General features: G+C 37.8%; 1 pseudogene; it reads left to right on the forward strand.

Moving 5' to 3' along the window:
• The first annotated feature begins 10,151 nt into the window (after positions 1–10,151).
• On the forward strand, positions 10,152–44,602 carry LOC133032105 (uncharacterized; annotated as a pseudogene).
• Positions 44,603–72,089: the final 27,487 nt, after the last annotated feature.

The raw sequence follows: 72,089 nt of genomic DNA on the forward strand, positions 1-72,089 counted from the left end.
AATTAACACACTAAATTTTCTACTTTTCATTCAGAAAAAATTGAGCCTCTCTCTCTCCCTATCTTTGGCCGACCACTCCCTCTCTCTCTTCTTCCTAAAGATTTCGAAATTCTTAGTGTTAGACTAGTGCCCACACACAGCAAGTGATACCTCAATCATAGTGAGGAAGATCGTGAAGAAAGACTTTCAGCAAGAAGGAGTTTCAGCACTAAAGAATCAGAGAAAGAGGTCCAAGTTCAGATATTGATAATGCTCTGCTACAGAAAGGAATCAAGGGCTAGATATCTGAACGGAAGGAGTCATTATATTCCGCTGCACCCAATGTAAGGTTTCCTAAACTTTATATCTGTTTATTTCATCGTTTTAGAAAGTTCATATTTAGGGTGTTAATCAACATACTTGTGAGTAGATCTAAGATCCTGGTAAAATAATTTCCAACAGATAGGTCATACACAGATGAAAGAAGATTGTAAAATTTACCTGTTACAAATTATTTACTTGACCAAGAGAACCATGAGTTAAAATCAGATCATTGGATCTGTCAACAAGTTAACCATGGCTATTTGCAATCAAGCAATAATAGGTTTTGTAAAACTTACAAACAAGCTAAAACACATACTCCTGCAACAAGGTTACCTGGATAGTTGGATGTAGGATTTATTTAATTTTAAATAATTAAATTTTGAAAAATAATTAAAAAAAATATAATAAAATATATATATTTTCGAAATTAATAAAATAATATTTAAAATTAAACCTACAATTTTGAAAAATTAGGTTTCAACTAACCTAAATATCATTTCAAAATTTGCTAACTACTTTTAAAAATTTAATGTTATTTTATAAATTAAATATTCAATAAAATTAAAAAAGATAAATAAATATCGATTTCAGATTTTATGATTTAATATAAATAAATAAAATAACAAAATTTAAAAGTTAGCAAAATATCTTACTACTATTTAAAATTACATGATTATAGTTATCTTATTTTAAATTTAAATAAGGTCAAAATTATTTAAAAAAAATATTTAATTTAAAATTTAAAATCTGACCTTAAATTTAAAAATAAGATAAGATATAATCAAATTTAAAAATAAGATAGATAATTAAGCAAAAAGATAGATATTTACTTGTTTTCAAATTCAAATTACACTAATATCTAAAATTAAATTTAAAAAATTCAAATTAATTTATTTCTGATATTAAATTTGAAAATTGAAAAGTAAAAATCAAAATACAAAAATACACAAAAACTCGGAAGTTAATTCCATGAAATAGCATGAAAAATCGAAGAAAAACGAAAAAATTGCGAGCTGTACGGACAGTGTGCATTGCATTCTGTCCATGGGCGCGCATGGGCTGGTCTGACCGTGAAACCTCGGCGCAGGAGGCTGCTAGCAGCCTCTCCGCGCGCGCAAGGAGGTTTTTCAGACAAAAAATGTGTCTGTGCGCCTGTTGGCCGAGGGAATACCCTCTTCCGCGTGCGCGTGGTGCAGTGACACCATCCCGATATTTTCGAAACTTCAAAAAATCATAACTAATTCAAATTAAATCGAAATTGAGTTCTGTAAAAAAGTAAATTGCTTAATTTTTTCCATACTATCCAATAAAAATAATTCCAGAAACAGATATTCAATTATTTTTCACGAAAATTCACAAACATCAAACAATCATCAAACAACACTCAAAACAACATGATACCATCCAAAACATCAAACAAATCGTTTTAAGTCCAAATTTCTTGCAAGCAAATCAATTACCATGGCTCTGATACCAGTTGTTGGAAATTATTTTACCAGGATCTTAGATCTACTCACAAGTATGTTGATTAACACCCTAAATATGAACTTCTAAAACGATTATGAAATAAACACATATAACGTATGAGAAACCTTACATTGGGTGCAGCAGAATAATATGACTCCTTTCGTTCAGATCTCTAACCCTTGTATCCTTTTTATCACAGAGTATTATCAAGATCTGAGCCTAGATCTCTTTCACTCCTTCTTTAGTGCTGAAACTCCTTCTTGTTGAATGTCTTTCTTCACGATCTTCCTCAGTATGATTGAGGTATCACTTGCTGTGTATGGGCACTACTCTAATCACTAAGTGATTCGAAATTTCAAGGAAGAAAAGAGAGAAGAAGGTGGCGGCTAGGTATTGAGAGAGAAGGCTCAGGTTTTTCTCTGAAGGAAAAAGTAGAAAGTTAAGTGTAAATTTCCTGAAGCCTTCACTATCTATTTATAGCATTCCACTAGGGTTAAGTTTGAATTTTTTGGCATTAAAATAATGAAAATATCAGATGATAAAGCCTATAAAAGTGGCGGGCCTAGGCAATATGGATTTTTGCCTCACTTTTTGCAATTTTGTAGTTTTATCATTTCTGCATCTCATTTTTTCAAAAATGCCAATTTTCAAATTCAACCATTTAAATGCCAATTCTAACTATTTAATAACTATAAATAATTATTAAATAATATTGTCATTTATCATATTTATTTATTGAACCATACAAAGTATCATAATTAACAAATATGCCCCAAAAACTCTTTCTTTACAATTTCGCCCTTACTTAGTGAAAAATTCACAAATAGACATAGTCTAAATTGAGAATTATAATTGATTAATCAAAACCAATTATATGAGTCTTACAAGCAATATTATCTCAACTAGTGGGGGGACCATGGGTCAATATAACCTAGCTTCCAATAAGCAGATCAAGAATTTATAACCTGAATTCACTGACTTATTAATTCTTCGTTGAATCCACACATAGAACTTAGAATTGCACTCTCAGTATATAGAATGATCTATATGTTCAACCATATAGACACATCATTAGTTATAAATTGTTATAATCCTAATTTGATCAATGATCCTCTATATGAATGATCTACACTATAAATGGATTAGATTACCGTTACACCCTACAATGTATTTTATCCTTAAAACACTTAACCCCGTATAAATGATATTTCAGCTTATGTGAAATGAGTACTCCACCATTTATTTTCGTTTGGTCAAGCTCGAAGGAGATCATCCTTTACTTACTATTCGCTAGATAGAAGCTATAGATTCCATGTTTATGTTAGCGCTCCCACTCAATTGCACTACCGTGTTCCCAAAATGTACGTATCACCCTGACCCAAAAGTAGGCTTAACTAACAAATCAAAGAACACGAATAACCTGTTGAGATTGAGCCTAATCATAACAGGATTAAGATCATTTGATCTAGGATCAACTAGGCGATATTGACTTGAATAGATATTACGGTAAGTTTAATAAATCTAAGTCAAAGTTCAATATCGGTCACTTCCGATGCATACTCCATGCACCCAACCTGAGCTTTACTTTAACCAATGCTCTGGAAAGAACATAGAATTTCTCCAAATGCAAGTAAACTCTGTTGTAGATTGTCATATCAGTAAAACCCTGTGTCTGATAAATCTAGGAATCTTTATTCACACAGTCATGTTTACTTTCCAAAGTGTGGACAACACAATAAACAAGATCATGTATGTGAAAAGGGTTTCAGATGAATTTATAAATCAAATAGACAAGCAATTGATAAGATGAACCAAAACATACGCAAATGAATGAAAAATACTTTTTGGGAACACGGTAGTGCAACTGAGTGGGAGCGCTAGCATAAACATGGAATCTATAGCTTCTACCTGGCGAATAGTAAGCAAAGGATGATTTCTTCGAGCTTGACCAAACGAAAATAAATGGTGGAGATCTCATTTCACATAAGCTGAAATATCATTTATACGGGGTCAAGTGTTTTAAGGATAAAATACATAATAGGGTGTTACGGTAATTTAATCCCTTTTACTGTGTAGATCATTCATATAGAGGATCATTGATCACATTAGGATTATAACAATGGATAACTAATGATGTGTCTATATGGTGGAACATATAGAGCATTCTATATACTGAGAGTGCAATTCTAAGTTCTATGCGTGGATTCAACGAAGAATTAATAAGTTAGTGAATTTTAGTGCTAAATTCTTGATCTACTTATTGGAAGCTCGGTTATATAGACCCATGGTCCCCCCACTAGTTGAGATAATATTGTTTGTAAGACTCATGTAATTGGTTTTTATTAATCAATTATAATTCACGAATTAGACTATGTCTATTTGTGAAATTTTCACTAAGTAAGGTCGAAATTGTAAAGAAAGAGTTAATAGGGGCATATTTGTTAATTATGATACTTTGTATGGTTCAATTAATAAATATGATAAATGACAATATTATTTAATAATTATTTATAGTTATTAAATAGTTAGAATTGGCATTTAAATGATTGAATTAGGAAATTGGCATTTTTGAGAAAATCAAATACAAAAGGTGTTAAAATTGCAAAATTGCAAAAATCAAGGCCCAGTCCACCTAGCCATGGCCGGCCACCTTTATAGGTATTTTAAATTGATTTTTTCATTATTTTAATGCCATATAATTCAAATCTAACCCTAGTGGAATGCTATAAATAGATAGTGAAGGCTTCAGGAAAATTACACTTTCTAAATCAGAAAAACCTGAGCCTCCACTCTCTCTTCTCGAGCCGCCACTCTCTCTCTACCTTCTTCCTCTGGATTTCGAAATTACTTTACTTATTACAGCAGTGCCCACACACATCAAGCAATACCTCAATCATAGTGAGGAAGATCGTGAAGAAAGATCATCAGCAAAGGAGATTCAGCATCAAGGATTCAGAGAAAGAGATCCAGGTTCAGATCTTGATAATACTCTGCGACAGAAAGGATTCAAGGGTTAGAGATCTGAATGGAAGGAGTCATTTAATTCTGCTGCACCCAATGTAAGGTTTCTTAAACTTTATATATGTTTAATTTATCGTTTTAGAAAGTTCTTATTTAGGATGTTAATAAACATACTTGTGAGTAGATCTAAGATCCTGGTAAAATAATTTCCAACAACTGGCCTCAGAGCCATGGTAATTGATTTACTTGCAAGAAATTTGGACTTTAAAACGATTGTTTGTATGTTCTTTGGATGGTATCATGTTGTATTGAGTGTTATTTGATGATTGATTGATGTTTGTGAAATTTTCGTGAAAAATAATTTCGATTTTATCTCCGGAATCATTTTTATTGGATAGTATGGAAAAAATTAAGCAAGTTAGCCTTTTACAGAACTTAATTTGGATTTTATTTGAATTAGTTATGATTTTTTGAAGATTTGAGAAAATCGGGGTTGTGCGGATATTTTCCCGCGATCGCAAATCTGTCCGTACATTTTCGAATTTTTTTGTTTTTCTTCAATTTTTCATACTTTTTCATGGAATTAACTTCCAATTTTTTGTATAGTTTTGTATTTATACTATTACTATTCCTAATTCAATTCTAATTATCATTTTGAATTAATTTAATATTTTTAAATTTAATTCAAGATATTAGTGTAATTTGAATTTGAATAGAATTAATATCTATCTTCTTGCTTAAAAAAATCTATCTTATTTTTAAATTTGATTATATCTTATTTTTTTTAAATTTAAGGTAAGATTTTATAAGATATTTTTAAGATATCTTATCTTTTAAGATATTTTTAATTATATCTTATCTTTTAAGATTTTTTTTTTAAAATTTTTTTAGATATTTTGACCTTATTTAAATTTAAAATAAGATATTTATAATCATGTAATTTTAAATAGATGTAAGATAATAGTAGGTTTAATTTTAATTTTTTTTTAATTTTCGAAATTTTAATTTTATTTCCGAAATTTAATTCTTTTTTAAAATTTTATTTTATTTTTCGAATATTAAAATATTTTTTAATTATTTTTTGAAATTATTTATTTAAAATTAAATAAATCCTACTTCCAACTATCCATCTAACCTTGTTGCAGGAGTATGTGGTTTTAGCTTGTATGTAAGTTTTTTAAAACCTATTATTACTTGATTGCAAATAGCCATGGTTACTTTTTGCCAGATCTAATGATCTGATGGCTCCCTTGGTCAAGATAATAATTTGTAACAGGTATATTTACAATCTTCTTTCATCTGTGTATGACCTAGCAACATGATAGGACCCATCCAAAGTGTGCCTGTGTGAGCCTATGTGTTTAATTTTATTATAGATGCATATAGGTTAATGTTGCTAAAATAAATTATCATAGTTCTTGATAGAATTTATTTAGGCCCATTTAGTTTTTGGGTCTATTCAATTAATAACAGTTGTTCTTATTAAGGTTAAATTCCTCTCTTTTGGGCCTTGTGTGAGAGTTGGGAGCCATAGAAGTGGGTACGACATACTGAACCCAGCACCCCCTCACATGAACCGCCCCAATTGTGAAGGCCCATTTGCCTGATTTGAATGACTGTACTAGGTTAATTACACTAGTTTAACCTAATTAAAATTGATTAACAACATAATTAATTTCATTTATTTTAAAATTAATTTAGAAAATCATAGTTTAAAGAATTTTATATTCTAAGCTAAACTATATGTATTTTCTTGTATTTAATTAAATATAGAATAATAACCATCTAGATTCTTTCTGGAACTTAATTTAAATTTTTCATTAAATATTCCTATTTAAGTTGATATTTAGTTATCTACAACTAACCAACTTAAATCTGAATATCTTCTGAATTCAAAATTTCAAAATTAAGTTGAGGAATTTTAGGCATTGGTTATTAAGATTCTTTAGATATTTTTTTTAAGTTAATATCTTTTCGAATATTAACTTAAAATGGAATATTTTAGATATTTTTTAGGTTAATATTTTTTCGAATATTAACTTAAAATGGAATATCTTCAACATTAAGTGGTTACAACTTAATTTTAAATTTAATTAAATCTGATTTGAAAGATATTTAAGTTGATTTTTTAGATTTTTCTAAAACAACTTAAACAAGATATTTTCAAATTTGTTCCATTTTTATATTCAAATTTATTTTTTGAATTTAATTAATAATTGAAAATTAATTAAAAGTTGATTTTTTATTTAAATCAATTTTTGATTTGTAATTTTTCATTATTATATTATGGAACTTGTTCGATATTTATTTGAATTTATTTTTCAAATTTAAATAATAATTGAAAATTAATTAAAGTTGATTTTTATTTAAACCAACTTTAATTTGTAATTTTTCATTATTATAATATCGAATTTAAATGATTATACAAAATACATATATTATTTTTAAATAATGAGCTTTTAATCAAGAGACATTCGATCTCCATTGTGGGTTTTACACCGCGTTTGTTTTAGTGAGTAATCCTCCCTAATGGAGGAACGTTCATTAGCAATTTCGCACCGTTTAACCTCGCATGATAAGTAGCTTGTAAGTGTTTTGTATGGTATAGATCACCCTAATGGTGGCGACCATACTTGACTTGCAAGTTATGAAACAATGGTGGAAGCTCATAAGATAGAATTGCCTTGACTCTCGCCTAAACGGGACAACGCTGAATTCCAATCTTGATCGAATAAAAGGTTGCTAGAATGGTTATCATTTTAGATGAGCTGACAACTCTATTCAATGGATGATGCTTTGACTCTCGCCTAAACGGGACACTGTATCAGTTTGTTGAAATACCTTGGAAAATAAACTATGTTAGATTTAGTATTTCTATAACATATGTCATTACTTGTTATTTTCTAAATTGTGTATGAATTTATGAGCCAAAACCTTACTTCTGTTTTATTGATGTGTTGTAGTGTCATTATGAATAACCCACACCCCGATCCTCTCTTAGTTACTATCTTAGCCAAAGAACTCTATAGTGTGAAAATGCATCCTGGTAGTTGCATTACTTCGCACCTGTTGATGATGAATCTGAAGTTCCAAAAGGCAAATCTACTAGGAATTGATTTATCAAGAGAACAATGGGTCCAACTAATCCTTAATAGTCTTCCTCCGGAGTATAACGAATTTGTTATCTCTTACATGATCAACAATTCTAACTCCTCCGACATGGACAAGCTCGAAGCAGAATTACGAGCCCATGAACGGAACTTGATTGCAATGGGTCCCCCTGGGTTTGCAATCAATAATCGAAGGAAAAGGACTAGGTATGAAGGAACTAGCAAAACTGCTTCTTCAAGTACAATTATCAGACATAATCTTCTATGTTCGAATTGTAATGGAAAAGGTCATCATGAAGAACGATGTCCCAGGCTTCTAAACAATTCAAACGAAGGTAATGCTTTTGTCTTTGAATCATGTGTTTTAGAGAACGACAAATCCATCTGGATTGTTGATTCTGGGTCTACTAACCATGTATGTTCTTCACTGCAGTTGCTTGAAACTTGGGAAAATCTGCTTCCAGGAGAGTTACAGCTTAAAGTTGGCAATGGCGAATTAGTATCGGTCAAAGCTAGAGGAAAAGCCCGCATCAAGTTTCAACAAAGATTTTTAATTTTAGAAAATGTTTTATTTATTCCAAACTTTAGTAGAAACTTGATTAGTGTCTCATGTTTGCAAACACAATCTTATATATTGAATTTTTCGAGTACAAATTGTTCAGTTTCTCGTAATGGATTTCAAATATGTGTTGCTATAATGGAACAAGGGCTTTATGTTTTAAGACCGAGTACTCAAATCTCACTAAATAGTGAACTTTTCAGTGTAGCTAGACCTAGAAACCTAAAAAGAAAAGAGATTGATAATGATGATCAAACTTATCTATGGCATTTACGTTTAGGTCATATAGGCTTTGATAGACTCAATAGGCTCACCAAAGACGGTCCATTGAAAAATGTCGTCTTAGGTGAACCGCCGCATGCGAGTCCTGCCTAGAAGGAAAAATGACTAAACGTTCTTTCTCTGCAAAGGGAGAGCTTGCCAAAATCCCTCTAGGGTTAGTGCATTCCGATGTCTGCGGACCTTTGAATGTCAAAGCCCGAGGTGGTTATGAGTATTTTGTCACTTTCATTGACGATTTCTCTAGATATAGTTTTCTTTACCTAATGCAAAAGAAATCTGAAACGTTTGAAAAGTTTCAGGAGTTTCATGCTTTGGCCCAAACCAATTAGGTAAATCATTAAAGATCTTGCGAACTGATAGGGGTGGAGAATATATGGATATGCAGTTCAAAGATCATTTAATTGAACTTGGAATTGAATCCCAATACATCGCCCCAAAGAACTCCACAACAAAATGGAGTTGCAGAAAGAAGAAATCGCACTCTTTTGGAAATGGTTAGGTCTATGCTGAGTTATTCAACTCTGTCTACGTCCTTCTGGGGATATGCTATACAGATGGCAAATGACATTCTAAATGTTGTTCCATCTAAAGTAGTTCCTAAGACACCCGTCGAACTTTGGAATGGTCGAACACCTAGTTTACGCCATTACAGAATTTGGGGGTGCCCTGCTCATGTCTTAAGAAAGAAAGAAGGCAAACTTGAATCACGTACCGAAGTATGCATGTTTGTCGGAAATTCTAAAGAGACTAGGGGTGGACTATTTTATAGTCACAAGGATAATAAAATGTTTGTTTCTACAAATGCTACTTTCCTTGAAGAGAACTATATTAAAGACTACAAACCGAAAAGTAAAGTTGTTCTAGAGGAATTGCTATCAGATATAAGTCCTTCCAATGTTCCGTCCTCTTCCACTCGTGAAGAAGACGATCCCACTCCCTCAGTTGAACAAATTGAGAAATCTACTACTAAAGTTTCTGTTCAGAAGACAACCGTACCTCGTCGTAGTGGGAGGGTTTCAACAAAACTTGCTCGTTATGGCTTGGATGGTGAAATCAATATGGTCGTAGGTGACGGTATTGATGACGATCCATTAACCTATAAACAGGCAATGGCTAGTCCGCAATGGAAACGATGGTCAGCCGGCATGGATTCAGAAATGGATTCCATGAAAAAGAACAAAGTCTGGGTATATGTAGACGCACCTGACGACTATCATCCGATAGGATGCAAGTGGGTTTACAAGAAGAAAAGAGGAGCTGGAGGCGAAGTCGAAACTTTTAAAGCTAGACTTGTAGCCAAGGGTTATACCCAAAGAGAAGGCGTGGACTATGAGGAAACTTTTAGTCCTGTTGCCATGCTCAAATCCATCCGAATTCTTCTCTCCATAGCTGCCGCTTTCGATTATGAAATCTGGCAAATGGATGTCAAGACTGCCTTCCTTAATGGGGTACTTGAAGAAACCATCTATATGGAGCAACCAGAAGGTTATTGTAAAGCCCGATTAGTTAATTCGGAAATTATCAGTTAATTGTGATTAATTATGAAATTATTTATAGCCATTTAAATAATTTATTATGCTGTTATTTATGGAATTCAGAAATGCATGGTTATGTTATTCAGTAGTTTTCATATTTTGCATTTCCGGTGTCCGGTATTTTGGAACTTGGCGTTTGGCTCAGTAGAAATCACAACTTAGCATGTTATTAGTTTGGGACGGGTTTTAGACATTGGGAATGTCGGGAATGGCCGGGAATTTAGAATTTCCCAAAAATACCCCTTTAGTATGATTTATGTGATTTTAGTGTGGAGGGGCAAAATGGTCTTTTTGCCCCAATGACTTTTGTCTTTTAGTGACTTGATTTAATTGAAAAATAAATGTTTAAGTGTTTATTTGATGGCTGAAATAAAATGGGATAAGTGGCATTTTGTGTTTCCTCCATTCTTTTACAAACACTTAGAAAAAAAATTAGAAAAAACTCTCTATTTTCGGCTGTGCATGTGGGTGCAAAGGGGTGGATTTGCTTTGATTTTCTAGTGGATTCTCATCCAAAGCTAAGCATTCTTCAAGCTAGGTTAGCTTCTTTTGTTTTCTCTTGAATTTGGTTGAAATTTTGATGAAGCATGTTAGATAGGTTATGCAAAGCTTTAAGTTTTCTATGTAAAAATATGTGATTTTTGAGAGAAAAGGTTATATTTTGTTGCTTTGATGTTGAGGATGTTTGCTTGAGTTTCCAGAGGTTATTCTGAGCTTGATTATGTAGAATTAAGTTGGTTTGATTGCTTGTTAGGTGGATTTGCTCAAGTTTGAGTTTAGAACTCAAAGCTTGAGCTCCAATGGTGATTTTTGTTTCTGTGTTTTCTGGGTTGTTTTGAGGCCTTAGAAATGTTCTAGGGAAGGTATAGAGCAGGTCTGGAAAGTTTGGATCAATTTGGGGTTGAATTGGTCGAGTTATGAAAATTTGATGTTGCTGCCTGCGAGGAACCGGAATTCCGGTTGTGCATCCGGAATTCCGGATGGGCTTCGAAAATTCCCAGAACCGGAATTCCGGTTGGGCAACCGGTCTGCCGGTTGGGGAATTTTCAGAACCCGTGTTTTTTCTCGTTTTTATGTTTTTAGGGGTATTGCCATGCTTTTTATCGATAGGGAAACTTTTAGTTCCTAGTTTAAGTCCCCGGGAAGTGATTTAGCGTGTCACTTATAGCGTTGTGATTTTTATGGTTTAGGAGCCGCAATCCGCCGTCGGCTTCGGTTCCGGTCGGTTGACCGGCACACCTGAATTCGGAATCCAGGTAAGATTAGTATAACAATATGCATATGTAGATTACATGTTTAGCGTGCATGTAGGAAGCCTGTTAGATTACATTAGTTATGTATATAGGCTTCGAACCATCCAACCCTGTCACGTCGGTACGAGTGAGTATGACCGGCGGCGGAGTATGACCGGTTCGACCGATCAGGCTGACATTTGGTTGGTGGTTCCGTGCTATTGACCTATCCCGTCGGTACAGGCTGGAGTATGACCAGCAGCCGGAGTATGACCGGTTCGACCGATCAGGAGGATACCTGTCAATAGTACCGTCCCTATGAACGTTAAAAACTCAGTACCATGTTGGACATGGCAGTAGTGGCTCAGTACCATGTTGGACATGGCAGTAGCGGGACTCAGTATCGTGTTGGACACGGCAGTTAGAATTATGTATGAGTATTATTATGCTTTTCTTACTGAGTCTGTCGACTCACAGTTTACGTTTATGTGTAGGTAAAGGCAAGGCTATAGCTGATGGACCGTGAGCGAGCTTATGAGATTGTACATGTCGGGGCGGTTAGGCCTGGAACGTACGATCCTCGGGACAGCAAGGCTGATTTTTTTGTAACTGGTCGTTAGACGACCCTTATTTTATGTAACAGTTAAACAGTTAAAACTTTTTGTAAATAATTTTATAATCGGGATCCCGAGTCTTTTGTAATATTGTTTTATAAGTTTAATTAAAAAGCAAAATTTTAATTAATCACGTTTTTCCATAAACCTCGTTGACTAGCAACGAGCTGCACAGTATGTTTGAAAATCACGTAATACGCCTATGCTAGTTAGGGTGTTACAATTTGGTATCAGAGCCGCCAGGTTGTCTTCCGAAGATCGTCACGACATGTACAATCATCATCAGCAGTTAGCTCGGTTCACGGTTCAGTAAGCCTTTATTGCTTTAGTAGTTTATTTTATTCAGTTATGAAAAAAGAAAAGCCTGTTAGGAAGCATGTTAGTAGCCTGATAGTAGAATAGGCGCATGTTTCGTTTTTAATTTCCAAATTAAGCGGCATTAGTAAGCTCTCCTTGAATACGACCTGATATGCCAACTCTTGGTTTCGCAGGCGGTTCTAATCAGATGGACGCCAGGCGGACTACCAGGAGTCAGGGAAACTCCGTAGGGTCGAATCAAGGACAGGGAGCTCAGTTTCCCCCACCTGCTAGGGGCCGAGGTAGAGGTCCCCGAGCCAGGGCTCGTGGCCGGGGTGATGAGAACCCGCCACAGGCTGCCCAGGCTCCCCCACTCGATCGGGGAGCCCCGAATTGGGAGTTGCGGTTTGCGGAGATGCAAGCCCGGATCGAAGAACAAGACCTCGAGATTCAGAGGTTGAGACAGCAGGGTGCTCCTGCAGCCCAAAGGCCCATAGTTCCGGTGGCACCCGCCCTCGCCGCCTGTGCCGAAATAGTGGTGGCGGCCCATAGATTGGAACCTCTGTATGAGCGGTTCCGGAAGCAAGCACCTCCGGTTTTCCTGGGAGGTCCGGAAGTGATGAAAGCAGAGCAATGGCTGACGGTGATCACCAAGATTCTGAATTTCATGGGTGTCACCGGTAACGACAGAGTGGTGTGCGCCACGTTTTAGTTCCAGGAGGACGCGTTGGTCTGGTGGGACATGGTGTCTCAGATCCATGACGTCACCACCATGACCTGGGAAAGGTTCCAGGAACTCTTCAACGCAAAGTATTACAACGAGGCGGTCAGAAGCGCCAAGAGGAAAGAGTTCGGTCACCTGACCCAGCGTGAGAACATGAGCGTCACTGAGTATACTACTCAGTTTGATCGGTTGGCGAGGTTAGCCTCGGGAATTGTGCCGACCGACTTCAGCAAGAAGGAGAAGTACCTGGACGGGTTGAATCCCAAGATCAGGCATGATCTGATGATTACCACAGACGACAGCACCACCTATGCTCAGATGGTGGAGAAGGCACTGCGAGCTGAGGGCGCAGTGGGGTGTATGTCAGAATCAGCCAGTACTCCGGTGAGTGGCGGAGCTCCTACCCCTCCTGCATCAGGCTTTAGCAAGGGGAGTAGTGGTTCGGCCATTGATCAGAGGAAGAGAGCACCCACTGCTTCCGGTGGCTCGAGTCAGAACAAGAGGTTCCGGGGGAACCAGAGCAGAGGGAGTCGTCCCGGTGGTACTGAGACCCGATTCTCCTATCCCGAGTGCCCTAGCTGCAAGAGGCACCATCGGGGCGAGTGCAAAGGTCAGGGATGCTTTCATTGTGGCATGCCCGGACACTTCAAGAGGGACTGTCCCCAGCTCCGACCAGAGGCACCGCGAGCTCCAGCGATACCCACTCCGGCCTGTGGTGTTCGCTATCACGCAGCCGATGTAGATGCCGGCCCATCGCCTGTCACAGTCGGCTTTTTATTAACAACTCGCTATATTCGTCGTTTGATTCTGGGGCTACACATTCTTATGTGGCGGCCAGAGTCTTTAGTAAATTGGGTAGACCCTATGATAGATATGAATCAGGGTTTGGAACCCTGTTACCTGGCGGAGAATTGGTTATCTCCAATAGGTGGATTAGGTCTATGCCGATCAGGATAGATGGTAGAGAGTTAAGCGCTGATCTGATAGAGATGAGTTTAGTCGAATTCGATATTATTTTAGGAATGGATTTCCTATCTAAATATTCGGCGAGCATTGACTGTAAAAGGAAGATGGTGGTCTTCCAACCGGAAAGTGAAGAACCGTTTGTGTTTGTGGGTTCAGTTCAGGGATCTCGGATCCCGGTGATCTCGGCTATGTCAGCGAGAGAATTGTTGCACGGCGGTTGCTTAGGGTTTCTGGCCGTGGTGGTGGACACCACTCGGCCAGATACCATTCGGCCAGAGGACATCAGAGTGGTTCGGGAATTTTTGGATATTTTTCCCGAAGATCTTCCAGGGTTACCACCTCAGCGGGAGATTGATTTCGTGATTGACTTGGCACCAGGGGTGGAACCGGTTTCCAAAGCCCCGTACAGAATGGCTCCAGCTGAACTTAAGGAATTAAAGATTCAGCTCCAAGGGTTGCTTGACATAGGGTTCATTTGGCCCAGTGTGTCACCCTGGGGAGCCCCGGTTTTGTTCGTCAAGAAGAAGGATGGATCTATGAGGATGTGCATCGACTACAGGGAACTGAACAAGCTGACGGTGAAGAATAAATATCCATTACCTAGGATCGATGACTTGTTCGATCAGCTTCAGGGGAAGACGGTCTTTTCTAAGATTGATCTCCGTTCGGGTTATCATCAGTTGAGAATCCGAGAGGAGGACATTCCGAAGACGGCTTTCCGCACTAGGTATGGTCATTACGAGTTTCTGGTTATGTCATTCGGACTAACCAATGCTCCTGCAGCATTCATGGACCTGATGAATAGAGTATTCAAGGATTTCCTCGATATCTGTGTGATTGTGTTTATCGACGACATCCTTGTGTACTCTCAATCAGAAGAGGAGCATGAGTTACATCTTCAGATGGTACTGCAACGGCTTCGAGAACATAAGCTTTATGCCAAGTTCAAGAAATGTGATTTCTGGCTATCTCAGGTGTCCTTCCTGGGGCACATTGTGAGCAAAGACGGGATCAAGGTGGATCCCGGGAAGATTGAATCTGTCAGGGATTGGCCGAGACCGAAGACAGTGACAGAGATCAGAAGCTTCTTGGGCTTAGCTGGGTATTACCGTAGGTTCGTGGAAGGGTTCTCCAAAATTTCAATGCCCCTAACCGAGCTTACAAAGAAGAATCAGAGATTTATTTGGTCAGTCAAGTGCGAAGCTAGCTTTCAAGAGCTAAAGCAGAGGTTGATTACTGCTCCAGTGCTAGCTTTGCCCTCGGATAAAGAGAAGTTCGTGGTTTACTGTGACGCATCCAAACAGGGTTTGGGGTGTGTGTTGATGCAAGCCGACCGGGTTATTGCTTATGCCTCCCATCAGTTAAAGGATTATGAACAGCGATACCCGACTCATGATTTAGAATTGGCCGCAGTGGTTTTTGCATTGAAGATTTGGCGGCATTACCTTTATGGAGAGAAGTGTGAGATCTATACCGACCATAAAAGTCTCAAGTATTTCTTTACTCAGAAAGATTTGAACATGAGACAAAGGCGTTGGTTGGAATTAGTGAAGGATTACGATTGTGAGATCCTCTATCATCCCGGAAAAGCCAATGTAGTGGCCGATGCCCTGAGCAGAAAGGGTCCCGGGCAAATAGCTAGTATGGTTCAGATCTCACCTCAGCTAGCAGATGATATGGTTAGATCCAGCATTGAGTTTGTGGTAGGTCAGCTACACAACTTAACGCTGCAATCTGATCTGTTAGAAAGAATAAAAGTCGCTCAGATGACAGATCCAGAGTTAGTAAAGGTCCGTGATGAGGTATTGGCTGGTCAAGCCAAGGACTTTTCAGTGTCTGACAGTGGGATGCTTTTGTATAAAGCCAGGGTTTGTGTTCCGAACAGTGTGGAACTCAGGAATGAGATCTTTGAGGAGGCTCATTCTACCCCATATTCTCTACATCCCGGCACCACTAAGATGTACCAAGATTTGAAACCGTACTTCTGGTGGAGCGGTATGAAGAAGAATTTGGTAGAATTCGTATCGAGATGCCTCACTTGTCAGCAGATTAAGGCTGAACATTAGAGACCAGCAGGGTCGTTGCAGCCTCTAACCCTACCAGAATGGAAATGGGAGGATATTACGATGGATTTTGTGGTCGGGTTACCTAGGACCACGGGTTTATGTGATTCCATCTGGGTAGTGGTGGATCGATTTACGAAATCTGCTCATTTTCTGCCGGTTAGAACAACATTTTCAGTGGATCAGTTGGCAGAACTGTACGTCAGAGAGATAGTAAGACTTCACGGGGTACCGAAGTCTATAGTTTTGGACGGGGATCCGAAGTTCACCTCCAAATTTTGGCAAAGTTTGCAACGGGCAATGGGTACAAAGCTGAAATTCAGTACAGCATTCCATCCTCAGACAGATGGTCAGTCCGAAAGGACAATTCAGATATTGGAGGATATGTTGAGAGCCTGTGTTATGGACTTTGTAGGCTCATGGAATAAGTATCTACCGTTGATAGAATTTTCTTACAACAACAATTATCAGAGTACGATAGGGATGGCTCCCTATGAACTGTTGTACGGTAGGAAATGTAGATCCCCTATCCACTGGGATGAGACAGGGGAAAGGAAATACCTAGGTCCTGAGTCAGTTCAGCAAACCAATGAGGCGATAGAGAAGATAAAAGCTAGAATGCTTGCCTCACAGAAAGGCATGAAAGAGTTACGCAGATCCGAAACGCAGAGATGTTGAGTTCCAAGTAGGGGAACATGTGTTTTTACGAGTATCTCCGATGAAGGGGATTAAACGTTTCGGGAAAAGAGGCAAGTTATGCCCTAGATTTACAGGACCTTTCGAGATTCTCGAGAAGATAGGTCAAGAGGCATATCGGTTAGCATTGCCTCCAGTCTTATCAGCAGTTCACAACGTATTCCACGTCTCGATGTTGAGAAAATACGTTTCAGACCCCTCTCATATACTCAGTTATGAGAGTCTTCAGCTTCAGCCAGATATGACTTATGAGGAACAGCCAGTGCAGATCCTGGATAGAAAGGATAAAGTCCTTCGGAATAAGACCATAGCATTGGTCAAGGTTCTCTGGAGAAACAGTAAGGTGGAAGAAGCCACCTGGGAGCTAGAGTCAGATATGAGAGCTCAATATCTAGAGTTATTCAGGTTAGATTTCGGGTACGAAATCCTTTTAAGGGGGGGATAGTTGTAAAGCCCGCTTAGTTAATTTGGAAATTATCAGTTAATTGTGATTAATTATGAAATTATTTATAACTATTTAAATAATTTATTATGCTGTTATTTATGGAATTCAGAAATGCATGGTTATGTTATTCAGTAGTTTTCATATTTTGCATTTCCGGTGTCCGGTATTTTGGAACTTGGTGTTTGGCTCAGTAGAAATCACAACTTAGCATGTTATTAGTTTGGGACGGGTTTTAGACATTGGGAATGTCGGGAATGGCCGGGAATTTAGAATTTCCCAAAAATACCCCTTTAGTATGATTTATGTTATTTTAGTGTGGAGGGGCAAAATGGTCTTTTTGCCCCAATGACTTTTGTCTTTTAGCGACTTGATTTAATTGAAAAATAAATGTTTAAGTGTTTATTTGATGGCTGAAATAAAATGGGATAAGTGGCATTTTGTGTTTCCTCCATTCTTTTACAAACACTTAGAAAAAAAATTAGAAAAAACTCTCTATTTTCGGCTGTGCATGTGGGTGCAAAGGGGTGGATTTGCTTTGATTTTCTAGTGGATTCTCATCCAAAGCTAAGCATTCTTCAAGCTAGGTTAGCTTCTTTTGTTTTCTCTTGAATTTGGTTGAAATTTTGATGAAAATATGATGATTCTTGCATGATTTTTAGTTGCTGTTGCTGCTGTTATTTTGTGTTAATTTATGTGGTTTAAAGCATGTTAATTGAAGTTAAAATGAGCTGTGTTGAAGCATGTTAGATAGGTTATGCAAAGCTTTAGGTTTTCTATGTAAAAATATGTGATTTTTGAGAGAAAAGGTTATATTTTGTTGCTGTGATGTTGAGGATGTTTGCTTGAGTTTCCAGAGGTTATTCTGAGCTTGATTATGTAGAATTAAGTTGGTTTGATTGCTTGTTAGGTGGATTTGCTCAAGTTTGAGTTTAGAACTCAAAGCTTGAGCTCCAATGGTGATTTTTGTTTCTGTGTTTTCTGGGTTGTTTTGAGGCCTTAGAAATGTTCTAGGGAAGGTATAGAACAGGTCTGGAAAGTTTGGATCAATTTGGGGTTGAATTGGTCGAGTTATGAAAATTTGATGTTGCTGCCTGCGAGGAACCGGAATTCCGGTTGTGCATCCGGAATTCCGGATGGGCTTCGAAAATTCCCAGAACCGGAATTCCGGTTGGGCAACCGGTCTGCCGGTTGGGGAATTTTCAGAACCCGTGTTTTTTCTCGTTTTTATGTTTTTAGGGGTATTGCCATGCCTTTTATCGATAGGGAAACTTTTAGTTCCTAGTTTAAGTCCCCGGGAAGTGATTTAGCGTGTCACTTATAGCGTTGTGATTTTTATGGTTTAGGAGCCAGTAATCCGCCGCTCAGCTTCAGTTCCAGTCAGGTTGACCGGCACACCTGAATTCGGAATCTAGGTAAGATTAGTATAACAGTATGCATATGTAGATTACATGTTTAGCGTGCATGTAGGAAGCCTGTTAGATTACATTAGTTATGTATATAGGCTTCGAACCATCCAACCCTGTCACGTCGGTACAGGCTGGAGTATGACCAAGAATGAGTATGACCGGCTCGACCGATCAGCCGACATTTGGTTGGTGGTTCCGTGCTATTGACCTATCCCGTCCGTACAGCCGGAGTATGACCGAAATGAGTATGACCGGTTCGACCGATCAGGAGGATACCTGTCAATAGTACCGTCCCTATGAACGTTAAAAACTCAGTACCATGTTGGACATGGCAGTAGTGGCTCAGTACCATGTTGGACATGGCAGTAGCGGGACTCAGTATCGTGTTGGACACGGCAGTTAGAATTATGTATGAGTATTATTATGCTTTTCTTACTGAGTCTGTCGACTCACAGTTTACGTTTATGTGTAGGTAAAGGCAAGGCTATAGCTGATGGACCGTGAGCGAGCTTATGAGATTGTACATGTCGGGGCGGTTAGGCCTGGAGCGTACGATCCTCGGGACAGCAAGGCTGATTTTTTTGTAACTGGTCGTTAGACGACCCTTATTTTATGTAACAGTTAAACAGTTAAAACTTTTTGTAAATAATTTTATAATCGGGATCCCGAGTCTTTTGTAATATTGTTTTATAAGTTTAATTAAAAAGCAAAATTTTAATTAATCACGTTTTTCCATAAACCTCGTTGACTAGCAACGAGCTGCACAGTATGTTTGAAAATCACGTAATACGCCTATGCTAGTTAGGGTGTTACAATTTGGTATCAGAGCCGCCAGGTTGTCTTCCGAAGATCGTCACGACATGTACAATCATCATCAGCAGTTAGCTCGGTTCACGGTTCAGTAAGCCTTTATTGCTTTAGTAGTTTATTTTATTCAGTTATGAAAAAAAAGAAAAGCCTGTTAGGAAGCATGTTAGTAGCCTGATAGTAGAATAGGCGCATGTTTCGTTTTTAATTTCCAAATTAAGCGGCATTAGTAAGCTCTCCTTGAATACGACCTGATATGCCAACTCTTGGTTTCGCAGGCGGTTCTAATCAGATGGACGCCAGGCGGACTACCAGGAGTCAGGGCAACTCCGTAGGGTCGAATCAAGGACAGGGAGCTCAGTTTCCCCCACCTGCTAGGGGCCGAGGTAGAGGTCCCCGAGGCAGGGCTCGTGGCCGGGGTGATGAGAACCCGCCACAGGCTGCCCAGGCTCCCCCAGCTGATCAGGGAGCCCCGAATTGGGAGTTGCGGTTTGCGGAGATGCAAGCCCGGATCGAAGAACAAGACCTCGAGATTCAGAGGTTGAGACAGCAGGGTGCTCCTGCAGTTCTAGTGCCCATAGTTCCAGTGGCACCTGCCCTTGCTGCCCAGGCCGAAATAGTGGTGGCGACCCATAGATTGGAACCTCTGTATGAGCGGTTCCGGAAGCAAGCACCTCCGGTTTTCCTGGGAGGTCCGGACGTGATGAAAGCCGAGCAATGGCTGACGGTGATCACCAAGATTCTGAATTTCATGGGTGTCACCGGTAACGACAGAGTGGTGTGCGCCACGTTTTAGTTCCAGGAGGACGCGTTGGTCTGGTGGGACATGGTGTCTCAGATCCATGACGTCACCACCATGACCTGGGAAAGGTTCCAGGAACTCTTCAACGCAAAGTATTACAACGAGGCGGTCAGAAGCGCCAAGAGGAAAGAGTTCGGTCACCTGACCCAGCGTGAGAACATGAGCGTCACTGAGTATACTACTCAGTTTGATCGGTTGGCGAGGTTAGCCTCGGGAATTGTGCTGACCGACTTCAGCAAGAAGGAGAAGTACCTGGACGGGTTGAATCCCAAGATCAGGCATGATCTGATGATTACCACAGACGACAACACCACCTATGCTCAGATGGTGGAGAAGGCACTGCGAGCTGAGGGCGCAGTGGGGTGTATGTCAGAATAAGCCAGTACTCCGGTGAGTGGCGGAGCTCTTACCCCTCCTGCATCAGGCTTTAGCAAGGGGAGTAGTTGTTCGGCCATTGATCAGAGGAAGAGAGCACCCACTGCTTCCGGTGGCTCGAGTCAGAACAAGAGGTTCCGGGGGAACCAGAGCAGAGGGAGTCGTCCCGGTGGTACTGAGACCCGATTCTCCTATCCCGAGTGCCCTAGCTGCAAGAGGCACCATCGGGGCGAGTGCAAAGGTCAGGGATGCTTTCATTGTGGCATGCCCGGACACTTCAAGAGGGACTGTCCCCAGCTCCGACCAGAGGCACCGCGAGCTCCAGCGATACCCACTCCAGCCAGGGTGTTCGCTATCACGCAGGCTGATGCAGATGCCAGCCCATCAGTTGTCACAGGTCAGCTTTTTATTAACAACTCGCTATATTCAGTGCTGTTTGATTCTGGGGCTACACATTCTTATGTGGCGGCCAGAGTCTTTAGTAAATTGGGTAGACCCTATGATAGATATGAATCAGGGTTTGGAACCACGTTACACGGCGGAGAATTGGTTATCTCCAATAGGTGGATTAGGTCTATGCCGATCAGGATAGATGGTAGAGAGTTAAGCGCTGATCTGATAGAGATGAGTTTAGTCGAATTCGATATTATTTTAGGAATGGATTTCCTATCTAAATATTCAGCGAGCATTGACTGTAAAAGGAAGATGGTGGTCTTCCAACCGGAAAGTGAAGAACCGTTTGTGTTTGTGGGTTCAGTTCAGGGATCTCGGATCCCGGTGATCTCGGCTATGTCAGCGAGAGAATTGTTGCACGTCGGTTGCTTAGGGTTTCTGGCCGTGGTGGTGGACACCACTCGGCCAGATACCATTCGGCCAGAGGACATCAGAGTGGTTCGGGAATTTTTGGATATTTTTCCCGAAGATCTTCCAGGGTTACCACCTCAGCGGGAGATTGATTTCGTGATTGACTTGGCACCAGGGGTGGAACCGGTTTCCAAAGCCCCGTACAGAATGGCTCCAGCTGAACTTAAGGAATTAAAGATTCAGCTCCAAGGGTTGCTTGACATAGGGTTCATTTGGCCCAGTGTGTCACCCTGGGGAGCCCCGGTTTTGTTCGTCAAGAAGAAGGATGGATCTATGAGGATGTGCATCGACTACAGGGAACTGAACAAGCTGACGGTGAAGAATAAATATCCATTACCTAGGATCGATGACTTGTTCGATCAGCTTCAGGGGAAGACGGTCTTTTCTAAGATTGATCTCCGTTCGGGTTATCATCAGTTGAGAATCCGAGAGGAGGACATTCCGAAGACGGCTTTTCGCACTAGGTATGGTCATTACGAGTTTCTGGTTATGTCATTCGGACTAACCAATGCTCCTGCAAAGATTCATGGACCTGATGAATAGAGTATTCAAGGATTTCCTCGATATCTGTGTGATTGTGTTTATCGACGACATCCTTGTGTACTCTCAATCAGAAGAGGAGCATGAGTTACATCTTCAGATGGTACTGCAACGGCTTCGAGAACATAAGCTTTATGCCAAGTTCAAGAAATGTGATTTCTGGCTATCTCAGGTGTCCTTCCTGGGGCACATTGTGAGCAAAGACGGGATCAAGGTGGATCCCGGGAAGATTGAATCTGTCAGGGATTGGCCGAGACCGAAGACAGTGACAGAGATCAGAAGCTTCTTGGGCTTAGCTGGGTATTACCGTAGGTTCGTGGAAGGGTTCTCCAAAATTTCAATGCCCCTAACCGAGCTTACAAAGAAGAATCAGAGATTTATTTGGTCAGTCAAGTGCGAAGCTAGCTTTCAAGAGCTAAAGCAGAGGTTGATTACTGCTCCAGTGCTAGCTTTGCCCTCGGATAAAGAGAAGTTCGTGGTTTACTGTGACGCATCCAAACAGGGTTTGGGGTGTGTGTTGATGCAAGCCGACCGGGTTATTGCTTATGCCTCCCATCAGTTAAAGGATTATGAACAGCGATACCCGACTCATGATTTAGAATTGGCCGCAGTGGTTTTTGCATTGAAGATTTGGCGGCATTACCTTTATGGAGAGAAGTGTGAGATCTATACCGACCATAAAAGTCTCAAGTATTTCTTTACTCAGAAAGATTTGAACATGAGACAAAGGCGTTGGTTGGAATTAGTGAAGGATTACGATTGTGAGATCCTCTATCATCCCGGAAAAGCCAATGTAGTGGCCGATGCCCTAAGCAGAAAGGGTCCCGGGCAAATAGCTAGTATGGTTCAGATCTCACCTCAGCTAGCAGATGATATGGTTAGATCCAGCATTGAGTTTGTGGTAGGTCAGCTACACAACTTAACGCTGCAATCTGATCTGTTAGAAAGAATAAAAGTCGCTCAGATGACAGATCCAGAGTTAGTAAAGGTCCGTGATGAGGTATTGGCTGGTCAAGCCAAGGACTTTTCAGTGTCTGACAGTGGGATGCTTTTGTATAAAGCCAGGGTTTGTGTTCCGAACAGTGTGGAACTCAGGAATGAGATCTTTGAGGAGGCTCATTCTACCCCATATTCTCTACATCCCGGCACCACTAAGATGTACCAAGATTTGAAACCGTACTTCTGGTGGAGCGGTATGAAGAAGAATTTGGTAGAATTCGTATCGAGATGCCTCACTTGTCAGCAGATTAAGGCTGAACATTAGAGACCAGTAGGGTCGTTGCAGCCTCTAACCCTACCAGAATGGAAATGGGAGGATATTACGATGGATTTTGTGGTCGGGTTACCTAGGACCACGGGTTTATGTGATTCCATCTGGGTAGTGGTGGATCGATTTACGAAATCTACTCATTTTCTGCCGGTTAGAACAACATTTTCAGTGGATCAGTTGGCAGAACTGTACGTCAGAGAGATAGTAAGACTTCACGGGGTACCGAAGTCTATAGTTTTGGACAGGGATCCGAAGTTCACCTCCAAATTTTGGCAAAGTTTGCAACGGGCAATGGGTACAAAGCTGAAATTCAGTACAGCATTCCATCCTCAGACAGATGGTCAGTCCGAAAGGACAATTCAGATATTGGAGGATATGTTGAGAGCCTGTGTTATGGACTTTGTAGGCTCATGGAATAAGTATCTACCGTTGATAGAATTTTCTTACAACAACAATTATCAGAGTACGATAGGGATGGCTCCCTATGAACTGTTGTACGGTAGGAAATGTAGATCCCCTATCCACTGGGATGAGACAGGGGAAAGGAAATACCTAGGTCCTGAGTCAGTTCAGCAGACCAATGAGGCGATAGAGAAGATAAAAGCTAGAATGCTTGCCTCACAGAGCAGACAGAAGAGTTACGCAGATCCGAAACGCAGAGATGTTGAGTTCCAAGTAGGGGAACATGTGTTTTTACGAGTATCTCCGATGAAGGGGATTAAACGTTTCGGGAAAAGAGGCAAGTTATGCCCTCGATTTACAGGACCTTTCGAGATTCTCGAGAAGATAGGTCAAGTGGCATATCGGTTAGCGTTGCCTCCAGCCTTATCAGCAGTTCACAACGTATTCCACGTCTCGATGTTGAGAAAATACGTTTCAGACCCCTCTCATATACTCAGTTATGAGAGTCTTCAGCTTCAGCCAGATATGACTTATGAGGAACAGCCAGTGCAGATCCTGGATAGAAAGGATAAAGTCCTTCGAAATAAGACCATAGCATTGGTCAAGGTTCTCTGGAGAAACAGTAAGGTGGAAGAAGCCACCTGGGAGCTAGAGTCAGATATGAGAGCTCAATATCCAGAGTTATTCAGGTTAGATTTCGGGTACGAAATCCTTTTAAGGGGGGGATAGTTGTAAAGCCCGCTTAGTTAATTTGGAAATTATCAGTTAATTGTGATTAATTATGAAATTATTTATAACTATTTAAATAATTTATTATGCTGTTATTTATGGAATTCAGAAATGCATGGTTATGTTATTCAGTAGTTTTCATATTTTGCATTTCCGGTGTCCGGTATTTTGGAACTTGGCGTTTGGCTCAGTAGAAATCACAACTTAGCATGTTATTAGTTTGGGACGGGTTTTAGACATTGGGAATGTCGGGAATGGCCGGGAATTTAGAATTTCCCAAAAATACCCCTTTAGTATGATTTATGTGATTTTAGTGTGGAGGGGCAAAATTGTCTTTTTGCCCCAATGACTTTTGTCTTTTAGTGACTTGATTTAATTGAAAAATAAATGTTTAAGTGTTTATTTGATGGCTGAAATAAAATGGGATAAGTGGCATTTTGTGTTTCCTCCATTCTTTTACAAACACTTAGAAAAAAAATTAGAAAAAACTCTCTATTTTCGGCTGTGCATGTGGGTGCAAAGGGGTGGATTTGCTTTGATTTTCTAGTGGATTCTCATCCAAAGCTAAGCATTCTTCAAGCTAAGTTAGCTTCTTTTGTTTTCTCTTGAATTTGGTTGAAATTTTGATGAAAATATGATGATTCTTGCATGATTTTTAGTTCTTTATTCTTCTTTGTGATTTTGTGTTAATTTATGTGGTTTAAAGCATGTTAATTGAAGTTAAAATGAGCTGTGTTGAAGCATGTTAGATAGGTTATGCAAAGCTTTAAGTTTTCTATGTAAAAATATGTGATTTTTGAGAGAAAAGGTTATATTTTGTTGCTGTGATGTTGAGGATGTTTGCTTGAGTTTCCAGAGGTTATTCTGAGCTTGATTATGTAGAATTAAGTTGGTTTGATTGCTTGTTAGGTGGATTTGCTCAAGTTTGAGTTTAGAACTCAAAGCTTGAGCTCCAATGGTGATTTTTGTTTCTGTGTTTTCTGGGTTGTTTTGAGGCCTTAGAAATGTTCTAGGGAAGGTATAGAACAGGTCTGGAAAGTTTGGATCAATTTGGGGTTGAATTGGTCGAGTTATGAAAATTTGATGTTGCTGCCTGCGAGGAACCGGAATTCCGGTTGTGCATCCGGAATTCCGGATGGGCTTCGAAAATTCCCAGAACCGGAATTCCGGTTGGGCAACCGGTCTGCCGGTTGGGGAATTTTCAGAACCCGTGTTTTTTCTCGTTTTTATGTTTTTAGGGGTATTGCCATGCTTTTTATCGATAGGGAAACTTTTAGTTCCTAGTTTAAGTCCCCGGGAAGTGATTTAGCGTGTCACTTATAGCGTTGTGATTTTTATGGTTTAGGAGCCAGTAATCCGCCGCTCAGCTTCGGATTCCGATCGGGTTGGCCAAGCACACACGAATTCGGAATCCAGGTAAGATTAGTATAACAGTATGCATATGTAGATTACATGTTTAGCGTGCATGTAGGAAGCCTGTTAGATTACATTAGTTATGTATATAGGCTTCGAACCATCCAACCCTGTCACGTCGGTACAGGCTGGAGTATGACCAGCAGCCGGAGTATGACCGGTTCGACCGATCAGGCTGGAGTATGACCAGCAGCCTGGAGCGTACGATCCTCGGGACAGCAAGGCTGATTTTTTTGTAACTGGTCGTTAGACGACCCTTATTTTATGTAACAGTTAAACAGTTAAAACTTTTTGTAGATAATTTTATAATCGGGATCCCGAGTCTTTTGTAATATTGTTTTATAAGTTTAATTAAAAAGCAAAATTTTAATTAATCACGTTTTTCCATAAACCTCGTTGACTAGCAACGAGCTGCACAGTATGTTTGAAAATCACGTAATACGCCTATGCTAGTTAGGGTGTTACAGTTATGTTCTTCCTGGGCAAGAAAAGAAAGTTTGCAAGTTAAACAGGTCTATCTATGGACTTAAGCAAGCTTCTCACTCATGGAACAAAAGGTTTGATGAAATCATCAAGACCTACGGCTTTCTTCAGAATGAAGATGAACCTTGTGTTTACCAACTCAAGGAAGACCAAATAGTAGTATTCTTGGTCCTTTATGTTGATGACATTTTGATCATTGGAAACAATGTCAAGAAAATGACTCACATTAAGGAATGGATCAACACTCAATTCGAAATGAAAGATTTGGGTGAAGCAGCCTATGTTCTTGGTATTCAGATTATCAGAAACCGGAAGAACAATTCTCTTGCTCTCTCTCAAACAGCCTACATAGACAAAGTCTTAGAGAGATTCTTCATGAACAATGCCAATGGGGCAAACATGCCCTCTAGATTTGGTATTCATCTATCTAAGGAACAGTCAACGACTGATCCTCAAGAGATAGAGGACATGGCAAATATTCCCTATGCCTCTGCAGTTGGAAGTCTAATGTATGCAATGTTGTGCACTAGACCTGACATCTGTTATGTTGTTGGATTCGTGAGCAGGTATCAGTGTAATCCATGACAAGAACATTGGAATGCAGTTAAGTATATTCTGAAATACTTAAAGAGTACAAGGAATTTTTTGTTAGTCTACAAGGGTGGTGCTTTAAATCCCATAGGCTACACTGATTCAGATTTCTAGGCAAGTCTTGAAGACAGGAAATCTGCATCTGGGATGGTGTTCACTCTTGGGGGTGGAGCAGTGGTTTGGAGAAGTGCTAAACAAACCTCGATATCGGACTCAACTATGGAAGCTGAATACATAGCGACGTAGAAGCTGCTAAAGAACTTGTCTGGCTAAGAAAGTTCTTCACCAGCATAGGAGTTGTTCCTGGAATGGAAAAGCCTCTGGTACTACTCTGTGATAACAATGGAGCAATAGCAAACAGTAAAGAACCTCGAAGCCACAAGAGAAGCAAACACATTGAAAGGAAGTATCATATTATCAGAGAATACGTGGCAAGAGTGGATGTACTAGTTGAGAAAGTTGACACAGAGGACATCCTGGCTGATCCATTTACCAAAGTCTTGGCCGTGACAGCCTTTGAAAAGCACCGTCAGAATTTAGGATTAATTGATATGTACTAATTAGTTTTATATTAGTGCAAGTGGGAGTTTGTTAGGTTTTATGCCCTAAATAAAACTCCATTTCAATGTAATCTATTTTATTCAACATCAATAAAGAAACAGAAGTATTTTTCATTCATTTGTGTATGTTTTGGCTCACTTTATCAATTGCTTGTCTAATTGATTTACAAATTCATCTTAAACCCTTTTCACATACTTGATCATGTTTATTGTGCTGTCATCACATTGGAAAGTAAACATGACTATGTGAATAAAGTTTCCTAGATTTATCAGACACAGGGTTTTACTGATATGATAATCTACAACAAGAGTTTACTTGTATTTGGAGAAATACTATGTTCTTTCCAGAACATTGGTTAAAGTAAAGCTCAGGTTGGATGCATGGAGTATGCATCGGAAGGGACCGATATTGAACTTTGACTTAGATTTAATTAAACTTACCGTAAAATCTATTCAAGTCAATATCGCCAAGTTGATCCTAGATCAAATGATCTTAATCCTGTTATGATTAGGCTCAATCTTGAAAGGCTATTCGTGTTCCTTTGAATTGTTAGTTAAGCCTACTTTTAGGTCAGGGTGATACATACTTTTTGGGAACACGGTAGTGCAATTGAGTGGGAGCGCTAGCATAAACATGGAATCTATAGCTTCTACCTGGCGAATAGTAAGCAAAGGATGATTTCCTTCGAGCTTGACCAAACGAAAATAAATGGTGGAGATCTCATTTCACATAAGCTGAAATATCATTTATACGGGGTCAAGTGTTTTAAGGATAAAATACATAGTAGGGTGTTACGGTAATTTAATCCCTTTTACTGTGTAGATCATTCATATAGAGGATCATTGATCACATTAGGATTATAACAATGGATAACTAATGATGTGTCTATATGGTGGAACATATAGAGCATTCTATATACTGAGAGTGCAATTCTAAGTTCTATGCGTGGATTCAACGAAGAATTAATAAGTTAGTGAATTTTAGTGCTAAATTCTTGATCTACTTATTGGAAGCTCGGTTATATAGACCCATGGTCCCCCCACTAGTTGAGATAATATTGTTTGTAAGACTCATGTAATTGGTTTTTATTAATCAATTATAATTCACGAATTAGACTATGTCTATTTGTGAAATTTTCACTAAGTAAGGTCGAAATTGTAAAGAAAGAGTTAATAGGGGCATATTTGTTAATTATGATACTTTGTATGGTTCAATTAATAAATATGATAAATGACAATATGATTTAATAATTATTTATAGTTATTAAATAGTTAGAATTGGCATTTAAATGATTGAATTAGGAAATTGGCATTTTTGAGAAAATCAAATACAAAAGGTGTTAAAATTGCAAAATTGCAAAAATCAAGGCCCAATCCACCTAGCCATGGCCGGCCACCTTTATAGGTATTTTAAATTGATTTTTTCATTATTTTAATGCCATATAATTCAAATCTAACCCTAGTGGAATGCTATAAATAGATAGTGAAGGCTTCAGGAAAATTACACTTTCTGAATCAGAAAAACCTGAGCCTCCACTCTCTCTTCTCTAGCCGCCACTCTCTCTCTACCTTCTTCCTCTGGAGTTCGAAATTACTTTAGTGATTAGAGTAGTGCCCACACACATCAAGCAATACCTCAATCATAGTGAGGAAGATCGTGAAGAAAGATCATTAGCAAAGGAGATTCAGCATCAAGGATTCAGAGAAAGAGATCCAGGTTCAGATCTTGATAATACTCTGCTACAGAAAGGATTCAAGGGTTAGAGATCGGAACGGAAGGAGTCATTTAATTCTGCTGCACCCAATGTAAGGTTTCTTAAACTTTATATGTGTTTAATTTATCGTTTTAGAAAGTTCTTATTTAGGATGTTAATAAACATACTTGTGAGTAGATCTAAGATCCTGGTAAAATAATTTCCAACATGAACTGCATATCTACTAACTTTTTCTCCACCCGTAGCTGTTTGCAAGATCTTTAACCACTTACCATTGCTAGAAATTTCATGAAATTTTTCAAACATTTCAAATTTCTTTTGCATAAGGTAAAATCTAGAGTGATCGTTTTAAGAATACAACGAGAACTCATATCCACCCCTGAATGTACATCCATCTGCAAATGAGATGATTATACTTACAGTGGATATATGCATAATAACTCTTTGCAGAGAATAATCTTGTCAAAACCACTATGAAAAGATACAAATGCCATAGATTTATAAAATGTGGTTGTATCTTTTATTTACAACAAAGAGTTCTTAGAATAGTGCAAGTGGATTCTGGTCACAGAATACTAAACTCATACAGTTTAAATCCATTGAAAGAAAATGTTTATGAAACACTTGTGAAAGTGTAACTGTATAATTAGTAATTCTTTCTTGGACCACCACTACTAATCTAACTCTATAATTTGCCTATACAAGTAGGAGATTTCTAAGATTGAGAATTTATATCATTTTGGGATAGAATTTCGGGAATATAGTCATATCCGTCATTTAATTTCTTAAGAGAAAATATGGAATGACTTTATATGATTTATAGACCATTCATCCAATGATATGTCATTGAGCTAATTCGAAATGAATAAGCTAAGAGGAATTAGGATAATTTCGTTTTAAATAAGAATCCAACGATGCTCCGACTAGCGAGAGTCAAAGTAATCTTATTTATACAATCTTCTTGTTTCATATTGTAAAATACTAGTCTAAGGTGTCATCAATTAATGAACATCTAGATGTTGCATATACAATATTTATCTTTCGAGATCTAACACTATTATGTTAGTCTAATGGTGAAAATCCATTAGGGATTTATCTCATTAGAAAACAAACCAAGTTAGACCAACAATGAAGATTCGAAATTAAACTACAATTTAATAACAGAAAATAACATTGTTCAATATAAATTCATACACAATTCTGAAATTATTAAGCATATAGCAAGTAGGAATGACAAGTGAAAATACTAAAACATACAATCCTAAATAATTTCCAAGGTCTTCAACAAACTGATATCAGTGTCCCGTTTAGGCGAGAGTCAAAGCTACCATCCATTGAATAGAGTTGTCAGCTCATCTAAAATGATCAACATTCTAGCAACCTTTTATTCGATCAAGATTGGAATCCGCGTTGTCCTGTTTAGGCGAGAGTCAAGGCTATTCTATCTTATGAGCTTCCACCATTGTTTCATATTCTTGCAAGTCTTATACAGTCGCCACCATTAGGGTGATCAATACTATATAAAAAAACTTACAAGATTACTTATCTTTCGAGATTAAACGGTGCTAACTTGCTAATGAACGTTCCTCCATTAGGGAGGATTACTCACTAAAACAATAGCTATGTAAAACCAACAATGGAGATCGAATATCCTAATAATAAAGCTCATTATTTAATGAAGGTTGTATTTTCTTCTAATATTTATTTTAATTTATTTATTTGAAATATATATATTTATTTAATTAAAATTTCCAATTTAGAATGAAAAATTCTAAATATAAATTTTAATGTAATATTTATAAATAATACTTAGATGGATATGAAAATAACGTGAATTATTTCCATCTTAGTAATAATTTCCATAAATATTTAGAAAATTATTCAATTTAAGTTGTTTCAAAATTAATTTACAAATCAAATTTAATTTTCTATAAATATATATTGTATTTCGAAAAATGAAGTGTATAAGAATACTACTTTCCAAAATGCTTTAAAATAAAATAAAAATATATCTTGGAAAATTACTCTAATTTTATGTTGGCCCAAAATTAATAAAAATTAATTTTCAACAAAAAAATATAATTTTCCTATTTAATTAACTATAAAAAAAAATTCAAATATTTAAGTATCATGATTAAAAAAATCAACTTAAATATTAATTTTCTATTTAATTAAATACACTAGAAAAATACTTCAAGCAAAACAGATAATAACTATCTAGACTTTCATTGACTAATTAATTCAATTTCTAATTATAATATATTTTAGTTCATTTATTTTAATTAATCATTCAATGAAAAAATCATTGATTTAAGTTTGTCCAAAATTAAATAAATAATTTTCAACTTTAATCTATTTTTCAAATAAAATTCGAAATATCTGTATTAAAGAAATACAATTTCGAAATTGTGGGAAAGAGATTAATAAAATAAAATAAAATATATTTTGAAAATTATTCAAACTTAAGTTATTCTGAATTAAGATTCGAAACTAAAAAATAATTTCCAATTTTAATTAAATAACATGAAAATAACAATATTTAAGTATCATGATGAAAATCAACTTAGATATTGAAATTTTCAATTTAATTAAATGTATTAAATTCAAGAAATAAATAATTAAGTATAGAGGAAACATAATTATTAATTCTAGTTTAATACTAGGAAAATATACTAAACTTAGATTGTACCAAAATTAATTATGAAACAATTAATTTCACAATCTATGATATTTTCCTAATTAAAATTAGAAATAATAACTAGTATAGAAATAACTATCTAGAATATATATCATTAACTAAGTGTTTTTCTAAAATTAACTTTAAAATATTAAAATAAAAAATAAATTTCATATATTTTAAAAGTTAATTATGTTGCTAATTTAATTTTAATTAGGTTAGACTAATATAATTAACCTAATACAATTATTTAAATAAGGAAAATGGGCCTTCACAATTGGGGTAGTTCATGTGAGGGGGAGCTGGGTTCAGTATGTCGTACCCACTTCTATTGGCCCCCAACTCTCACACAAGGCCCAAAAGAGAAGAATTTAACCTTAAAATAAACAATTGTTATTCATTGAATAAGCCCAAATCTAATTGGGCCTAAATAAAATTACTTATATCAAATTTAATTGTAGCAACCTAGTCCATTTACTTAGTAAAAACTTAAATGGGCTTCCTATATGCATCTAAGCCCAATAGCAAACATATATGCTCACACAGGTCAAATGATTTGGATGGGCCCTATCATGTTACTAGGTTTACACAGATGAAAGAAGTACAAAATTTACCTGTTACAAATTATTTATAAGATCTATTGACAATTGGACTATGATTAAAATCAGATCATTGGATCGGTCAACAAGTTAATCAAAGCAATTTAGATCAGATAAATAATAGGTTTGTTAAAATTTTTTGAATAAACAATATAAATAAACAAACATTGTCCATGTAACAGATGTGAGATAAGATATTAATATAATTAAATTATTATTCTTAAACTAACCAACTTGTTTTTGAAAATTTAGGATTGTTAAAACAAACCCTAAAATTTCTAAATAAAGGAAACTAATTTTAAAATATCTAGGTTTATTTGAATCAAATTAAATTAAATATAAAATAAGATCAATGATTTGAAAGAAAGAATCTTCAATATCACTTTTAGATCTTATAATTTAATAAAATAAACCAATTTTAAAATAGATTTGTTTAGATAATTATTGTTTTAGGAATAAAATAATAAAGGAATAATAACTACCTTAATTATATGTCAAAATATCTCAAATTAAGCAATATTCAAATTTCTACAAAAATATCTAAGTTATTTAAATATTTAAGATATGATTTTTAAATTTCCAATAAGAAAAAAATGATATATATAGAAAAATATCACTTTTAAACTTATAATTTATAAATAATTAAATATGTAACAAAATAACAAATTTTGAATTTAAAAATATTATGGTAAGTATACAAATAAAATATCCAAAACATACACAAATGAATGAAAAATACTTCTATTTCTTTATTGATGTTTAATAAAATGGATTACATTGAATTGGAGTTTTATTCAGGACATAAATCCCGACACTAGATTTACTAACAAGTATGTTTGATTAAAACCCTAATATGAATTCTAAAACAATGAAAATAAATACATATAAAGTTTAGAAAACCTTACAGTGGGTGCAACGGAATAATGTGACTCCTTCCATTCAGATCTCTAGCCCTTGATTCCTTTCTGTAGCAGAGAATAATCAAGATCTGAATCTGGATCTTCTTTTGTCCTTCTTTGATGCAGATTTTCCATAGTCTTACATACTATCATTGAGGTACCACTTGATGTGTGTGGGCACTACTCATTCACTCAAAGGAATTCGAAATTTAGAGAGAAGAAAAGAGAGAGGGGCGTGTGGCATTTTCTGAAAGAAACTAAATGATCAAAGTTGTGTGTAAGTTGTTCTTTTCCTGAAGCCAACACTTTCTATTTATAGAATACCCTCTAGGTTTAGGTTAGAATTGTATGGCATTAAAATAATAGAAACTATAACTCAAAAAAATAAAATAATAGAAACTACAAATGGTAAAGTCTTGCAATGTGGCCGGCCATACAAAGGAATTGGGCCTCACTTTGCAACTTTCCTATTTTGTTATTTTCCATTCCCATTTTCTCAAAAATACCAATTTTCCAATTTAACCTTTTAAATGCTAATTCTAATCATTTAATAACTTGAAAATAATTATTAAATAATATTGCCATTTAATATATTTATTAATTTAGACATATAAAGTCTCTTAATCAATAAATAAACTTAGAATCTCTTTTCTTTACAATTTCGCCCTTGCTTAGTGAAAATTCATAAAGTAGACATAGTCTAACTTTTAGAATTATAATTGATTAATTAAAATCAATTAACTGAGTCTTACAAGCAGTATGGTCTCAACTAGTATGGGGACTATGGGTCTATATAACGGAGCTTCCAATAAGTCGAACCGAATTTACCAAGTAAATTCCCTAACTTATTAATTCCTTATTGAATCCACACTTAGAACTTGGAATTGCACTCTCAGTCATATAGAATGCTCTATATGTTCAATGATATAGACACGTCATTAGTTATCCATTGTTATAACCCTAATGTGATCAATGACCCTCTAATAGATGATCTACATTGTAAAGGCACTACTGTTACCGCTACACCTTCAATATATTTTATCCTTAAAACACTTAGCTCTGTATAAATGATATTTCAGCAAAGTGAAATGAGATCTCCACCATTTATCTCTGTTTAGCCAAGCTCGAAGGATATCATCGTTTCACTTCTAAGTTCCTATAGAAGTTATAGATTCCATATTTATGGTAGCGCTCCCACTCAATGATACTATCATGTTCCTAAAATGTACGTATCACCCTGACCCAAAAGTAGGCTTAACTAACAAATCAAAGAACATGTATCGTACTCTTGAGATCGAACCTACCCATATCAGGATTAAGGTCATTTGATCTAGGATCAACAAGTGATATTGAATTGAATAGATATTACGGTAAGTTTTAATATATCTAATCAAAGTTCAATATCGATCCCTTCCGATGTATACTCCATACATCCGATACTGGTAAATTTTGCCAATGTCCTAGAAAGGACATAACACTTTTCCAAGGTGTAAGAATACCTATCGCTGATTATACCATGTCATTCTAAATCCAGTGTTTTGACAAATCAGAGAATGAACTTTTGAACATATAATTAAGATTATATTCCACTGTGCTGACAATACTATAATCTTTAACAAACTCATATGTTCTGGACTTAAAAAGAATTCATACATTATACACATATAATCATGAAATAAATCATGTGAACCATGCAACATAAAATGTTATTTCTGATCTTTATTAATAAGTAAATCTGATTATATTGAATTGAGTTTTATTTAGGGCACAAAACCCAACACAAATTTGATCATCCTTTTAAAAAAGGGAATTAATCGAGGATAGACCAAATTTGATCCGTTAACAAATTATTTATGTACTGAACAATTAGTTAATTATAAATGTATTTTATATAATTAAAGAGCAAGGTACGTACTACAATTTATACCAATTCATTATGTCATTTTATTAATGGTAATTTGTTATGTTAGTCCTACTTATAGAGTCATTTATACAGTGTCCTAATCCTTCCTTTCATAACTTTGTTTAATATATACATATATATAATAACTTTTCTCCAATATGAAAGTAACTCATATTTTCAATTCCCAAGAGGTAAATCATGAATGTAAAACACATTCCCAATATGATAAAACAATACCTACTGTTATTTTTCACCGGTATTATTATTTTTAATTTAAAAAAATATTTTCAATTTTTAATATTTATATAATAAAAATAATTTTATATAATAATTATTTTTTTAAAAAATATTATTAACTAATATATGTATTTGAATTTAAAAAATCAAACATTAATAATAATTATTTATAATATTTATTTATCCACAATACACACTAAAATTGTCTTAAAAAAACTTTAAAACATATAATTTTTCTTAATTAAAAAACCTAATTATCATTGTTATGATCACTAAATTCCATTAAATCATCTAGGCATGTCTTGAACCATCACGATTATCATGAGATTGAGGTGCCGACGGGATAGGGTAATAAGATTGTGCAAATTATTCCGTAGGTAAGATCTCAACCAATTGTCAAGTTTGTGGACGAACCAAAGTAGTCTATTCTTGTTGCTAACTCTGTGAACTGAAAATCTGACCATACACAAGCTGTTTTGGAGATTCTCCTATTTGACCATACATCGGTTGTTGCTGCAACAAAGAACCAAATTGACCATACACAGTTTGTTGTTGTGATGACTCAAATTAACCATACATAGGGTATTTTTGTTGCTGCGATGAGCCTCCAAAATGGCGCACAATAGGTTGTTGTGTCTGAGTGTTGGGTTTTGTGCCCTAAATAAAACTCATTTCAATATAATCAGATTTACTTAATAATAAAGATCAGAAATAACATTTTTATGTTGCATGGTTCACATGATTTATTTCATGATTATATACATATAATGTATGAATTCTATTTAAGTCAAGAACATATGAATTTGTTAATGATTATAGTGTTGTCAGCACAGTGGAATATAGTCTTAATTATATGTTCGAAAGTTTATTCCCTGATTTGTCAATTACCTGGATTTATACGGGCATGATATAATAAGCGATAGGTATTCTTACACATTGGATAAGTGTTATGTCCTTTCCAGGGCATTGGCAAAGTTGACCATTATCTGATGTATGGAGTATACATCGGAAGGGACCGATATTGAACTTTGATTAGATATATTAAAATTTACCGTAACATCTATTCAATTCAATATCACTTGTTGATCCTAGATCAAATGATCTTAATCCTGATATGGTTAGGTTCGATCTCAACAGTATTACACATGTTTTTTGATTGGTTAGTTAAGCCTACTTTTGGGTCAGGGTGATACGTACATTTTGGGTACATGATAGTATAATTGAGTGGGAGCGCTAACATAAATATGGAGTCTATAACTTCTATAGGAACTTAGAAGTGAAACGATGATATCCTTCGAGCTTGGCGAAACAGAGATAAATGGTGAAGATCTCATTTCACTTCGCTGAAATATCATTTATACGAAGCTAAGTGTTTTAAGGATAAAACACATTGAACATGTAAAGGTAATTTAGTTCTTATTCAATGTAGATCATCTATTAGAGGGTCATTGATCAAATTAGGATTATAACGATGGATAATTAATAGCGTATCTATATCGTGGAACATATAGAGCGTTCTATATAACTGAGAGTGCAATTGCAAGTTCTAAGTGTGGATTCAATAAGCAATTAATAAGTTAGGGAATTTACTTGGTAAATTCGGTTCGACTTATTGGAAGCTCGGTTATACAGGCCCATGGTCCCCATACTAGTTGAGACCGTACTGCTTGTAAGACTCAGTTAATTGATTTTAATTAATCAATTATAATTCTAAAGTTAGACTATGTCTACTTTATGAATTTTCACTATGCAAGGGCGAAATTGTAAAGAAAAGAGATTCTAGGTTAATTTATAAATTAAGAGACTTTATATGTAAAGCCCGCTTAGTTAATTTGTAAATTAGCAGTTGTTTATGATTAATTATGAAATTATTTATAGCTATTTAAATAATTTATTATACTGTTATTTACGTTATTCAGTAGCTTGCATATTTTGTAATTCCGGTGCCCGGTATTTTGGAACTCGGCGTTTGGCTCAGTAGAAATCACAACTTAGTATGTTATTAGTTTGGGACGGGTTTTAGACATTGGGAATGTCGGGAATGGTCGGGAATTTAGAATTTCCCAAAAATACCCCTTTAGTATGATTTATGTGATTTTATGGTGGAGGGGCAAAATGGTCTTTTTGCCCCATTAATGTTTTGTCTCTTAGTGGCTTTTTATTTGAAAATTAATTATTTATTTTATTTATTTGTTGGCTGAAATGAAATGTGTATTAAGTGACTTTTACTCCATTTCCTTCATTTTGCAAAACAAAACCCAACACTTAGAAAAAATTTAGAAAAACTCTCTTTCTTTCCTCCCTATTTCGGCTGTGCATGTGGGTGCAAAGGGGTGGATTTTGCTTTGATTTTCTAGTGGATTCTCATTCAAAGCTAAGCATTCTTCAAGCTAGGTTAGCTCCTTTTGTTTTCTCTTGAATTTGATTGAAATTTTGATGAAAATATGATGATTCTTGCATGATTTTTAGTTGCTGTTACTGCTGTCATTTTGTGTTAATTTATGTGGTTTAAAGCATGTTAATTGAAGTTAAAATGAGCTGTGTTGAAGCATGTTAGATAGGTTATGCTAAGCTTAAAGTTTTCAACGTAAAAATATGTGATTTTTGAGAGAAAAGGTTATATTTGGTTGCTGTGATGTTGAGGATGTTTGCTTGAGTTTCCAGAGGCTTATTTATGCATGATTTAGTAGATTCTAGCTTGTTTGAATGCATGATTGTGGGAATTGCTCAAGTTTGAGTTTAGAACTCAAAGCTTGAGCTTTAATGGTGATTTTTGCATCTGTGAATTCTGGGTTAGTTTGATGCCTAGGTTTTGTTATTTGGGGTATTTAGAGCAGGTCTGGAAGGTTTGGATTGATTTGGGTAAGAATTGATCAAGTTTGGAATTTTTGAAAAATTCCTGCGAGGAACCGGAATTCCGGTTGTGCAACCGGAATTCCGGATGGGTGTCCAGTAATTCCCAGAACCGGAATTCCGGTTGGGCAACCGGTCTACCGGTTGGGGAATTTTCTGAACCCGCGTTTTTCCTCGTTTTTATGTTTTTAGGGGTATTGCCATGCTTTTTATCGATAGGGAAACTTTTAGTTCCTAGTTTAAGTCCCCGGGAAGTGATTAAGCGTGTCACTTATAGCGTTGTGATTTTTATGGTTTAGGAGCCGATGTCCGCCACTCAGCTTCAGTTCCAGTCAGGTTGACCGGCACACCTGAAATCGGAATCCAGGTAAGATTAGTATAACAGTATGCATATGTAGATTACATGTTTAGCGTGCATGTAGGAACCCTGCTAGATTACATTAGTTATGTATTTAGGCTTCGAACCATCCAACCCTGTCACGTCGGTACAGGCTGGAGTATGACCGACGGCGGAGTATGACCGGTTCGACCGATCAGGCTGACATTTGGTTGGTGGTTCCGTGCTATTGACCTATCCCGTCGGTACAGGCTGGAGTATGACCAGCAGCCGGAGTATGACTGGTTCCACCGATCAGGAGGATACTTGTCAATAGTACCGTCCCTATGAACGTTCAAAACTCAGTACCATGTTGGACATGGCAGTAGTGGCTCAGTACCATGTTGGACATGGCAGTAGCGGGACTCAGTATCGTGTTGGACACGACAGTTATATTTATGTATGAGTATTATTAAGCTTTTCTTACTGAGTCTGTCGACTCACAGTTTACGTTTATGTGTAGGTAAAGGCAAGGCTATAGCTGATGGACCGTGAGCGAGCTTATGAGATTGTACATGTCGGGGCGGTTAGGCCTGGAGCGTACGATCCTCGGGACAGCAAGGCTGATTTTGTAACTGGTTGTTAGACGACCTTTATTTTTATGTAACAGTTAAACAGTTAAACTTTTTGTAAATATTTTTATAATCGGGATCCCGAGTCTTTTGTAATACTGTTTTATAAGTTTAATTAAAAAGCAAAATTTTAATTAATCACGTTTTTCCATAAACCTCGTTGATTAGCAACGAGCTGCACAGTACGTTTAAAAATCACGTAATACGCCTAAGTTAGTTAGGGTGTTACAATTTGGTATCAGAGCCGCCAGGTTGTCTTCCGAAGATCGTCACGACATGTACAATCATCATCAGCAGTTAGCTCGGTTCACGGTTCAGTAAGCCTTTATTGCTTTAGTAGTTTATTTTATTCAGTTATGAAAAAGAAAAGCCTGTTAGGAAGCATGTTAGTAGCCTGATAGTAGAATAGGCGCATGTTTCGTTTCTAATTTCCAAATTAAGCGGCATTAGTAAGCTCGCCTTGAATACGACCTGATATGCCAACTCTTGGTTTCGCAGGCGGTTCTAATCAGATGGACGCCAGGCAGACTACCAGGAGTCAGGGCAACTCCGTGGGGTCGAATCAAGGACAGGGAGCTCAGTTTCCCCCACCTGCTAGGGGCCGAGGTAGAGGTCCCCAAGGCAGGGATCGTGGCCGGGGTGATGAGAACCCGCCACAGGCTGCCCAGGCTCCCCGGCTCGATCGGTGGAGTCCCGAATTGGGAGTTGCGGTTTGCGGAGATGCAAGCCCGGATCGAAGAACAAGACCTCGAGATTCAGAGGTTGAGACAGCAGGGTGCCCCTGCAGTTCCTGTGCCCGTAGTTCCAGTGGCACCTGCCCCTGCTGCCCTGGCCGAGATAGTGGTGGCGGCCCATAGATTGGAACCATTGTATGAGCGGTTCCGGAAGCAAGCACCTCCGGTATTCCTGGGAGGTCCGGATGTAATGAAAGCCGAGCAATGGCTGACGGTGATCACCAAGATACTGAATTTCATGGGTGTCACCGGTAACGACAGAGTGGTGTGCGCCACGTTTCAGTTCCAGGAGGACGCGCTGGTATGGTGGGACATGGTGTCTCAGATCCATGACGTCACCACCATGACCTGGGAAAGGTTCGAGGAACTCTTCAACGCAAAGTATTACAATGAGGCGGTCAGAAGCGCCAAGAGGAAAGAGTTCGTTCACCTGACCCAGGGGGAGAACATGAGCGTCACTGAGTATACTACTCAGTTTGATCGGTTGGCGAGGTTAGCCTCGAGAATTGTGCCGACCGATTTCAGCAAGAAGGAGAAGTATCTAGACGGGTTGAATCCCAAGATCAGGCATGATCTGATGATTACCACAGACGACAGCACCACCTATGCTCAGATGGTGGAGAAGGCACTGCGATCTGAGGGCGCAGTGGGGTGCATGTCAGAATCAGCGAGTACTCCGGTTAGTGGCGGGGCTCCTACCCCTCCTGCATCAGGCTATAGCAGGGGGAGTAGTGGTTCGGCCATTGATCAGAGGAAGAGGGCACCCACTGCTTCCGGTGGCTCGAGTCAGAACAAGAGGTTCCGGGGGAACCAGAACAGAGGGAGTCGTCCTGGTGGTACTGAGACCCGATTCTCCTATCCTGAGTGTCCTAGCTGCAAGAGGCACCATCGGGGTGAGTGCAAAGGTCAGGGATGCTTTCATTGTGGCATGCCCGGACACTTCAAGAGGGAATGTCCCCAGCTCCGACTAGAGGCACCGAGAGCTCTAGCGATACCCACTCCAGCCAGGGTGTTCGCTATCACGCAGGCTGATGCAGATGCCAGCCCATCAGTTGTCACAGGTCAGCTTTTTATTAACAACTCGCTATATTCAGTGCTGTTTGATTCTGGGGCTACACATTCTTATGTGGCGGCCAGAGTCTTTAGTAAATTGGGTAGACCCTATGATAGATATGAATCAGGGTTTGGAACCCTGTTACCTGGCGGAGAATTGGTTATCTCCAATAGGTGGATTAGGTCTATGCCGATCAGGATAGATGGTAGAGAGTTAAGCGCTGATCTGATAGAGATGAGTTTAGTCGAATTCGATACTATTTTAGGAATGGATTTCCTATCTAAATATTCGGCGAGCATTGATTGTAAAAGGAAGATGGTGGTCTTCCAACCGGAAAGTGAAGAACCGTTTGTATTTGTTGGTTCGGTTCAGGGATCTCGGATCTCGGTGATCTCGGCTATGTCAGCGAGAGAATTGTTGCACGGCGGTTGCTTAGGGTTTCTGGCCGTGGTGGTGGACACCACTCGGCCAGATACCATTCGGCCAGAGGACATCAGAGTGGTTCGGGAATTTTTGGATGTTTTTCCCGAAGATCTTCCAGGGTTACCACCTCAGCGGGAGATTGATTTTGTGATTGACTTGGCACCAGGGGTGGATCCGGTTTCCAAAGCCCCGTATAGGATGGCTCCAGCTGAACTTAAGGAATTAAAGATTCAGCTCCAAGGGTTGCTTGACATAGGGTTCATTCGGCCCAGTGTGTCACCCTGGGGAGCCCCAGTTTTGTTCGTCAAGAAGAAGGATGGATCTATGAGGATGTGCATCGACTACAGGGAGTTGAACAAGCTGACGGTGAAGAATAAATATCCATTACCTAGGATCGATGACTTGTTCGATCAGCTTCAGGGGAAGACGGTCTTTTCTAAGATTGATCTCCGTTCGGGTTATCATCAGTTGAGAATCCGAGAAGAGGACATTCCAAAGACAGCTTTCCGCACTAGGTATGGACATTACGAGTTTCTGGTTATGTCATTCGGACTAACCAATGCTCCTGCAAAGATTCATGGACACGATGAATAGAGTATTCAAGGATTTCCTCGATATCTGTGTGATTGTGTTTATCGACGACATCCTCGTGTACTCTCAATCAGAAGAGGAGCATGAGTTACATCTTCAAATGGTACTGCAACGACTTCGAGAACATAAGCTTTACGCCAAGTTCTAGAAATGTGAGTTCTGTTTGTCTCAGGTGTCCTTCCTAGGGCACATTGTGAGTAAGGATGGGATCAAGGTGGATCCCGGGAAGATTGAATCCGTCAGGGATTGGCCGAGACCGAAGACAGTGACAGAGATCAGAAGCTTCTTGGGATTAGCTGGGTACTACCGTAGGTTCGTGGAGGGGTTCTCCAAAATCTCAATGCCCCTAACCGAGCTTACAAAGAAACATTAGAGATTTATTTGGTCAGATAAATGCGAAGCTAGCTTTCAGGAGCTAAAGCAGAGGTTGATTACTGCTCCGGTGCTAGCTTTGCCTTCGGACAAGGAGAAGTTCGTAGTATACTGTGACGCATCCAAACAGGGTTTGGGGTGTGTATTGATGCAAGCCGATCGGGTCATCGCTTATGCCTCCCGTCAGTTAAAGGATTATGAACAGCGATACCCGACTCATGATCTAGAATTGGCCGCAGTGGTTTTTGCACTGAAGATTTGGCGCATTACCTTTATGGGGAGAAGTGTGAGATCTATACCGACCATAAAAGTCTCAAGTATTTCTTTACTCAGAAAGATTTGAACATGAGACAAAGGCGTTGGTTGGAACTAGTGAAGGACTACGATTGTGAGATCCTCTATCATCCCGGAAAAGCCAATGTAGTGGCCGATGCCCTGAGCAGAAAGGGTCCCGGGCAAGTAGCTAGTATGGTTCAAATCTCACCTCAGCTAGCAGAGGATATGGTTAGATCCAGCATTGAGTTTGTGGTAGGTCAGCTTCACAACTTAACGCTGCAATCTGATCTGTTGGAAAGAATAAAAGTCGCTCAGATGACAGATCCGGAGTTAGTGAAAATCCGAGATGAGGTATTGGCTGGTCAAGCCAAGGACTTTTCAGTGTCAGATAGTGGGATGCTTTTGTATAAAGCCAGAGTTTGTGTTCCGAACAGTGTGGAACTTAGAAATGAGATCTTTGAGGAGGCTCATTCTACCCCGTATTCTCTGCATCCCGGCACCACCAAGATGTACCAAGATTTGAAACCGTACTTCTGGTGGAGCGGTATGAAGAAGAATTTGGTAGAATTCGTATCGAGATGCCTCACTTGTCGGCGGATTAAGGCCGAACATCGGAGACCGGCGGGGTTGTTGCGGCCTCTAACCCTACCAGAATGGAAATGGGAGGATATTACGATGGATTTTGTGGTCGGGTTACCTAGGACCACGGGTTTATTTGATTCCATCTGGGTAGTGGTGGATCGATTTACGAAATCTGCTCATTTTCTGCCGGTTAGAACAACATTTACAGTGGATCAGTTGGCAGAGTTATATGTCAGATAGATAGTGAGACTTCACGGGGTACCGAAGTCTATAGTTTCGGACAGGGATCCGAAGTTTACCTCCAAATTTTGGCAAAGTTTGCAACGGGCAATGGGTACAAAGCTAAAATTCAGTACAGCATTCCATCCTCAGACAGATGGTCAGTCCGAAAGGACAATTCAGATATTGGAGGATATGTTGAGAGCCTGTGTTATGGACTTTGAAGGCTCATGGAGTAAATATCTACCGTTGATAGAATTTTCGTACAACAACAGTTATCAGAGTACGATAGGGATGGCTCCCTATGAACTGTTGTACGGTAGAAAGTGTAGATCCCCTATCCACTGGGATGAGACAGGGGAGAGGAAATACATAGGTCCGTAGTCGGTTCAGCGGACCAATGAGGCGATAGAGAAGATAAAAGCTAGAATGCTTGCCTCACAGAGCAGACAGAAGAGTTACGCAGATCCGAAACGCAGAGACGTTGAGTTCCAAGTAGGGGAACATGTGTTTTTACGAGTATCTCCGATGAAGGGGATTAAACGTTTCGGGAAAAGAGGCAAGTTATGCCCTAGATTTACAGGACCCTTCGAGATTCTCGAGAAGATAGGTCAAGTGGCATATCGGTTAGCATTGCCTCCAGCCTTATCAGCAGTTCACAACGTATTCCATGTCTCAATGTTGAGAAAATACGTTTCAGACCCCTCTCATATACTCAGTTATGAGAGTCTTCAGCTTCAGCCAGACATGACTTATGAGGAACAGCCAGTGCAGATCTTGGATAGAAAGGATAAAGTCCTTCGAAATAAGACCATAGCTTTGGTCAAGGTTCTCTGGAGAAACAGTAAGGTGGAAGAAGCGACCTGGGAGCTAGAGACAGATATGAGAGCTCAATATCCAGAGTTATTCAGGTTAGATTTCGGGGACGAAATCCTTTTAAGGGGGGGATAGTTGTAAAGCCCGCTTAGTTAATTTGGAAATTAGCAGTTGTTTATGATTAATTATGAAATTATTTATAGCTATTTAAATAATTTATTATACCGTTATTTACGTTATTCAGTAGCTTGCATATTTTGTAATTCCGGTGCCCGGTATTTTGGAACTCGGCGTTTGGCTCAGTAGAAATCACAACTTAGTATGTTATTAGTTTGGGACGGGTTTTAGACACTGGGAATGTCGGGAATGGCCGGGAATTTAGAATTTCCCAAAAATACCCCTTTAGTATGATTTATGTGATTTTATGGTGGAGGGGCAAAATGGTCTTTTTGCCCCATTAATGTTTTGTCTCTTAGTGGCTTTTTATTTAAAAATTAATTATTTATTTTATTTATTTGTTGGCTGAAATGAAATGTGTATTAAGTGACTTTTACTCCATTTCCTTCATTTTGCAAAACAAAACCCAACACTTAGAAAAAATTTAGAAAAACTCTCTCTTTCTTTCCTCCCTATTTCGGCTGTGCATGTGGGTGCAAAGGGGTGGATTTTGCTTTGATTTTCTAGTGGATTCTCATTCAAAGCTAAGCATTCTTCAAGCTAGGTTAGCTCCTTTTGTTTTCTCTTGAATTTGATTGAAATTTTGATGAAAATATGATGATTCTTGCATGATTTTTAGTTGCTGTTACTGCTGTCATTTTGTGTTAATTTATGTGGTTTAAAGCATGTTAATTGAAGTTAAAATGAGCTGTGTTGAAGCATGTTAGATAGGTTATGCTAAGCTTAAAGTTTTCAATGTAAAAATATGTGATTTTTGAGAGAAAAGGTTATATTTGGTTACTGTGATGTTGAGGATGTTTGCTTGAGTTTCCAGAGGCTTATTTATGCATGATTTAGTAGATTCTAGCTTGTTTGAATGCATGATTGTGGGAATTGCTCAAGTTTGAGTTTAGAACTCAAAGCTTGAGCTTTAATGGTGATTTTTGCATCTGTGAATTCTGGGTTAGTTTGATGCCTAGGTTTTGTTCTTTGGGGTATTTAGAGCAGGTCTGGAAGGTTTGGATTGATTTGGGTAAGAATTGATCAAGTTTGGAATTTTTGAAAAATTCCTGCGAGGAACCGGTCCGGTTGTGCAACCGGAATTCCGGATGGGTGTCCAGTAATTCCCAGAACCGGAATTCCGGTTGGGCAACCGGTCTACCGGTTGGGGAATTTTCTGAACCCGCGTTTTTCCTCGTTTTTATGTTTTTAGGGGTATTGCCATGCTTTTTATCGATAGGGAAACTTTTAGTTCCTAGTTTAAGTCCCCGGGAAGTGATTAAGCGTGTCACTTATAGCGTTGTGATTTTTATGGTTTAGGAGCCAGTAATCCGCCACTCAGCTTCAGTTCCAGTCAGGTTGATCGGCACACCTGAAATCGGAATCCAGGTAAGATTAGTATAACAGTATGCATATGTAGATTACATGTTTAGCGTGCATGTAGGAAGCCTTCTAGATTACATTAGTTATGTATTTAGGCTTCGAACCATCCAACCCTGTCACGTCGGTACAGGCTGGAGTATGACCAGCAGCCGGAGTTTGACCGGTTCGACCGATCAGGCTGACATTTGGTTGTTGGTTCCGTGCTATTGACCTATCCCGTCGGTACAGGCTGGAGTATGACCAGCAGCCGTAGTATGACCAGTTCGACCGATCAGGAGGATACTTGTCAATAGTACCGTCCCTATGAACGTTCAAAACTCAGTACCATGTTGGACATGGCAGTAGTGGCTCAGTACCATGTTGGACATGGCAGTAGCGGGACTCAGTATCGTGTTGGACACGGCAGTTAGATTTATGTATGAGTATTATTATGCTTTTCTTACTGAGTCTGTCGACTCACAGTTTACGTTTATGTGTAGGTAAAGGCAAGGTTATAGCTGATGGACCGTGAGCGAGCTTATGAGATTGTACATGTCGGGGCGGTTAGGCCTGGAGCGTACGATCCTCGGGACAGCAAGGCTGATTTTGTAACTGGTTGTTAGACGACCTTTATTTTTATGTAACAGTTAAACAGTTAAACTTTTTGTAAATATTTTTATAATCGGGATCCCGAGTCTTTTGTAATACTGTTTTATAAGTTTAATTAAAAAGCAAAATTTTAATTAATCACGTTTTTCCATAAACCTCGTTGATTAGCAACGAGCTGCACAGTACGTTTAAAAATCACGTAATACGCCTAAGTTAGTTAGGGTGTTACATTATATGTCTAAATTAATAAATATATTAAATGACAATATTATTTAATAATTAATTTTCAGATATTAAATAATTAAAATTGGCATTTAAATGGTTGAATTGGAAAATTGGTGTTTTTGAGAAAATGACATGCAGAAATGACAAAATGGCAAAATTGCAAAGTGAGGCTCATTATCTATATCATGGCTGGCCACTATGCAAGTATTTTACCATTTACATTTTCATTATTTTAATGCCATACAATTCTAACCTAAACCTAGATGGCTTTCTATAAATAGAAAGTGATGGCTTCAGGAAAGTAAGATCATGCATCTTATTCTTTTTTAGAGAAAAACCTGAGCCTCCTATTCTATTCATAGCTGCCACACTTCTTCTCTTTTCTTCTCTTCAATTTCAAAATACCCTAGTGATAGAGTAGTGCCCACACACATCAAGTGGTATCTGAATCATAGCGTGGAAGATTGTGTAGAATCCAATCAAGAAGGAGAATCAGCATCAAAGGAAGGAGAGAACGAGATCCAGGTTGAGATCTTGGTGATGCTCTGCTACAGAGAGGAATCAAGTGCTAGAGATCCGAACGGAAGGAGTCATTATATTCCGCTGCACCCAATGTAAGGTTTTTCTAAACTTTATATGTGCTTATTTCATTGTTTTAGAATTCATATTAGGATGTTAATGAAACATACATGGTAGTAAATTTAGATCCTGGTAAAATATATTTCCAACACTGAGATCCTCTTGTGGCATCTGGAAAATATATGGGAGGAGACTGTGAGGGATGCCTGAATACGTAATGTAATTGAGGCGACTGTTAAGGGCTAGCAGACATGTTGGGAGAATTTTGTTGATGTTTTTGAAAGAACGGACATAATAGGAGACATATTTTGTGGTTGTTGAAAAACATGTTGTTGTGGCATTGACATTGAACGTAGGGTTGAAGCAGACGCACTACCTTGTCATTGTGATAGTAAAAATTTTTGTAAAAAGTTTTCAAATCGTGGGTCATATAGGGAAGGGTCACTAAAGTTGCCAGATTGATCAATCTTATCACACATTTTTAACATAAACTCAGCAAAGACTCCCATATCTTCGGGATTAATGGATGGAGAAGGGCCTTGTGATTGAACTCGACTTTGAGTGCTAGAGCTTGTTGCCGATTTGTCTTTCAATTTGTAACCCACTCCTCTTTCATAGTTCGACTGGTTCCCAAGAACTCTATTTATAGCTTGAAATTGCTTGTATTTGCTAGAAGATCCATAGCAAGAATCATTTTCTATTCCTATCATGTTCGCAACCTCTTCATTCATTTTTTCTTGATCAAATAAAATGTTAGAAACACAATATTACCTTCATTCATTCATTTTAAAAATATTATAAAACAAAAATTTAAAACTTACATATAGTTCTCGGCATGTCTCGCTAACCCAAGCGTCTGTTCCTTATTTAATGTGGCTTTTTTTCCAAGCATAAATTGCATAGTCTTCAGGGACATTCTATTCAAAAGTAGGGTTAGTTTGTGTAATGTGTAAAAAAAATTACTAATAGAAAGTGAATAATTTTACTTACAAATTCATTACGAGTTGATGCCATCGACTTTGTGCCTTGTGTGGACGTATACTTCATTTCCTTTTTATTTTTGTTTTTTTGATTAGATCGCGCAATAAAATTTGGGCTCAGAAATAATTCGTACAATTTGCTTCCAGAATAATGTACAACATTGATAACACTTTTCAAATCATTTGGATCCCCAGAATAATGTTCTAAAAAGTGATTATGCGTGATATTCTTTCTCTCAGAATACCTTCTCTTCATCTCATGGTAGAGAGTTTGCATAACCTTTTCAGGCTCTGCATGACCATCAACATCGTACAAAAACTACACACAAATAGTACTTGTTAAAGAATTTTGTATTCATTAAAATTAAAAATCTACAACATTAAACTTGTTAATTTATTTTACCTTCATTTTTTGTACATGTTGGTCTTTAAAGTGTTGAGGTACATCTTTAAAATTCAAGTAGTGTCATGGCAACAAGATTGTGACTTCAACACCCCGTTGACGTAGAAAAGCTTGGTTCTCCGTGCTAACCACTTTTCCTGTCACTTCATCAAGTGTTAGTGGTAATGGTTTTCATGCATCTCGCCTTCGTTGTTCAACATTAAGGTTAGCAGCAAGGCCACATCCCTTCCTTGGCGGTGGAGCTGACTCACATGTCGACGGTACCCTACTAGGGTCTAGTGGAACCATACCACCACCGTCTCCACCGTGATAAGTTGATACATCAGCTGACATTACTTTTTTTAAAAAAAAACATAATATTTGTTAGTAATAGTGACAATAATTTAAAATCAATAATATAACTGGAGCTGTTAACAAAACAGTGGCCCAGACTTTAAGTACACCAAGCTATTAACAAAATAGGGGCCTAGACGTCATTGTCCCCACTTCTTTTTGTTCATGTTGTAAAGTTTGGGCATACCTCTCCCGAGCATTGCCTGAATCTCCAGCTATATGTGGGGCCCCGATGATGACTTGTAAATGCCCATCCACTGGTGGAGGCAGTAACAGGTCTTGGTTATAGTCTACTTGGGCGGCCCTTTCATTCTGGTCGTCCTTGACATACTTTTGCACATGCGGGTTATTTTTTGCACATCTCCTCGTACCCCCTTGCGAATCCATTTGCATTTCAAAATACTTGAGATGCGATAAGGGGTCTTGTTTTCCTGGGTACATCTTGGAGGTCAGCATTTTAAACATGAGGGCTAGCTCTAGAACATTGATCTCAGGAATAAATGGCAATCTACGTGCTGGGTCCAACTCGAGATCATTGAGCTTTTGGCCGGCCAAGCCTTGGAACATATTTTTCAATTCATCCAATTTTGTTTGCACAGATGGATGACCTTGTTCGGCCTCTTGGCCGATCAGTGCCACGTCAGGATCTCTTTGAGCTGGATCTTGGATGCGGATACCGGGGTGAGTGGACAATTGAACATATTGTTCGTCCGAACCCCTTTTTCTATTCAGATCATCCCTGAGATCATGAGTTGTTCCCAGTCTGTTGAATACTGAAACACCAGGTTATCTCAGTGACTGGTTGGTTTGGCCAAAACCGCTAGTCTGGGCAGAGTTATTGGGTATAACCCAACCTAATGAATTGTGAGATAAGGTCTAGCTGCCTACCACTTCGCCCGTAGGTGGAACCTGTGACCGGGGATTGGACGACTGGCCATTCAGAGTTTGGGTAGTATGCCCAGCAGGAATTTCTTTCGAGTCACCTAGTGGGATGCTGGAGGCAGGTTGCTAATTAGAAACTTGGTAGGCTCTTTGTATCAGTACGGTGGCCTGTCTTGTTTGGCCGTCCATGGCTGCTTATTCAGCCTTCAACGTTTCTAACTCTCTATCCCTCCATTCAGCGAACTGACGCCTTTGCTCTTCGAACGCAAGGTTCACTTCAGCACAGAGCTCTTCCTGATCATGATGCAAGGTATTGGTATGACCTTGCATGAGGCCAAGAGCATTATGGAGGTTCAGGATTTCACTGTCATCTCCTATGGTCCTCTAGACATTTGTTGGTGAAGGGACTCCAGTATTGGGAGTACCCAGGTTGGCTGCTGAACTGGTGTTTCCAGTCTCTTGCACACCCGGTGTGATCCCAGCCAGAGGAGATGTCACACCTTTACCCACAGTAGGTGGTTGAGTGTTTTCTTGCTCAAGATTGGTGACTGGTGGGACCCTTGCATTCCTTAGACTCTGCAGTGTAGGATCTGCCACTAGTGGATCCACTTGATCGACCATGCCTCTGCGACTTTGCAACGCCATCTTGTGTGTTTGATTAAACTTAAAGCAAAGAGAAAACATGGATTATTGCTCTCAATGAAAGCACCAAAATGTTGACCTTGCTTTTAGCCAACGACAATGAGTCAAATAATAAGCGATAGGAAGTATAATTAAGATAAAAGATGAAGTAATGAATAGTAAAGAACACAAGATTTTAAAGAGATTCGACCCCGTTAGTTTGGTAATAGCCTACTCCCCTTGGATTGTATTAACTCAAGAACAAAGAATACAATGTTTCCTCTCTTAAAGCTCTCACAATGAAATCTCAGAGTATGCACTCTTAGATCTCTCTGAAGAAATTCTTTCGACCCCCATACCCGTGAGAATGGATCACTATTTATAGGGCTAAATGATTGAGGGAAGGTTTCACTTTTGCTTATAATGTCTATAATTGGTAATAACACACATTACAAATTTAGAATACATAGATTGTGGGATTTGGACAGCTTGCCATATTACTCTGATACGATCCCTGGATTATAGGGATTGCTTTCTTGCTTCACGATGCCAATCTTGGAATCGCTAAGTGTTGATACGCTGCTCGTACTGTCTATCCTTACCCTGCTCGGTCGGGAAGACTCTATCTGTGCAGGTGCATGCTAAGCTTAGTTCGGAACATTTCTCTAGCCAGGTGTAAGAAATAGGGTCCATGTGTCACCAGTATATGCTTCCACGTCATAGTGCAAAAAATTGGATAACAACTACAAGAATGAAGTTGGATGCTGCGAAAGGTAGATGGGTCGATGAACTACCTCAAGTACTTTGGGCTCATAGAACAACTGAGAAAACAGCAACATGGCATACTCCATTCTTGCTAGCATTTGGCTCGGAGGCAATGCTACCAATAAAAGTCAATATTGCGACCCATAGATGAGATTTGTATAATCAAGAAGAAAACAAAGAACTACTGAAATTGTCCTTGAATTTACTTGAGGAAAAACGTATTGAGTCACAAATCACTAGTGCAGCATACCAACACCGAGTGACTAGATACTTCAACAAGAAAGTGAAGAAGAGGCTCTTCAACATCAGTGACTTGGTGCTAAGGCGAGTATTTGCAAATACGAGAGATGCATCTGTAGGAGTATTTAACCCAAACAGGGAGGGTCCTTATGCGATCGAGGCAATAGTAGGAACCGGGGTTTACAAATAAGCTCGGCTTAACGACCCGCTAATAAAGAACCACTGGAACGTGGAGCATTTGCGACCTTACTACCAGTAAACTGATGTTGTAATCTGTATTTCTAATGTCGTATTTTGAACTTCAATTATTGATAAAGCTGAATAATTTTTTAAGTAATTACAAAGTTTTATTCTTCAAAATTACCTGAGGGGAATATATATGTGTGTGAATGATTAATTGAAATTTATCTGGAAATACATGATATATTGGAAACCCACTACACTAATGTTTTTTTAAAATTTTAAAAGTTTTTTCAAATAATTGATTAAAGAATCTTTCTCGTAAGAAAGGAAAGTCAAAAGTAGCAGTTGTAAATGAGATTTAACTCATAAAAAAAATTAAGCTACATGCAAAGTTGAATAAGTAACTGTTGGATTTTATGCCCTAAATAAAACTTATTTCATATAATCAGATTTACTTATTAATAAAGATCAGAAATAACATTTTATGTTGCATGGTTTACATGATTTATTTCATGATTATATGTATATAATGTATGAATTCTTTTTAAGTCCAGAACATATGAGTTTGTTAAAGATTATAGTGTTGTCAGCATAGTGGAATATAATCTTTATTATATGTTCAAAAGTTTATTCCCTGATTTGTCAGAACACTGGATTTAGACTGACATGGTATAATCAACGATAGGTATTCTTACACCTTGGAAAAGTGTTATGTCCTTTCCAGGACATTGGCAAAGTTTACCAGTATCGGATGTATGGAGTATACATCAGAAGGGACCGATATTGAACTTTGATTAGATATATTAAAACTTACTGTAATATCTATTCAATTCAATATCACCTGTTGATCCTAGATCAAATGATCTTAATCCTGATATGGTTAGGTTCAATCTCAGGAGTGTTATCCGTGTTCTTTGATTTGTTAGTTAAGCCTACTTTTGGGTCAGGGTGATACGTACATTTTGGGAACACGGTAGTACAATTGAGTGGGAGCACTAACATAAATATGGAATCTATCGCTTCTATCTGGCAAATAGAAGTAAAGGATGATTTCCTTCGAGCTTAACCAAACGAAAATAAATGGTGGAGATGTCATTTCACTTAGTTGAAATATCATTTATACAGGGTTAAGTGTTTTAAGGATAAAATACATTGTAGGGTGTTACGGTAATTTAATCCCTTTACAGTGTAAATCATCTATATAGAGGATCATTGATCACATTAGGGTTATAACAATGGATAACTAATGACGTGTCTATATCATGGAACATATAGAGCGTTCTATATGACTGAGAGTGCAATTCCAAGTTCTAAGTGTGGATTCAATGAGGAATTAATAAGTTATGGAATTTACTTGGTAAATTCGGTTCGACTTATTGGAAGCTCGGTTATACAGGCCCATGGTCCCCATACTAGTTGAGACCGTACTGCTTGTAAGACTTAGTTAATTGATTTTAATTAATCATTATAATTCTAAAAGTTAGACTATGTCTACTTTATGAATTCTTAGAGTTTTAAGGATGAAATCGTAAAGAAAAGGGTTTCTAGGTTTAATTATTAATTGAGAGACTTTGCATGTCTAATTAATAATTATTTTAAATGACAATATTATTTAATAATCTATTTTAGTTATTAAATAATTAGTTTTGGCATTTAAATGGTTAGAATTGGAAAAATGGCATTTTTGGAGAAATAGAAATAAAATTGAGGAAACTGCAAAATCCGAGTGAGGCCCATGAAACTTCATGGCCGACCACTCCCTTTGATTTTCCCAATTATTATTTTCAATTTTAATTGCCATGTAATTGCTAATCAAAGCCTATAAAAGATAGGAAAGTGGTGGATCACACTAAATAAGGCAGTTAATCAATTAGACAGTAAAAGAGGAAACTGTTTATTTGGAAAGTTGTGCTCTCCCTTTTCCCTATATAAAGCAACCCTTGGTCTCTTCTCTTGTATGCTTAAGACCACGAAATTAAGAGAGAAAATTTTGAAATCCTTGTGAGATGAGTAGTGCCCACACACACATCAAGTGGTACCTCAATCATAGTATGTAAGACTATGGAAAATCTACATCAAAGAAGGAGAAAAGAAGATCCAGGTTCAGATCTTGGTGATGCTCTGCTACAGAAAAGAATCAAGGGCTAGAGATCTGAACGGAAGGAGTCATATTATTCCGCTGCACCCACTGTAAGGTTTTCTAACTTTATATGTGTTTATTTTCATTGTTTTAGAATTCATATTAGGTTGTTAATCCAACATACATTATAGTAAATAGATCCTGGTAAAATAATTCCAACAGTAACCGCTCGCATTTCATAGGAAAGTATTAAACGAGACACTAAGGTGCCTTGAGAAAATACTTAAACCTAAAGTATGAATAGAAGGCCTAATTATTCATACAAGCAATAAAAAATGTTCAAGATAATTCGTAAAATGAATTATGTAAAAGTATATATAAGTTTGTTTATTACACGTTATTACTGTTTATGTGAAGCAGAATTAATAAACTACTCGCAAATTGAAAGTGTTGACTTTGCTTTTAGCCAACGACAATGACTCAATTTTATAAGCGATAAACGATATGTCGTAACAAATATATAATAAAGCAATAATAAGAAACAAGAATTTTATAGAGATTCAGCCCCGAGCAGTCCGGTAATAGCCTAATCCTCGTTATTTGTATTGACTTAAGAACAAGGAAGAAGATTCCTTTTCTTATAGCTCTTACAACAGTATCTCTAAATATATAATTCTTAGATAACAATATAGTCTTAGCTTAGTTGCGCATCGACTTTCAATCTCTCGGTCCCTTTGCCCAGTGAACATGTATCACTATTTATAAGGCTGCGAAACTTGAGGAGGAAGAGTTTCCTCTCTCGTTACAATGCGCATAAACAGAAAGATCGTGGGATCAATGCTGAATGCAAGGATCGTGGGATTGAGGCTGAGTACACTGATAGTGGGATTGTGTGTATGCCGTATCCATGTAAATTGATCTCTGAGTTATAGGGATTGAGCTGATGACTCATGATGCGAAAGCTGAATTCGCTAAGTGTTGATTGCTCTGCACGAATCGCTGAATATCTTACTCAGGACATGCCAGCGAGGCATCCTGCTCGGCCTATCTTCCCAAGCAGATGTTCCAAGTGGACTCAACGTGTCACCATTCTCGTGATGCCACATCAGAGTGCAAAATTTGGGATAACATTCGCCCCCCAAGTTTGTACGGGACCTGTGAGGTTGCGTGTAGACTTCTTCCGAGATGGTTCTGCCTATGGATGGGGACACGTGTCGAGCGTCACCGTTCGAGACTCGATGTGAAGCTTACTGGACGTCCCTTCAGTTTTCGGCTAATAAATGCTCTGACAATTAATATTTCGAAATCTGATTTTCTCTCTCCATGGCTGATAGTTGCACTCAATTACTTTTGATTTCCCATATTCGTTTTTGAGGCGGGAAGCTAAGGCGTCTGAGGTTTCTTTGAGATAGTTACCTCTTTTCGTGACATGCCTATAAATACCCATAACATTGGCACATAAACTCATTTCATCACCCTTCTTTGCTAAGTAAGCTCCAGAGCGAAAAGAAAGTTTTCTGGCTTCAAAGTCGCCGAAGTGCCTTCATACAACTACTGGTTGGATTGACGTTGCTCGAACACAGATACTCGAATCTTGAGTAAGTTTCTGATTTCCTTTATGCTTATCGTTGCATGTTTACATTTCGAATGCAACTTTTACTGTGCTGTAGAAAAATGCTTAGGAAACCCTAGGGTTAGAAACTTCTACGATTCTTCTTTATCACGTCTTCATGTGGGTTTACAGCCATAGAGCTTGTCTCTGAACTGCATTGCGTCCACCTTTCATCTTGCTTATTCTAAGCTTCATGAACTTTTTTTTTGCCCTAACTCGAGAAAATTTTTTGACTTCTTGAGTTTTGACTTTTCTTTAGACGTAGCCGTTCTTTAATCGTTTGAGTACTTCCTGGTCGGCATATTTTCTTGTTTATCATTTGATATTCCGACCAACACTCATCTCGTGTGTTGTCTTTTGTAGATGAACTCAGGTGAGTCTTTGGAACTCGGACATCAGATCGACCAGGATTTGCTTCAACTTCTGCACGAAGATCACCCTTGTCTTCGTTGTAGTCCTCCTTCTAGCGAAGGACATTCTTCTGACCTTGTACACAGCCATAGGATGATGGCTCGTACAAAGAAAACTACGCGTCTGGCTGACGATACTGATGCTCAAGTGGCTCGGCTTGCCACTCTGCCCAGCGCCGAACAGGATTCAGCCGTCTCGATGGAGGAGGATTGTGAGGGGGATGCTAAAGTCAAAGAGGTTGAGGAGCTGGATGATGTGCGTTCCAAATGTCCTTCCGAGGTGGAGGGAGATGAAGAGGTTGAACCCCCAAATTACGGGGAGTACAACGAGGCTGGGCAGCCATTCCATGCTGACGGAGACGTCCTGATCGAGGGCGTTGACTACGTCAGTGAGGAGCTTACTGCGACGGTTCCTCATAGGAGGCAGGGTGCCTTGGGCGCCAGGTGGGTAAGTCCTCGATCCAAGATTACAGAGGCGCGCCTTCGAACTCTTGACCAGGACGGGTACCTAGGCGAGCTGGACTGCTACATTCCGGCCAACACTAATCGTGCCACAAACCGTACAAGGGGATATGCCCCTGGTTGGGGGTGTTGGAAATTATTTTACCAGGATCTTAGATCTACTCACAAGTATGTTGATTAACACCCTAAATATGAACTTCTAAAACGATTATGAAATAAACACATATAAAGTATTAGAAACCTTACATTGGGTGCAGCGGAATATTATGACTCCTTCCGTTCAGATATCTAGCCCTTGATTCCTTTCTGTAGCAGAGCATTATCAATATCTGAACCTGGATCTCTTTCTCTCCTTCTTTAGTGCTGAAACTTCTTCTTGTTGAATGTCTTTCTTCACGATCTTCCTCACTAGTGTCTTCCAAGTCATAAGAAGGTGAGTTCCTAGAAACTCTCCCACTACGACAAGGTACCGTGAATTATGTCTAAGAAAACTAAATGATATTGATCTCTTCGGTTGTGACAATACAACAGAGATAGTGGGATCATCATATGTCAAATAAGATGATAGAACACTTTTGGAATCAAGAAATAAATATCTCCTTTATTTGCTACTTTATTTTCAGACTTAGTCATTTTCTTAGAAAAGTAGTATTTGTTTAAACAAACACTTTCTTATATATGGACTATGGGATGGTCCACCCCTAATCACTTAGAATAGCTAACAAACATGCAAACCATGATTAACAGTTCTAGCTTTTCTTAAGATTTTGATTAGGTCATCCATGAATCTAGTAATGATTTACATTAAGTATACAACCATTACATCATTCTGAAATTATATTACCATAGAAAGACTTAGGCAACGATTAGTAACTAATCATCAATATGCAAATCGAAATTTCTGGGGAGGTAAGTTTGGATATAATTCAAAAATAAATTTAATGATCTTTGAACTTCATATCTATTAAGTATTTCTCCACCCCTATCAGTTCGCAAGATCTTTAACCACTTACCTTAATGGTTTTAACCATTGCTAGAAATGAATGAAATTTTTCAAACATTTCAAATTTCTTTTCATAAGGTTTAATCTAGAGTTATCGTTTTAAGAATAAAACGAAAAACTCATATCCACCCCTGAATGTGCATCCATCTGCGAATGAGATGAACTTACTTTCAGTGGATATAGGCATATTAACTCTTTGCAGAGATTGATTTTTTCAAAACAACTATGAACAATATACAAATGCCATAGATTAAAAATGTGTGGTTGTGTCTTTTGATGACTTAGGTTTAGTTACATCAAAGAGTTATTAGAATAGTGCAAGTGGAACCTGCTCACAGAATACTAAACTCATATTCCATATAGTTTGAATCCATTAATAGAAGATGGATATTAAACACTTGTGAAAGTGAAACTGTATTATTTTAAAAAAAATTATTTGGAATCTAAAATTTAAAGTCAAAGATTGAAATTTATACCAAATATAATGAGTAATTCTTTCTTGGACCACCACTACTAATTTAAACTCTAAGTCTGATTTGCCATACAAGTAGGAGATTTCTAAGATTGAGGATTTATATCATTTTGGGATAGAATTTCGGGAATATAATCAAAAGTGTCGTTTAATTTCTTAAAAGAAAATAGAATGACATTAAATGATATATAGACCATTCATCCAATGATATGTTATAGAGCTAATTCGAAATGAATAAGCAAAGGGGAATTAGGATAATTTCGTTTATAAATAAGAATCCAACGATGCTTCGATTAGCGAGAGTCAAAGTAATCTTATTTACACAATCTTCTTGTTTCATATTGTAAAAATACTAGTCTAAGGTGTCATCAATTGATGAACAGCTAGATGTTGCATATACAATATTTATCTTTCGAGATCTAACACTATTATGTATGTCTAATGGTGAAAATCCACTAGGGATTTATCTCATTAGATAAACAAACCAAGTTAGACCAACAATGAAGATTCGAAATTAAACTACAACTTAATAACAGAAAATAACATGGTTCAATATAAATTCATACACAATTCAGAAATTATTAAACATATAGCAAGTAGGAATGGCAAGTGAAAATACTAAAACATACAATCCTAAATAATTTCTAAGGTTTCCAACAAACTGATACAGTGTCCCGGTAGGCGAGAGTCAAAGTATCATTCATTGAATAGAGTTGTCAGCTCATCTAAAATGCAAACCATTATAGTAACCTTTTATTCGATCAAAATAAGAATCCAATGTTGTCCCGGTAGGCGAGAGTCAAGGTTATTCTCATTTTATGAGCTTCCACCATTGTTTCATGTTTTATAAGTTTATCTCTAAGTAGTCACCGTAGGGGAGAGTGTAATAGAGACGAAAACTTGCAAAACACTTATCAAATGAGATCTTACGGTGTTAAATGCGTTCAACGAATAACCACCCATAAGGGGGACGAAGTCTAGCGTCTCGAGGTTATATTGAAAACATTTAACTATTGTAAGACCAACAATGGAGATCGAATGTCCTAATAATAATAAAGCTCATTCTTTAAAATGTATTTTCATTATTATTTATAATAAAATATATTCATTAAATATCGAATTTAGAATTAAAATTCTAAATTAGAATTTAATTTAATATTTATAAAATTAAACTTAGATGGTGATTAAAATAAGTTGAATTATTTCCATCTCAGTAGTAATTTTGATATATAAATATTAAGAAAATTATTTAAGTGGTATTAATTTAAATTAATTTGCAACTCAAAATAAATTTTCATGAGAATATATTTATTGTATTTTGAAAAAGAAAGTATAAAAACTTTATCTTTTTTGAAATACTTAAATAATAATTACTTAGAAAAATACTTCAAGCAAAAATATTACCTATCTAGATTTTCCTTTGACTAATTAATTCAATTTCTAATAATATACTTTAATTCATTTATTTTAAATTAATCAATAACTGAAAAAATCATTGATTTAAGTTGGTCCAAGAATTAATTAAAATAAATAATTAATTTACAACTTAATCTATTTTTCAAGATAAATTCAAAATCATCTTGCATTATGAAATGCAATTTCGAAAATTGATTAATAAAATAAAGAAAAAATATATTTTGAAAATTATTTAAATTTAGTTGAAAAAATAAATTTCAACTAAAAATAATTTTCTATTTAATTAAGTGTCATGAAAAAGAAATATGTAAGTATCATGATGAAAATCAACTTAGATATTTAGTTTTCAATTTAATTAAATGTATTAAATTAAAGAAATAAATTATTAAGTGTAGAGAATGCTTAATTATTAATCTCTAGTTGTAACCACAAAATTTGAATTTAACTAAACATCAAAAATTAAGTTGTAATTTAAGTTGTATTAGAAAAAATCTAGAACTTAAATATTTTTCAAATTTAAATTTAACTAAATATCAAAAATTAAGTTGTAACCACTTAATTTGAAAATATTCCATTTTAAGTTAATATTCGAAAAAATATCAACTTAAAAAATATATAAAGAATCTTAATAACCAAATCCTAAAATTCCTCAACTTAATTTTAAAATTTTAAATCCAAAAGATATTCAGATTCAAGTTAAAGTTATAGATAACTAAATATCAACGTAAATAGGAATATTTAATGAAAAATTTAAATTAAGCTTCAGAAAGAATCTAGGTGGTTATAATTCTATATTTAATTAAATACAAGAAAATACATATAGTTTAGCTTAGAATAAAATTCTTTAAACTATGATTTGCTTAAATTAATTTCAAAGTAAATGAAATTAATTATGTTGCTAATCAATTTTATTAGGTTAAACTAATTTAATTAACCTAGTACAGTTATTCAAATTAGGCAAATGGGCCTTCACAATTGGGGTGGTTTATGTGAGGGGGGGCTGGGTTCAGTATGTCGTACCGACTACTATGGCTTCCAACTCTCACACAAGGTCCAAAAGAGAGGAATTTAACCTTAAAATGAACAACTATTATTAATTGAATAGGCCCAAAATCTAAATGGGCCTAAACAAAATCTATCAAAAACTATGATATTTTATTTAGCAACAACAACCTATATGCATCTATAATAAAATTAAACATATAGGCTCACACAGGCACACAATTTGGATGGATCCTATCATGTTGCCAGGTCATACACAGATGAAAGAAGATTGTGAAAATTACCTATTACAAATTATTTACTTGACCAAGGGAGCCATGAGTTAAAATCAGATCATTGGATTTGTCAACAAGTTAACCATGGCTATTTGGAATCAAGCAATAATAGGTTTTAAAAACTTACAAACAAGCTAAAACACATACTCCTGCAACAAGGTTAGCTGGTTTGTTGGATGTAGGATTTATTTAATTTTAAATAATTAAATTTCCAAAAAATAATTAAATAAAATAAAAAAAAAATTATTTTCCAAAAAAATATTAAAATAATAAAATTATATATTTTCGAAATTAATAAAATAATATTTAAAATTAAACCTACAATTTTGAAAAATTAGGTTTCAACTAACCTAAATATCATTTCAAAATTTGCTAACTACTTTTCAAAAATGAAATGTTATTTTATAAATAAAAATAAAATAAAAAATGAAAAAAAGATAAATAACTATCTTTTCCAGATCTTATAATTTAATTTAAATAAATAAAATAACAAAATTTAAAAGTTAGCAAAATATCTTACATCTATTTAAAATATCATGATTATAGTTATCTTATTTTAAATTTAAATAAGGTCAAATTATTTAAAAAATATTTAATTTTAAAAAAAAATTTAATATCTGACCTTAAATTTAAAAATAAGATAAGATATAATCAAATTTAAAAATAAGATAGATAATTAAGCAAAAAGATAGATATTTACTATTTTCAAATTCAAATTACACTAATATCATGAATTAAATTAAAAAAAAAATATTAATTAATTTAATTATGATATTTAGAATTGAAATAGGAATAGTAAATGTCTAAATACAAAACTACAAAAAAAATCGGAAGTTAAATCCATGAAAAAGCATGAAAAATCGATGAAAAACGAAAAAATTGCGAGCTGTACGGACAGTATGCATTGCATACTGTCCATGGGCGCGAATGGGTGCAACATGATTTTTGCGCGCGCGTGGTGCAGTGACACCACCCCGATATTTTTGAAACTTCAAAAAATCATAACTAATTCAAATTAAATCGAAATTGAATTCTGTAAAAAAGTAAATTGCTTAATTTTTTCCATAATATCCAATAAAAATAATTTCAGAAACGGAATTTCAATTATTTTTCACGAAAATTCAAAAACATCAATCAATCATCAAACAACACTCAAAACAACATGATACCATCCAAAATACAAACAAATCGTTTTAAGTCCAAATTTCTTGCAAGCAAATCAATTACCATGGCTCTGAGGCCAGTTGGAAATTATTTTACCAAGATCTTAGATCTACTCACAAGTATGTTGATTAACATCCTAAATATGAACTTCTAAAACGATTATGAAATAAACACATATAAAGTATTAGAAACCTTACATTGGGTGCAGCGGAATATTATGACTCCTTCCGTTCAGATATCTAGCCCTTGATTCCTTTCTGTAGCAGAGCATTATCAATATCTGAACCTGGATCTCTTTCTCTCCTTCTTTAGTGCTGAAATTCCTTCTTGTTGAATGTCTTTCTTCACGATCTTCCTCACTATGATTGAAGTATCACTTGCTGTGTGTGGGCACTACTCTAATACTAAGTATTTCGAAATTTCAAGCAAGAAGAAAGAGGAGAAGGTGGCGGCTAGGAATAGAGAGAGAAGGCTCAGGTTTTTCTCTGAAGGAAAAAGTAGAAAGTTAAGTGTAAATTTCCTGAAGCCTTCACTATCTATTTATAGCATTCCACTAGGGTTAGGTTTGAATTATTTGGCATTAAAATAATGAAAATATCAGATGTAAAACCCTACAAAAGTGGCCGGCCCTAGGCAATGTGGAATTGGGCCTCACTTTTTGCAATTTTGCAGTTTTATCATTTCTACATCTCATTTTCTCAAAAACGCCAATTTTCAAATTCAACCATTTAAATGCCAATTCTAACTATTTAATAACTATAAATAATTATGAAATAATATTGTCATTTATCATATTTATTAATTGAACCATACAAAGTATCATAATTAACAAATATGCCCCTAAAACTCTTTCTTTACAATCTCGGCCTTACTTAGTGAAAAATTCACAAATAGACATAGTCTAATTTGAGAATTATAATTGATTAATCAAAACCAATTATATGAGTCTTACAAGCAATATTATCTCAACTAGTGGGGGGACCATGGGTGTATATAATCGAGCTTCCAATAAGCAGATCAAGAATTTATAACCTAAATTCACTTACTTATTAATTCTTCGTTGAATCCACGCATAGAACTTAGAATTGCACTCTCAGTATATAGAATGCTCTATATGTTCCACCATATAGACACATCATGTAAAGCCCGCTTAGTTAATTTGGAAATTAGCAGTTGTTTATGATTAATTATGAAATTATTTATAGCTATTTAAATAATTTATTATACTGTTATTTACGTTATTCAGTAGCTTGCATATTTTGTAATTCCGGATGGGTGTCCAGTAATTCCCAGAACCGGAATTCCGGTTGGCCAACCGGTCTACCGGTTGGGGAATTTTCTGAACCCGTGTTTTTCCTCGTTTTTATGTTTTAAGGGGTATTGCCGTGCTTTTTATCGATAGGGAAACTTTTAGTTCCTAGTTTTAGTCCCCGGGAAGTGATTTAGCGTGTCACTTATAGCGTTGTGATTTTTATGGTTTAGGAGCCAGTAATCCGCCACTCAGCTACAGTTCCAGTCAGGTTGACCGGGACACCTGAATTCGGAATCCAGGTAAGATTAGTATAACAGTATGCATATGTAGATTACATGTTTAGCGTGCATGTAGGAAGCCTGCTAGATTACATTAGTTATGTATATAGGCTTCGAACCATCCAACCCTGTCACGTCGGTACGAGTGGAGTATGACCGAGCGGCGGAGTATGACCGGTTCGACCGATCAGTGACATTTGGTTGGTGGTTCGGTGCTATTGACCTATCCCGTCGGTACGGTGGAGTATGACCCGACGGCGGAGTATGACCGGTTCGACCGATCAGGAGGATACTTGTCAATAGTACCGTCCCTATGAACGTTCAAAACTCAGTACCATGTTGGACATGGCAGTAGTGGCTCAGTACCATGTTGGACATGGCAGTAGCGGGACTCAGTATTGTGTTGGACACGGCAGTTAGAATTATGTATGAGTATTATTATGCTTTTCTTACTGAGTCTGTCGACTCATAGTTTACGTTTATGTGTAGGTAAAGGCAACGCTATAGCTGATGGACCGTGAGCGAGCTTATGAGGTTGTACATGTCGGGGCGGTTAGGCCTGGAGCGTACGATCCTTGGGACAGCAAGGCTGAAATTTTGTAACTGGTCGTTAGACGACTTTTAATTTTATGTAACAGTTAAACAGTTAAATCTTTTGTAAATGGTTTTATAATCGGGATCCCGAGTCTTTTGTAATATTGTTTTATAAGTTTAATTAAAAAGCAAAATTTTAATTAATCACGTTTTTCCATAAACCTCGTTGATTAGCAACGAGCTGCACAGTACGTTTAAAAATCACGTAATACACCTAAGGTAGTTAGGGTGTTACAATTTGGTATCAGAGCCGCCAGGTTGTCTTCCGAAGATCGTCACGACATGTACAATCATCATCAGCAGTTAGCTCGGTTCACGGTTCAGTAAGCCTTTGTTGCTTTAGTAGTTTATTTCATTCAGTTATGAAAAAGAAAAGCCTGTTAGGAAGCATGTTAGTAGCCTGATAGTAGAATAGGCGCATGTTTCGTTTTTAATTTCCAAATTAAGCGGCATTAGTAAGCTCTCCTTGAATACGACCTGATATGCCAACTCTTGGTTTCGCAGGCGGTTCTAATCAGATGGACGCCAGGCGGACTACCAGGAGTCAGGGCAACTCCGTAGGGTCGAATCAAGGTCAGGGAGCTCAGTTTCCCCCACCTGCTAGGGGCCGTGGTAGAGGTCCTCGAGGCAGGGCTCGTGGCCGGGGTGATGAGAACCTGCCACAGGCTGCCCAGGCTCCCCCAGCCGATCAGGGAGCCCCGAATTGGGAGTTGCGGTTTGCGGAGATGCAAGCCCGGATCGAAGAACAAGACCTCGAGATTCAGAGGTTGAGACAGCAGGGTGCTCCTGCAGTTCCAGTGCCCGTAGTTCCAGTGGCACCTGCTGCCCAGGCCGAGATAGTGGTGGCGGCCCATAGATTGGAACCTCTGTATGAGCGGTTCCGGAAGCAAGCACCTCCGGTTTTCCTGGGAGGTCCGGATGTAATGAAAGCCGAGCAATGGCTGACGGTGATCACCAAGATTCTGAATTTCATGGGTGTCACCGGTAACGACAGAGTGGTGTGCGCCACATTTCAGTTCCAGGAGGACGCTTTGGTCTGGTGGGACATGGTGTCTCAGATCCATGACGTCACCACCATGACCTGGGAAAGGTTCCAGGAACTCTTCAATGCAAAGTACTACAACGAGGGGGTCAGAAGCGCCAAGAGGAAAGAGTTCGCTCACCTGACCCAGCGTGAGAACATGAGCGTCACTGAGTATACTACTCAGTTCGATCGGTTGGCGAGGTTAGCCTCGGGAATTGTGTCGACCGACTTCAGCAAGAAGGAGAAGTACCTGGACGGGTTGAATCCCAAGATCAGGCATGATCTGATGATTACCACAGACGACAGCACCACCTATGCTCAGTTGGTGGAGAAGGCACTGCGAGCTGAGGGCGCAGTAGGGTGTATGTCAGAATCAGCCAGTACTCCGGTGAGTGGCGGAGCTCCTACCCCTCCTGCATCAGGCTTTAGCAGGGGGAGTAGTGGTTCGGCCATTGATCAGAGGAATAGAGCACCCACTGCTTCCGGTGGCTCGAGTCAGAACAAGAGGTTCTGGGGGAACCACAACAGAGGGAGTCGTCCAGGTGGTACTGAAACCCGATTCTCCTATCCCGAGTGCCCTAGCTGCAAGAGGCACCATCGGGGCGAGTGCAAAGGTCAGGGATGCTTTCATTGTGGCATGCCCGGACACTTCAAGAGGGAATGTCCCCAGCTCCGACTAGAGGCACCGAGAGCTCCAGCGATACCCACTCCAGCCAGGGTGTTCGCTATCACGCAGGCTGATGCAGATGCCAGCCCATCAGTTGTCACAGGTCAGCTTTTTATTAACAACTCGTTATATTCAGTGCTGTTTAATTCTGGGGCTACACATTCCTATGTGGCGGCCAGAGTCTTTAGTAAATTGGGTAGACCCTATGATAGATATGAATCAGGGTTTGGAACCCTGTTACCTGGCGGAGAATTGGTTATCTCCAATAGGTGGATTAGGTCTATGCCGATCAGGATAGATGGTAGAGAGTTAAGCGCTGATCTGATAGAGATGAGTTTAGTCGAATTCGATATTATTTTAGGAATGGATTTCCTATCTAAATATTCGGCGAGCATTGATTGTAAAAGGAAGATGGTGGTCTTCCAACGGGAAAGTGAAGAACCGTTTGTATTTGTTGGTTCAGTTCAGGGATCTCGGATCCCGGTGATCTCGGCTATGTCAGCGAGAGAATTGTTGCACGGCGGTTGCTTAGGGTTTCTGGCCGTGGTGGTGGACACCACTCGGCCAGATACCATTCGGCCAGAGGACATCAGAGTGGTTCGGGAATTTTTGGATGTTTTTCCCGAAGATCTTCCAGGGTTACCACCTCAGCGGGAGATTGATTTTGTGATTGACTTGGCACCAGGGGTGGAACCGGTTTCCAAAGCCCCGTATAGGATGGCTCCAGCTGAACTTAAGGAATTAAAGATTCAGCTCCAAGGGTTGCTTGACATAGGGTTCATTCGGCCCAGTGTGTCACCCTGGGGAGCCCCGGTTTTGTTCGTCAAGAAGAAAGATGGATCTATGAGGATGTGCATCGACTACAGGGAGTTGAACAAGCTGACAGTGAAGAATAAATATCCATTACCTAGGATCGATGACTTGTTCGATCAGCTTCAGGGGAAGACGGTCTTTTCTAAGATTGATCTCCGTTCGGGTTATCATCAGTTGAGAATCCGAGAGGAGGACATTCCAAAGACGGCTTTCCGCACTAGGTATGGACATTACGAGTTTCTGGTTATGTCATTCGGACTAACCAATGCTCCTGCAGCATTCATGGACCTGATGAATAGAGTATTCAAGGATTTCCTCGATATCTGTGTGATTGTGTTTATCGATGACATCCTCGTGTACTCTCAATCAGAAGAGGAGCATGAGTTACATCTTCAGATGGTACTGCAACGGCTTCGAGAACATAAGCTCTACGCCAAGTTCAAGAAATGTGAGTTTTGGCTATCTCAGGTGTCCTTCCTAGGGCACATTGTGAGTAAAGATGGGATCAAGGTGGATCCCGGGAAGATTGAATCCGTCAGGGATTGGCCGAGACCGAAGACAGTGACAGAGATCAGAAGCTTCTTGGGTTTAGCTGGGTACTACCGTAGGTTCGTGGAAGGGTTCTCCAAAATTTCAATGCCCCTAACCGAGCTTACAAAGAAGAATCAGCGGTTCATCTGGTCAGATAAATGTGAAGCTAGTTTTCAGGAGCTGAAACAGAGGTTGATTACCGCTCCAGTGCTAGCTTTGCCTTCGGACAAGGAGAAGTTCATAGTTTATTGTGACGCATCCAAACAGGGTTTGGGGTGTGTGTTAATGCAAGCCGACCGGGTTATCGCTTATGCCTCCCGTCAATTAAAGGATTATGAACAGCGATACCCGACTCATGATTTAGAATTGGCCGCAGTGGTTTTTGCACTGAAGATTTGGCGGCATTACCTTTACGGGGAGAAGTGTGAGATCTATACCGACCATAAAAGTCTCAAGTATTTCTTTACTCAGAAAGATTTGAACATGAGACAAAGGCGTTGGTTGGAATTAGTGAAGGATTACGATTGTGAGATCCTCTATCATCCCGGAAAAGCAAATGTAGTGGCAGATGCCCTGAGCAGAAAGGGTCCCGGGCAAGTAGCTAGTATGGTTCAGATCTCACCCCAGCTAGCCGAGGATATGGTTAGATCCAGCATTGAGTTTGTGATAGGTCAGCTTCACAACTTGACGCTGCAATCTGATTTGTGGGAAAGAATAAAAGTTGCTCAGATGACAGATCCGGAGTTAGTGAAGATCCGAGATGAGGTGTTGGCTGGTCAAGCCAAGGACTTTTCAGTGTCAGACAGTGGGATGCTTTTGTATAAAGCCAGGGTTTGTGTTCCGAGCAGTGTGGAACTTAGGAATGAGATCTTTGAGGAGGCTCATTCTACCCCATATTCTCTGCATCCCGGCACCACTAAGATGTACCAAGATTTGAAACCGTACTTCTGGTGGAGCGGTATGAAGAAGAATTTGGTAGAATTCGTATCGAGATGCCTCACTTGTCAACAGATTAAGGCTGAACATCAGAGACCAGCAGGGTTGTTACAGCCTCTAACCCTACCAGAATGGAAATGGGAAGATATCACGATGGATTTTGTGGTCGGGTTACCTAGGACCACGGGTTTGTATGATTCCATCTGGGTAGTGGTGGACCGATTTACGAAATCTGCTCATTTTCTGCCGGTTAGAACAACATTTTCAGTGGATCAGTTGGCAGAATTGTATGTCAGAGAAATAGTGAGACTTCACGGGGTACCGAAGTCTATAGTTTCGGACAGGGATCCGAAGTTCACCTCCAAATTTTGGCAAAGTTTGCAACGGGCAATGGGTACAAAGCTAAAATTCAGTACAGCATTCCATCCTCAGACAGATGGTCAGTCCGAAAGGACAATTCAGATATTGGAGGATATGTTGAGAGCCTGTGTTATGGACTTTGAAGGCTCATGGAGTAAATATCTACCGTTGATAGAATTTTCCTACAACAACAGTTATCAGAGTACGATAGGGATGGCTCCCTATGAACTGTTGTACGGTAGAAAGTGTAGATCCCCTATCCACTAGGATGAGACAGGGGAGAGGAAATACACAGGTCCGTAGTCGGTTCGGCGGACCAATGAGGCGATAGAGAAGATAAAAGCTAGAATGCTTGCCTCACGGAAGCGGACGTAAGAGTTACGCAGATCCGAAACGCAGAGACGTTGAGTTCCAAGTAGGGGAACATGTGTTTTTACGAGTATCTCCGATGAAGGGGATTAAACGTTACGGGAAAAGAGGCAAGTTATGCCCTAGATTTACGGGACCTTTCGAGATTCTCGAGAAGATAGGTCAAGTGGCATATCGGTTAGCATTGCCTCCAGCCTTATCAGCAGTTCACAACGTATTCCACGTCTCAATGTTGAGAAAATACGTTTCAGACCCCTCTCATATACTCAGTTATGAGAGTCTTCAGCTTCAGCCAGACATGACTTATGAGGAACAACCAGTGCAGATCCTGGATAGAAAGGATAAAGTCCTTGGAAATAAGACCATAGCTTTGGTCAAGGTTCTCTGGAGAAACAGTAAGGTGGAAGAAGCCACCTGGGAGCTAGAGGAAGATATGAGAGCTCAATATCCAGAGTTATTCAGGTTAGATTTCGAGGACGAAATCCTTTTAAGGGGGGGATAGTTGTAAATCCCGCTTAGTTAATTTGGAAATTAGCAGTTGTTTATGATTAATTATGAAATTATTTATAGCTATTTAAATAATTTATTATACTGTTATTTACGTTATTCAGTAGCTTGCATATTTTGTAATTCCGGATGGGTGTCCAGTAATTCCCAGAACCGGAATTCCGGTTGGGGAATTTTCTGAACCCGTGTTTTTCCTCGTTTTTATGTTTTAAGGGGTATTGCCGTGCTTTTTATCGATCAGGAAACTTTTAGTTCCTAGTTTTAGTCCCCGGGAAGTGATTTAGCGGGTCACTTATAGCGTTGTGATTTTTATTGTTTAGGAGCCAGTAATCCGCCACTCAGCTACAGTTCCAGTCAGGTTGACTGGCACACCTGAATTCGGAATCCAGGTAAGATTAGTATAACAGTATGCATATGTAGATTACATGTTTAGCGTGCATGTAGGAAGCCTGCTAGATTACATTAGTTATGTATATAGGCTTCGAACCATCCAACCCTGTCACGTCGGTACGAGTGGAGTATGACCAGCGGCGGAGTATGACCGGTTCGACCGATCAGTGACATTTGGTTGGTGGTTCGGTGCTATTGACCTATCCGTCGGTACAGCCTGGAGTATGACCGGCGGCGGAGTATGACCGGTTCGACCGATCAGGAGGATACTTGTCAATAGTACCGTCCCTATGAACGTTCAAAACTCAGTACCATGTTGGACATGGCAGTAGTGGCTCAGTACCATGTTGGACATGGCAGTAGCGGGACTCAGTATCGTCTTGGACACGGCAGTTAGAATTATGTATGAGTATTATTATGCTTTTCTTACTGAGTCTGTCGACTCATAGTTTACGTTTATGTGTAGGTAAAGGCAACGCTATAGCTGATGGACCGTGAGCGAGCTTATGAGGTTGTACATGTCGGGGCGGTTAGGCCTGGAGCGTACGATCCTCGGGACAGCAAGGCTGAAATTTTGTAACTGGTCGTTAGACGACTTTTAATTTTATGTAACAGTTAAACAGTTAAATCTTTTGTAAATGGTTTTATAATCGGGATCCCGAGTCTTTTGTAATATTGTTTTATAAGTTTAATTAAAAAGCAAAATTTTAATTAATCACGTTTTTCCATAAACCTCGTTGATTAGCAACGAGCTGCACAGTACGTTTAAAAATCACGTAATACGCCTAAGGTAGTTAGGGTGTTACACATCATTAGTTATCCATTGTTATAATCCTAATTTGATCAATGATCCTCTATATGAATGATCTACACTGTAAAGGGATTGGATTACCGTTACACCCTACAATGTATTTTATCCTTAAAACACTTAACCCCGTATAAATGATATTTCAGCTTATGTGAAATGAGTACTCCACCATTTATTTTCGTTTGGTCCAGCTCGAAGGAGATCATCCTTTACTTACTTTTCGCCAGATAGAAGCTATAGATTCCATGTTTATGTTAGCGCTCCCACTCAATTGCACTATCATGTTCCCAAAATGTACGTATCACTGTGACCCAAAAGTAGGCTTAACTAACAAATCAAAGAACACGAATAGCCTCTTGAGATTGAGCCTAATCATAACAGGATTAAGATCATTTGATCTAGGATCAACTAGGCAATATTGACTTGAATAGATATTACGGTAAGTTTAATAAATCTAAGTCAAAGTTCAATATCGGTCCCTTCCGATGCATACTCCATGCATCCAACCTGAGCTTTACTTTAACCAATGCTCTGGAAAGAACATAGCATTTCTCCAAATGCAAGTAAACTCTGTTGTAGATTATCATATCAGTAAAACCCTGTGTCTGATAAATCTAGGAAAATTTATTCACATAGTCATGTTTACTTTCCAAAGTGCTGACAACACAATAAATAGGATCAAGTATGTGAAAAGGGTTTCAGATGGATTCATACATTATGTACATATAATCATGAAATAAATCATGTGAACCATGCAACATTAAATGTTATTTCTTATCTATATTAATAAGTAAATCTAATTATATTAAAATGAGTTTTATTTAGGGCATAAAACCCAACAGGGGGCCCATGGTCAGCAAGGAGCGCTGATGCCCTTGCACAAGTACTTCAAGGATGTGGCAGACTTCTTTGGTCTCTGCCCGGCCCAAATCACTCCTAAGGGCATTAAGTATTTGTCTGCCCTCTTCGTCCTCTACGCTTCTGATAACTCTATGAAAATAGAGTTATTTATATCTTTTTGGGCATTAAATTTGTTTTGTTCTCAAGTATTTTTAGTTTATTTTAGTGACTTTTATTTGGTTTTATTTAGTTTTGCATAAATATTATTTTTAGTATTTTTAGATTAATTTTTAATTAATTTTGTAATATTTTATCAATTTTATTTAGTTTCCCATTTTTATAAATGTTAATCTCAATGTTGTGTATTTTTGTAAAATGTTTAAATGCATATCTTAGATTTATCACATGGATCAAAGTTATGGAGCTAAAATTTCATCAAAGTGTCATTGAAATCACTAAAGCCTAAATTAATTGATAATTATTTATAGTGGGCTAATAATTAAAATATTGAGCTTTTAATTCATCAATTTATCCAAGTGTTACAAAGAAAAGAAAAGATAATTTTTTTTTTTTTTAAAAAAAGATGGGCTGATTATTTTGTTTCTTTTGTAGTTGGGCCTTAACAATCATCACTCAAGGAAGGAGAGAAGTGGGCCACGTGGATAAGGTGGTGTGAAAACCTATTTCTTAAATATATGCATATATGAGATTTTAAGGAGGTGTGAAACATTTTGACAAGAAGCAGGAGGCGGCTGACAGTGAAGAAAAGAAGAAAAATGAAGAAAAAGAAGAAAAAAAAGAAAAGAGAGAGAGAGTTTTATTTAGGGTTTTAATTTTGAGATTGGCAAAAATCAAGAGGAAGAAGAAGAGCAATTTGGAGAAAAAACTTAGAGTCTTGTGACAAGCTCTAAATGGGTTTTATTTCTATCTTTCTTTTCTTTTAAATTTTGTAATTTTTGCACAATTCATTATGAGTTAATTTTTCTTTTGCTAGAATTATTTTGTTGATTTAAATTGTGATTTGGTATTTTGTTGCTATGTTTAGTGAATTGGTTTTGTTCATTCAAGAGTGTTTATTGTGCAATTGCTTAC

This window comes from Cannabis sativa, chromosome X, assembly GCF_029168945.1.
Source record: "Cannabis sativa cultivar Pink pepper isolate KNU-18-1 chromosome X, ASM2916894v1, whole genome shotgun sequence".
In the NCBI taxonomy this organism is placed as follows: Eukaryota; Viridiplantae; Streptophyta; class Magnoliopsida; order Rosales; family Cannabaceae; genus Cannabis; species Cannabis sativa.